This window comes from Rhineura floridana, chromosome 2, assembly GCF_030035675.1.
Source record: "Rhineura floridana isolate rRhiFlo1 chromosome 2, rRhiFlo1.hap2, whole genome shotgun sequence".
NCBI lineage: Eukaryota > Metazoa > Chordata > Lepidosauria > Squamata > Rhineuridae > Rhineura > Rhineura floridana.
The window spans coordinates 150,877,964-150,950,052 of NC_084481.1; the positions used below are offsets into that span (position 1 = coordinate 150,877,964).

General features: G+C 40.9%; 1 long non-coding RNA gene across 4 annotated transcripts; it reads left to right on the plus strand.

Moving 5' to 3' along the window:
• The first annotated feature begins 16,249 nt into the window (after positions 1–16,249).
• LOC133378334 (uncharacterized) lies at positions 16,250–52,907 on the plus strand. 4 transcript variants are annotated; one of them, XR_009760963.1, is made up of 6 exons: positions 16,250–16,320; positions 40,352–40,586; positions 42,902–43,095; positions 44,388–44,756; positions 49,847–49,932; positions 51,481–52,907. It is a non-coding gene; the product is annotated as an uncharacterized LOC133378334 (long non-coding RNA). The 4 variants fall into 4 exon arrangements; XR_009760964.1 differs by lacking the exon at positions 42,902–43,095 and having other exon boundaries at positions 51,481–51,595; positions 52,435–52,907; XR_009760965.1 differs by having other exon boundaries at positions 40,352–40,574.
• Positions 52,908–72,089: the final 19,182 nt, after the last annotated feature.

Below are 72,089 nucleotides of genomic sequence, written 5' to 3' on the forward strand. Positions count from 1 at the left end.
AGATGGTGTTGAAGACTCCCAGGCTGTTGCTTCTGGGGGATTTTTATCATCCATGCCGAGGCCATTAATTCTGGAGCAGCTCAGGATTTCATGGCTGCCATGACAACCATAGGGCTGTCCCAACATGTTGTCGGCCCAATGCATGTGGCAGGCTACACTCTGGATGTGGTTTTTTTCCCAAGTGGACAGGAAGAGAGTGATCTGAAAGTGGGGGATATTATCAGTCCCATGTCATGGTCAGATCACTTCTTGTGGAGTTTTAGGCTTTCAGCACCTTTGCTCCTCTGCAGAGGCAGGGGATCTATTAGGATGGCCCACCCTGCTGGATCCAACTGGCTTCCAGACAGCTCTGGGGGATTTTACAGCTGATATGACTGGCGCTCCTGTCAAAGGCCTGGCTGATTTGTGGAATATGTGAATGGCCCATGCCATTGACACCATCACCCCTGAGCGCCATCTCCCACTTCATAGAGACCATTTGGCTCCTTGGTATACACCAGAGTTCAGGGCAAAGATACAAGCTGGGAGGTGCAAGTGGAGGAAAACTCCAGACGAATGCAACCAAACACTAGTATGTTATTGAGCTTACTCAGTGACTGTGAAGGTGGCGAAAAAGACAGACTTTGCTGCCTCCACTGCATCCTCACTGTGTTATCCAGCAGAGCATTTCCAGGTAGGGCAGAGCCTTTTCCAGTCTGGCCTGAAGGAGGTGATGGAACTGATGGTGGCTCACTGTGAGTTGTTTGCAAAGCACTTTGAGGATAAAATTGCTCACACCCACCAGGACCTTCACTGTTACAGCAGATGAATCCCAGGAACACTGTCGAGTCCTGTTGCGTTGGATGAGTTTCAGTTACTAGAGCCCAAGGACATGGACAAGGCACTTAGTTCGATCCAGGCAACCACTTGTGCTCTTATCTTTGCCCCTGATGGCTTATAAAACTAAAAAATCTAATAAATAAATAATGAATAAATAAAACGACAGCATAAAGAGGTTGAAAGACCATTCCACCATGGCTCTGAATTGAATTAAAAAGTGGTTTCCTTGAAAGCACAATCATCTTTCACTTGGTGAACAAAGAAAATTTAAGTTGGAAAGATAGTGATATTCTGGATAAAAACCTCCCTGCACCCTACCTGACTGGCAATGCCAATCAAGTAGCAAAACCTGGTAGTTTGAGAGCTTGATAGACCACTATATGTGATACGTTATGCTGGGCATGCCCTTAAATATGTACATAATCAATTATGCCACCTTTATTGGTAGCTCAATTTCATGGTTTGACCATCTTTTGAGAACACAATAGGTTTTGTGTGTGAAGGTCAGCCACCAGTTGCAGCAAAAGCAGACCTTGTGATTCCTGGTATCATAGCAGCATAGGCTTGCATAGACTAAATGTTCACCATCTTACTTATCATATTTAGGGATAAGAGAACATAGAGGGAGTGGTGTGGAGAAAGTTCACCTTTCCCAGTTTATGTCTGTGCAGGACACAATTGATCTAACAATCATTTCCTTGCTCTGTGAGAATTACTGTCCAACATTTTGATGATACTACAGCTTAATGAATCTGCTAATGGGAAATATGAGCCTTTTGAGTGAGAAACGATTGACCGATATGTGCTTAGGCAACTCAATTTTCTTTGCACTGTCAGACAAAGGTCCTTGCTGAAGATTAAATGGAAACTAGAAGCTGAAGATTTATGGCTCCATATAGGATTCTTTATCATTCTCAACTCAAGATGAGAACCTAGGATGCTGTGTTTTATTGTAGCTGTGTCCTAGAAACTCATCTGACAGAGCTCCTTCTGTGGCAGAAACACTCTGGGTTTGATTAGTGAACAGGAAACTTCTTTTTGACTGTTTAACAGATACCTTTTCTCATTTATACTGTCAGTATCTCACCTTTGCTGTATTCAGGTTGGGCCATAAGACCACAAGGACAATTGACCTCCCTGGCTAATTCCTATGACCTCCTAGGCTGGCCTGATATAATGTCAGATAGAATCCTTGGGTCATAAGAAATCCACTTGGGAGTCAGGGCACTGAAAAATACATAACATATTCCTCCCCTTGGTAGTTTGTTTGCTGCCCTAACTTGGGTTTTTCTGTTGGCCTCATTTGAGTCCCTTTTCTTTGCATTTTGCCATTGAACTTTGTGCTGTTCTCTACCTTTCTTTATTCTTGAATACTTTCCTTCTTCATCAAGAACAGCCCTTAGTCCAAGGGTAGCCAACATGGTGCCCTCCAGATGTTGTTGAACTACAATTTCCATCTTGCCTGACTGTCGGCCATGCTGGCTGGGGCTGATAGGAGTTGTAGCCCAACAACATCTGGAGGGCACCACATTGGCCACCCTTGTCTTAGAATATTCACATTGCAGACATTTTGTGTACATAATCCATCCTATTATCTGTGGTCTCACTAACCTGGGAGAATACAATCTGTGACCTAGTGCCAATTCAAATGAAATCTGTGAACCATGTGTGGCAGAACATAAGATCAGACAAAGGGTCCATCTAGCATAGCATCTTTTAACAGTGGTTAAACAGAAACAGTGGTTCTGCTACACATGGTTCACTCCTTTTGAACACTGATGCTTGATAAATGTCTGGGTTTTCCACCTGACTGGGACTGCAAAACAGTGGGATCATCAAGCAAGTAGCAAGCCACAACATATCACTGGTGGGCCTTAAGTTATGTAGCCTACACTCACCTTGGCCATTTTCCATCTTCCAGTTTGGAGCTTGTGCCAATGGGTAGTATTCAATAGTAGTCCAGCTCAGAGTATCAGAGAATCATAGAATAGTAGAGTTGGAAGGGGCCTATAAGGCCATCATGTCCAACCCCCTGCTCAGTGCAGGAATCCAAATCAAAGCATGCAGGAATCCAAATCAAAGCATTAGCTTCGAAGTAGACACACTGAAGGTGCAAGACATGACAAACTTAGGTTCACTAATTTTAGTGGGTCTACTCTGAGGAGGACTTACCCAATGTATTCTAGTATCCCTGTTTTCTGAAGTCTTCTATGCCTCCTTCTTGCTCTGACCCTGAACAGCTGTGATGAGTACCCACACACACATACTCTTAGTAATGATGTGTCTAAGCTGTGTGTGTAATATATCTTCAGGCTGCCTGAGTTTTCACCTTGTTTTTCAAGTTAGTTCAAGGCCACTTCCTTGACCCTCTCCTATAAGATCACCCAAAGCAATACAATAACTTTTGGTGATGAAGCAATGATTTGCTAGCATAGAACGTGATATATGTGAACAAAGGCACCTCTGTTTTAAATTGGAATCAAGACTTATGAGATCTCTAGGGACCATGAAAGATTAGTACTTCAGTTTTACATCAAATTAGAATGATGACCTTTTTGGCTGATTATTAATAGAAAGATAACCTGTAGATACTAGAAAGTCTTAACTTCTCACTTGGAGGAAATATCCGTCCTGGATGCGATTGCTATCTCATTGAGATTTTGCCTATATTCTAATCCTCTTCAGGCATTACAATTAAGTGTTAAGTTACTACATCAGGGACATAGCAGTAGGGATGAGTGTGCTAGCTCCACCACCAGTTGACCTTCATGGAGAAAGTGGACAGTTTTTCTCCCTCTTTCATAATGCTAGAACTTGTGGACATCCAATGAAGCTGAACGTTGGAGGATTCAGGACAGATAAAAGAAAGTACTTCTTCACACAGTGCACGGTTAAACTATGGAATTCAGAGGCAGTGATGGCCACCAACTTGGATGGCTTTAAAAGAGAATTAGACAAATTCATGGAGGATAAGGCTGTCAATGGCTGCTAGTCATGATAGCTGTGCTGTCCCTCCATTGTCAGAAGCAGTATGCTTCAGAATACCAGTTGCTGGAAACTGCAGGAGGCAAGAGTGCTCTTGCTCTCAAGTCCTGCTTATGGGCTTTCCATAGGCTCCTGGCTGGCCATTGTGAGAACAAGATGCTGCATTAGATGGGCCATTGGCCTGATCCAGCAGACTCTTCTTACACTCTTATGATCTGAATGCTCTTTTACAACTTTGCTATCTACTGGGATCTTTGCACACTGCATCAACTTGTAGTCTTTGTGATTGACCATGACTGCTTCTGTTTTTTGTCTTCTTGAGTGCCTCATTCCAGGCAAACTTAATTACTTTAAGAACTAAGAAGCACCTACAATCAAAACAGGCAAAATTGGGAGCAATTATACTGTGACAAGTAGCCAGGTAAACAGTATGTAATCCTGCATTTGCAGTAAAACTTACCAAACATATCCTGAATTGGCTGTTAGGTGGAATTTCTGTCATCCTTTGTTTAAATCACAATAAAATCCATACAATCATTGATTGCCTAGCCTAACCTTTGTTTCTATGGCATTTTCATGATTCTGCATTCCACCGAACATTAATCTGTAAATCTGTTTCTTTCAGCAGGCATATACTATTCAAATTTTCCCACATAAGTCTGTATTACAACCTAAGCCTTGTGGGTGGGTGGTTCCTGTGTCCAGAAGATAGGTCAGTTGTCTGCCCTGGATGGGGTTCTGCTGAAGGAGCAGGTGCACAGTTTGGGGATACTCTTCAATCCATCTCTGTCATTAGAGGCTCAAGTGAGCTCTGTGGCTAGGAGTGCTTTCAGTCAACTTCAGCTGGTATGCCAATTGCGACAGTTCCTGGACCATGATAACCTGACCACAGCGGTCCATGCATTGGTAACCTCAAGACACAATTACTGTAATGCACTTTGTGTGGGGCTGCCATTGTATCTGCTCTGGAAGCTGCAGCTAGTACAGAATGCAGTGGCCAGACTGTTTACAGCAGCAGATAACTGGCAACATGTTACCCCACTGCTGAAAGAGCAGTACTGGTTGCTAATTTGCTACTGGGCCAGATTCAAGGTACTTGTGTTAATTCACAAAGCCCTAAACAACTTGGGCCCACAGTACCTTCAGGACCTCCTGACTCCCTATGTTACATCTCAATGACTGAGATCTTTTGATGGGGCACTTTTGGTGGTTCCCCACACCTTTGAGGTTTGGTAGGCCTCCACCGAGGACCAAGCCTTTAGTGTAGCATGCCCTGCCCTGTGGAAGTCCCTACCAACAGAGGTCCGGCAGGAACCATCCCTTCTTTGGGCCCATCCATATGACTACTTAATCTGCTATGTTATTGCTTTGTGTCCTCATTAATTCATAGTTGTCCATATAACATTGCAAGCTAGTACGGATTTTCCATTCACAAATCCACCTTAGAAATACCACAAAAAACCCAATATGCTTTCTTGTATTGATAATCAATCACATTAATGTCCGTGCGCTCAGACACAATGCCGTGGACTTTCCTGCTATAGGCGGTCCATGAGCATTCCTCCATCATATGCCAAGCCCCCTGTCTTCTTCCCACCCAACTGCACATCCAGAACCTGCGCATGCGTGGGTATTTTTTAAAAAAGATATACATTTCTGCACTCTTCCAAAAAAGTGCATGAAAAGCAAACAACCATTATTGAGCAATCACTGAAAAGGGGTGGACTTAGGGAAGTGGCCAATGCTAAAGCAATTTAGAAAAAAAAAAAGCCCACACATATGGATGCTTGATAATTGGGTGTTCACAATAATCCAACCACAAACAGGACATATATGGATCTCGAGGTCACCAACTGAATATGGAAAATGTGGATTTTGCAGTTAGGTATGGATAGGCCCTTTTCAGGCATCTCTTGAAAACTGAAGTTTTAGACAGGCCTTTTAACTTGAATTATTTTTCTTCCAACCAATGCAGTATTTGTTGATGCTTTTATTATTCTTTGTAATGATGTTTTTATTGGTTTTTAATTGTATAATGTTTTTGTATTTTGTACTTTTATGAAAGTGTGGCTTAAAAATATTTTTAAGAACAGGAATTGGAGATTGTTCCTTCAAATCCCTATATAGTACAAATGCTCAGAAGAGGACTTACCCCTCCTTGGATAAAGGTTTTTGTTTTTGTTTTTGCTGACCATTACTCGTTTACACCATGAGGAAAGCACAACAAAGCCAAAGTCCAATTTTGTGAATCTCACTAATGCCTCAGGAGATTTGCACATCTCTCCAGGAATCTTCACTTTTGACAACTGTACTGGTATCTCAGGATCCTGCCAATCACAAGTTAGATCTAGCAAACAATTGTGTGAGCTTTCTCCCTACTTCCCAACTATGCTCCATATCTTCTTGTCCTCTTGTTACTTGCTTCTTGATCAGAAAAAAGTTGTCATTATGACTAACCTCTATTTGCTTATCTCAGTCTCTGAAGCATCCTTTCATCTTTGCAGCTTGGTTATTGAAAGCTTTTCTCCATTAGATTTAATGGTGTGTTTGTGGCTGTTTACATCCCCATTTAATTTGCATTGTCCACATGACATTATCCTCACACAACACCAATCTTGATGCGCTCTCTCTGTAAATTTGGGTTTACCTGATATGGGGATAATCTGAAAAAGTAGGGAAACCATACTCCAAACCTCCCTACTTGGGGTCGCTGATGATGTGCTTCTGCGTTTCTGGATGGGTGGGTCTATCATCACTTTCTGCTACTCCCTTTTCCATGCCCACTACTTCCTACATGCTTTCATTTCTTTTACAGCAGTGCTCGTAACTATTTCCACCACTCCTGAACAATATTTCTTTTTCTTTTGATCCCTCAGATTTTCAGGAAAGCAGAAAACTACATAACCAAATAATTTTTATTAAAAAAAACAACCAGATATTACCAGCAATCTGAAAAGTGTGCTGAGTATTTACAGTTGCTTTAATTGATTTTCCAGCCATGCTTCTAACTATTTCTTGTGCACTCCTGAAGGGAAAAGTGTAGCCTTATATATAGATTTTTCTTTTGATCCCTCAGTTTTGTACAAAATGAGAAAATGGCACAAACAAATTTACAATTGCCTGAGTGTGTGCTTTATGCATTTTGTGTGTGGTGAAAGGGCAGCTATCTGCATGCACGCCATTGCAATACTTAATCAGCATTATGGCATCAACAAATTTGAAGGTGGGGACAAACACAAAAGTGAATGCCTACTGGTATAAGCGGGAAAGGCTGAAGTTGCTCCTTATATACAAATTCCAATATGTGCAGATGTGACCACTCTGTTCTAATTCGAATGGGGGAAAAGTGGATTAACAGCTAAATAGTCTACTGACTAATTAATCCAGGATTTACTTCTATTAAATTCAGTGGGGCTTAGTCCCTGGTAAGTAGGAATAAGACTGCAGCCTAAGATGTAACTGAAGGCAGCTGTGGAATACTGGTGGAGAAAAAACATAATTGAGCAAAAGATTCCAATATCTGGACCAAGACAGCTTTAACAACTGTTCAGTTATCAGTGGGTCCCAGATAAGAAAGATTCCAGGAGTGTCAAAGGACAGAGATACACAAACATAGTCCAACCCACCAAAACAAAGGAAGCAAGTGTAGCACCAAGTAGTTAAACAAGAAGCAGAAGGCTGGTACTGTCAAAAAATGGTTTCTTGGCCTGAGAAAGTGGTTCCTTTCTACAAGACTCTGTGTAAAATCTTTGCTGGGATGAAGTCCGTTCTCATTAGAAGTGCTCTCATGCTAGACACACCTGTGTTATTTGAGAGAGTGGTGCTCTAAGGTCAGAGCTGGGGTTTGCTAATTGGGAGAGTTGGTTAGCTGTGGGAATGCAGGTCCGCCATGGCACTGGAAAGTTCCAGCTAAGAACCCTTCTGATTGGTTCTTAGGGTTCATCTTAATTGCTGTGCCTTTTACTCATTCTTTGTTCTGATGCCCGATACCATTCTTTACACCTTTGCAACACCTTGCATGCTGTGTTCTTTTGTTCCTGTCAGGGTCAATGCATCAATGTTCTTTTTGGTATGTGTTACAGCTAGGATCAGTTAGCTTCTTTGTTTTATTCTGTTTTATCATTCCCAAATGTATTCTTACTGGTGTTTTCTACCTATATTTCTTGCTGGTACTCTGGTTTTCTTTCCTTCTGCTATTCTCGGTTATTTTTAATAAAGCCACCTCATATTTACTGCTGTGTTAGGTAATAACTCCAGCACTAGCAGAGTCCAAGAAGCTATGAGAGGCAAGAAGGCTTCCTTCAAAAAATGGAAGTCTTGCCCAAATGAGGAGAATAAAAAGGAACACAAACTCTGTCAAAAGAAATCAAAGGAGACAATAAGGGATGCTAAAAAAGAATGTGAGGAACATATTGCTAAATACATAACCACCACCAACGAAAAATAAATACATTTAAAGCAGGAGACCATCTAGGGAGGCAGCTCGACTCTTGGATTACAAGGGAGTCAAAGGTGCGCTAAAGCAAGATAAGGAGACAAGAAAAGAAGCTAAATGAATACTTTGCGTATGTCTTCACAGTGGACTATATAAGGCCCCTAATGCCTGCACTAACTTTTGCAGGAAGGGCATCTCAGGAACGGAGACAAATAGTGGTGACTAGATATGAAGTTCTAGGCATAATAGACAAAATAAAAATTGACAAATTGTCAGAAAGGAAGAGGAAACAGTGGAGATTATTAGAAAGGCTTTGGGTCAGTCCAAAGGGACATCTTGTCCGGCATCCTGTTCTCACAGTGGCCAGCCAGATGCCTATGGGAAGCCTGCAAGCAGGATATAAATGCAATGGCACTCTCCCCACTTGTGATTCCCAGTAAGTGGCATACAGAGGCATACTGCATTGAAGGTGGAAGTAAAATATAGCCATCATGGCTAGTAGCCATTGATAGTCTTATACTCCATGAATTTATCTAAACCTCTTATAAAGCCATCCAAGTTAGTAGCCATCATTACACCTTGTGGATGTGAATTCCACAGGTTAACTATGCACTGTGTATGAAGTATTTTTTTTGTCTATCTTGAATCTTCCAACATTCAGCTTCAATGGATGTCCCCAGGTTCTAGACATACACATATCTCAGTCCACTTTCTCCATACCATGAATAATCTTACACATTTCTATAATGTCTTCCCTTACTAACCTTTTTTTCTGAACTAAAAGGCCCTAAATGTTGTAACCTTTCCTCCTAGGGGAGCTGCTCCAGCTCCTTAATCATTTCAGTGGCCCTTTTCTGAACTTTTTACAGCTAGACTACAACATCCTTTTCTAAGGTGAGGAGAGAGGAGAGGATTATTGGAGAGGAGAGAGAATAATAGAACAAGTTTGTGGGCTATTCCTGTAGCTTAAACATGGCCTTGCTGCTCCCACTACATGTTTACTGTAGGATTTGATATCCCTTTCTAAACCTCAGCATGGACACACTGCACCAACACTTTACAAGACTTGCAAGCGTATTCCTCAGAATGTGAAACTATGGGCAAATCTTTCATTCAAAGAGTGGTTTACATATGGTCGCCAGTCAGTCTCACAGCCAAGCAACTTAACTAGACTTGCTTACTTCACCAATATTATTATTAAATTTATATCCTTCTATTCCTCCCAAAGGGAGCCCAGTACAACTGCACCATGTGATTTCAGACAATTCTCTGGAGCTCCACTAGTGGAACAATATTCATATCAAAGATGCAGATCACATGTCTGTGACCAGAATTCCTTTAAAATGACAGATCTGACTGGACAAATTCCATACATGCTAATGCCAGACATTATGTTATCAGAATCCAAAATTGTATGATTTTTAAGTTCTGCAGCTCCTATTTGTAAATAAAATCCAAAACTTTCTTTTTCTCACTAATACTGCTATTTACATCTGGGCAGATGATACAAAATTGGGAGGGATAGCTAATACCCAAGAAGATAGAAGCAAAATTCAAAGTGGCCTTGATAGGCTAGCTATATTAGGCTGCATTAACAGAAGTATAGTTTCCAAATCGCATGAAGTATTAGTTCCCCTCTATTCAGCACTGATTAGGCCTCATCTTGAATACTGCATCCAGTTCTGGTCTCCGCACTTCAAGAAGGATGCAGACAAACTGGAACAGGTTCAGAGGAGGGCAACAAGGATGATCAGGGGACTGGAAACAAAGCCCTATGAGGAGAGACTGAAAGAACTGGGCATGTTTAGCCTGGAGAAGGGAAGACTGAGGAGAGATATGATAGCACTCTTCAAGTACATGAAAGGTTGTCACATAGAGGAGGGCCGGGATCTCTTCTCGATCGTCCCAGAGTGCAGGACACGGAATAATGGGCTCAAGTTGCAGGGAGCCAGATTTCAACTGAACATCAGGAGAAACTTCCTAACTGTTAGAGCCATACGACAATGGAATCAATTACCTAGAGAGGTAGTAGGCTCTCCAACACTGGAGGCATTCAAGAGGCAGCTGGACAGCAATCTGTCGGGAATGTTTTGATTTGGATTCCTGCATTGAGCAGGGGGTTGGACTTGATGGCCTTATAGGCCCCTTCCAACTCTACTATTCTATGATTCTAAGGTGAGGTGACCAGAACTGTACACAGTATTCCAAGTGTGGTCTTCCCATAGATTTGTACAACAGGATTAGGACTTTTATTTTCAATCCTTTTCCTATAGATCCTCAAAATGGAATTTGCTGGATCAAGATGCTCATCAAATTATCCTGATTGGTCATAGCCAGTTCAGATCCAGTTTGTGTATATATGAAGTTTGGATTTTTGCTCCAATGTGCATCAGTTTCTATTTGCTTAGATTGAATTGAATTTGCCATTTTACTGTCAGTTTACCCAGTTTGGAGGTCCTCACTAGGGCTGTGCATTCTATTCGTACAAATCACAAATAACAAACCAGGTAGGGCTGATTCAGGCCTATTTGTATCCTGTCCAAATTGGGTTGAAGCAGCTACAAAATCTCAGCAGAGCAGACTGGCTAGTCCCAAATCAATTTGTCAAGATTTGTACAGATCTGCAGCTCAAAATAGGCTCTAATGAATCCAGACGGGGTGTCCCTGAAATGTAGCAATTACAATACCCAGGGCTGGCTCCAGGAATGCCGGGGCCCTTGGGCATCAGCTTGCCCTGGGCCCTGGCGTGTGAACGCGTGCATGTTCATGCTTGCGCTCACGGGCAGCCCACCCCACCCCACCTACCTGTCTCCTGTCTTTTACTATTGCCATTAACCAAGATGGCGGCCACGGTTTCCCTAAGGGGATGAAGCCTCAGCCGCCATCTTTGTTGATGGCACGCATGCGTGCTACATGCGCGCATCTCTGCCATCAACTAAGATGGTGGCAGGGGCTTCAGTAACTTAGGGAAACCGCAGCCACTATCTTTGTTAAGGGCAATAGTAAAAGATGACAGGTAAGTGGGGAGATGTGGGGGGGGCGTGGATCACGGAAGGGGAGCGGAGGGGCGGCTGAGGGGCCCCCTGTAGCTCCAGGGACCGTCAGGCCAGTGGCCAACCTGGCCGCCCTTTAGAACCGGCCCTGACAATACCATAAAAGAGACCACTAAGGTGGGGAGAAAGGGAGGGAGGCTAGAATATGATCACTTCACCCAACACTCTCTAATCACAGTGCTTGGAAGGGGTGAAGTCTTAAAATGCAGAAATCTTTTGTAAGTTCTCTCTTAGAAATGTTTGATGAGAGTTGGATGGCATTTGTGCAGCTTGTATATGATTTCTGTTCTTCCCAGATCAATCCCAGTCCCATCCCTATTTACATAACTTTTTTTAAAAAAAACCCCATTGTTGTCTGTGTTATTTTTTATTTAATTTGATTCTGATTGTGAAAAATTATTATGAAACATTGTTGGCATATTTAGCTGCAGCTTTCTGAATTATTATTATTATTATTATTATTCAGTTGCTACCTGCAAACAATAAGAAGCAACCAACCATATTGTGTGGTTACACTATTGTTACTGTTGTTATTATTATTATTATTATTATTATTAGCCAAACCTTGTGAGCTTATTAGCTAGCATTCTGAATTAAGAATTATTTCCAGTTGCTAACCATAGTGAATATTATCACTATTAAATAGCATTTTTATATTAAGTAGTATTTTCCTCTCATTTACTACTGCTGTTGGCAATCTGCCCCATATATGACATCGCTTTAAAAAAAAAACTTGGAAAAAGCCAGTTTTAAAGGTGGCTAGCATGAAAACCCCTAGAACTCAATGGGTTCCTGAAGATTATAATATCCGGATTGTGATTCGGATTCAAATCCAAATTGCATTGGATTGGGTTCAACTATGTCCAGACCGGATTGGGCCTGATCTGCATTTACAAATTGGAGCCCAAATTGGATCAAGGGGTATGTGTACAGTCCTGCTCTTCACAATCCCTTTGTTCTAATCACCCTGAACAATTTGTTATCATTATTATGATTGTTCTGCTCATTCCAAACTGTATTTCATTTATGAGGAAGATAAAAAGCACAGGTCCCAGTACCAATCCCTGGAAGACTTCACTTTTGACATCCCTGCATTGGGAGAATTGTCTATTTATTCCCACAGTCTGCCCTGTTACAGCTTTGAATGAAATCCTGTCAATAAAGTATACTGTTTATGTTGCTACTTTGATTACATAATGGGAGTTGCTACTTACATTACACAGACATTGTAAAATAAACTGAACGTGTCCTGAATTATACCTGTAACAAATTAACCTAAGGCTGCAATCTTAAACACCCTTACTAAGGAGTGGGCCTCATTGAATTCAATAGGACTTACTTCTGAGTACACATACTTAGATTACACTGTGAGGAAAAAAGCCTACTCTTTTGTATCCAAAGTTACCCAGAAGCAGTAATCAGTGCTACATAGCATGTGGCTAGTACTGGGGCTCGTTTACACATAAACTTGTTCATCACTTAAAGAGTAAATAATCAAGTGAGGACATGAATGTGTGAATAAGGCCTTGTAGATCTCACCACATATATCATTCAATGTCACCCTACGCCAGGGAGGAGGAATCTGCGGCTGTCTGCATTTTGTTGGGCTACAACTCTCATCAGCCCAAACCAGCATTGTCAATGTTCAGAGATGCTGAGCCCTGGAGTTTAGCAACATATGAATAGCCACAAGTTCCTCATCCCTATGGTAAACCCAATAGTTTTTTTTTCCAGTGGAGACTCTTCACAGCTGCCAGTAGTTAAGTACTAAATGATCAAATTATTAGTAACTGTGATAGACATGTATGTCTGAGCCAGTGCTGACTTTTCACTGTTACTTGGTAAATACGGCTGTGTTTAATACTACAGGTTCCACTTTACATTTTTATTGAATTGCTTCTTAATTCATGTGGAAATTCAAACCTCAAAGGTGTATAATTGATGTTCATTTCATTTCAGCAACCTTTGGTGTGCCAGCAAATATAAGTATATGGAATGACAGCCCATCTTCTGACCTATTGTCAAACAAATTAATACTTTCCGGTGAGCATGAGTTTATACATACCTTTTTATAATCAACATGACTGCTCCATTGATTGCTTCCCAAGAGAAGGTAAGATTAATGGAGAAGTGGTGGCATGGTGAATAAATTCTTCCTCTTCTTCTTGAAAAGTCCATTTAGCAAATAGCTCTCACAATGTGTAAGGTGTATGAGAATTTGCCCATATTTGAGTTTGTCCTTTTATTTTTAAAATTTCATGTGTCTATTAGATTGTATCTGGATGTTTCTTGGCTGGTGGATATGAACTGATCTATCAACTGGTAAGAGGATATTACTAATTATGTTCAAAACAGACCCCAGCCATTCAAATATATTTGCATTTGCCTCAAGACCTTGACTTTACCTTTACCTTCCATAACTATTGACAATTCTTAGGGGAAAAAAACAAATAGAAGAGAGAACACTTGCATTTGCCTGGTTGATAGTTTCCTGATATTCTCAGGAATGATCATAAGCAGGAAAACATGATATTATTATTATTATTATTATTATTATTATTATTATTATTAACAACAACAACAACAACAACAACAACAACAACAACAAAAGAAAGGGTCCCAGGGCGGGTTACAACAATTTTAAAACACATAATTAAAAACAGTTAAAAACAATCTAAACTACATCACAAAAATTAGGGTGGATCCTAAAAATATACTTCTCAGGCATCAAAGACCAGGGTAAAGAGATGTATCTTCAGCATTCACCAAAAAGTTGTACAGTGAAGTTGTCATTGGTGGGAAAGGAGTTCCACAGCTTAGGGGCTGCCTCAGAGAATGCTCTCTCCCAGACTACCCCCCAAACTTCTGAAGGTGGCAGAACTACCAAAAGGGCCCCCTCTGCTGATCTCAACACCCAAGAGGGTCTATAGCAGTGTTTCCCAACTAGTGGGCCACCAGATGTTGTTGGACTACAATTTCCATCTTTCCTGACCATTGGCAATGCTGGCTGAGGTTGATGGGAGTTGTGGTCCAACAACATCTGGTGGCCCACTAGTTGGGAAAGGCTGGTCTATAGGAAGGGAGGTGGTCTTTCAGATATGTGGGACCTAAGTTGTTCAGGGCTTTAAACACTAACATGAACACCTTAAACTGGGCCCAGGAATGAACTGGCAACCAATGCAGCTTTTTTAAAAAATGGGTTATATGAGTTCTAAAGGGAACCCCAACCAGTAATCTGGCTGCTGCATTTTGGGCCAGTTGAACTTTCAGAGTCGTCTTTGTAAAGGATTATCTATAATATTGGGTATTTTTTATTCTTTGATTCATCCCAGTGAACCAAAGTTTGGAAGCCTAAAAGATGCAAGGAATCCTGGGAAACAGCCCCTCTGTGGAGATGTGAGCTATCTGTAAATGCCAGAAGCCAGAAGGCACAAACACTGGATTTTCCTGACTCTCATGGGAAGAATCTAAAATTTATGAGTTTTTGTATCAGTGGAAAACAGGTGCTTCCAACAAACAATGGGGCCATCTGGACAAAGGTTATGATATCCTTTCACCTTTAGGGGACAAGGGAACAAACACCCAAGACCAGGAATTTATGATAAATATTTCTCAGAAGACAGGAGTCTTATCAGGAAACACATCTGGTAAAGTTAGAGCCCTTATCGATAATTCCAATTTTTTCAATTGTCTTCATGTGTCACATTCACACTCCCCCTCCCAATTTACATACAACCCCTTGGAGACCCAAACTATACTTAAACCTGGCAAATTTGAGAATCAATAGCACCTCTCTCTTAGGGGTTCAACTGCTACCTTTTTCTACACACACACCCTAAAACAGCATCGGGGATGCCCGGAACCATGAGAACTATGAAAACCAAGTCTAGCAAAGGCTACAGTAAGAGCGGAGCTTTGGCTCACGGCTAGACGGAAAAGTTCCCTTCTGTCCTTAGACTCACCTTCAACTCTTGAGCTCTTTTCTTTTTCTTTCTCTCTGTGTGAATTGATATAACTCTGAGTGTGCATAAGAGTAAGGTTCTCTGTCTTATTCTATCAAGAGTACTAGGGATGAGGGATTGGGTTGAAGTAGAACGCTGCCCATTTTGACTGAAATTGTAAAATGCAATTTTTCCTATTTCTTCTTCTAATAAACCAATCTTTATTTTGCTTTCTATGCAGTTCATTGGGGTTAAGGGTAAAGTTATACACACATAACAGTGACGTGCAGGTTTAATTCCAGCAAAAGATTTTGCTACCCTCACAAAGTGGAGCTTGAGTTTCTAGTGAGTAAATATGCTTGTGGAGATTCAAACATACACATGTGACATCTTCAAGGGCAGCCTCACATAGACCCCATTGCAAGTTACCATCTGGAAGTTACCAGAGCATGGAGCACTGTGGCCAAGTCTTCTCTTTCCAAAAGGGGCCAAACCTGGGAAACCAGTTGGAGCTGGAAAAAGGCACTCCTAGCCTCTGAGGCCACCTGAACCTCTAGTGACAGAGTTGGATCAAGGAGTATCTCCAGGGTGCAGTCCTGCTCCTTCAAGGAAAGAGTAACCCCATCCAGAACAGGCAATATTCCCACTTTCTGGACATGAGAATTCCGGACCCATCTTTCCAAGATTCAGCCTCAATTTGTTGGCCCAACATAACCATCATCCAAGTCTATGCTCCAACGTCAAACACAGAAGAAGAAGAATTGGAGAGATTTTGCGCAGAAGTACAGGAGGAAATTGATCACACACCAAAACAAGATATGATGATAATCATGGGGGACTGACATGTTCAAAAAAAGGGTCCTATATGAAATTTGGCTGACTTGCTGTAACCACTGAACATGTCAGTCAGTCACTGTAAGTATCAACTGGGTCAGTCAAATTTGTAAGTGTAGTGATTGAGCAGCTGAGCTGATCCATATATTCACTACAGACACCAGCAGCATTTGAGTTTTGTTTGTGGTTTGTGTTAATGTGGAGCTGGACAAAGAATTTGAATTGCCTGGATAAAGAAAACAGATCTCCACTGGTCAGTATAGGGCATTATCTTTTTGGGGGGAGGGTGAGAGAGTTTTATGTTGTAGCTGGCTAGCACAAGAATTTGCTTTGTTTGAGCTGCACAGCACAGTTTTATAAAATGTTAGTTTAATGTTAATGCTTAAGGATACAACATAATGACAACATTTTAAAATGTATGCAAAGTGAGTTATATGGAATGTGGTCTTTAAAAGTATTTTGTTTATGTGTCAGACCACGGTGTTGTCTCCATGTTATTGATTTTAGTTCGTTTTAATGTTTGTAGCTCCTGAAGAAGGATAATTCCGAAACGCGTCGAGCTTATAATAAATCTACTCAGCATCACAGCCTGTCTCTCTTTCCTGCTTTCAGTTTGGTGCTTTTCCCTTTTGTTTCTGACAAATGTCATCAGCCAGGGCAACCAAGGCAGTTTCAGTGCCATGATAGGCATCCCCTAGTGTTCTATATAACAGAGGTACGCAGTCTCCAGATATGGCGGTTTTGATTCTGTCATGATCAGTAGCCAGGGTTAAATGTGTCTCATATTTTTCTAAAGCCAATTATGATAATGGCCATTACAATATCCTTTGGCAATGTTAGCCCATGAGTTCTTTAACACTTGTTTAGGTATGGAAATACATTTAGCAAAGGATGACATCATAACTGAACGTGGGTGACATGGAAAACTTGGATTACCTTCATAGAAAAAAAAAGAACAGAAGCTAAATTATTTATTCAGTGGCATTTGTTCTGTTTAGGAGACATTGGAAGGATCTCCAGATCTACATTTTTATGAAGTTACAGGCTTCTGTAATGAGGATATGTAATGTCTTCCTTTCTTAATTAACTAGCTAGTTCCAATCACTTTAGGGAAGTGCTTGACCCAAGCTCATTTATTTTTTAAAAAGTGTTACTCTATTTATGACACACAAAGCCACTTTTTTACACTTAGCATGGAAGCTAAAAGTGTCTCTGTGTGTTGCAGTTGTTTTTATCTTTTGACGAAGTTAACAACACTCACACTACCGGAATTGGTGAAGATCTGTAAAAATATCACTGTGTCAAATAAGTGACTTTTCTATTTTTACTTCACAGTCCCAAGGGCTCCTTTCACAAGATTCATAGGTTTGACCTGCTCCTTCAGTGCCATTTGTTGCCTAGAGCTATGGAGTTATAAAAATGCTGTACAAAATGCATTGACTCTGCTGTGGTCACACAGTGATTAAGCCATTTGGCCCCAAAGATTGAAGGACCCTCAAACTTTTTGTCAATTGGGAATGGGGGGGCATTCATTCACTGTGATATCAGCTGACAAAAGAAAACCTTGAAAATGCTCAATTATTTGGGGAAAGATCCCTTTAACAAATTGTTTAAGCTTTACAAAAATTCCTACATGTGAAATAAAAACATTTGCCTATTAGCAATTTAATTTGCTATGATACGGTTCTTCACAGCTAAAGATGTGCGATGAAATTAATTAATTGTTGTAAAACAGGACTGGATGCATTCCCTTTAGCTACAGAGAGAGATACAAACCATGTAATAGTATATTTGTTCTATTTTATTAATAAAAAGAACATAAAAACAAAACTCAAGTCCCCAGGTTTTATGGAATTAAACTTCCTTCAGTATTTTTAATTAAAGAAATAGCTGGCTTCTTTGATCAGGTTTACATCTAAAATTTCAGTTCTGAGTAATGCTGTGATGAACGTCTTAAACACACTTGCTAAGAATTAAGCCTCACTGAATATAGTAGAACTTACTTCTGCCTAAACATGTATAGCATTAGGTTGCTAAATTATTTTGATTTTTTTAAAGCTCTTTGGTTCTAGTATCTTCTCACTCCCTCTTGCAAAACTATGGTATTTATTTATTTGTCTTTGCTTTTTCCTCAGATACACTATGCCCACATTATGCAATGCTAATGCTGTCTGTATTAGGATTTAGATCTCAGATCAGAAACCTGGAGCAAATGAGACAGTGACAGGAGAAGGTGTGACCTGGAGGCTAGATAAGCCATGCTTAGCTAAAGTGCGAACAAATAACTCAGAAATCCAGAATAAAGTTTAGAAATCAGTTGCTGAAGTTGATCACATAGCAGACGTTACTGGATCAGAAGGTGCCGCTCTTGCTTTTGACACATACTTACCAACTCACATGGTGAAGGAGTAAGGAAGCATGTCCCCTTCCACTCTGTCATTCACATAACATGCCATGAGAAGCAACTCAGTTAGGGAGCCTGAGTGAAAAAGAGGACAGAGCTCCTGCACCGTTAATACTTGTGCAGAATAGTTGTCATGCAAGCAGCAGCTGCTGCTGCAATCCTCTTTTCTACACAACTGTTAAAAGAACCCCACCCTCTTTCTCACCTGACCACCCTAAGCCCAATTCAACTAATTTTCTCCCCGCCTTTTTGAGGAATAGAATTAAGGGTTGCTCTCTCTCTCTCATATATATATATATATATAGGTTCAGGCCATGTGGTGCCAATGTGTCCAGAAAGTATATCCAAAAGTATCCAGAGCAAGCTTGGGTGAAGTTCTGTTTGTTGCTTTCAAAACTGACTATATATCTATATCTATATCTTGCTGGAGATATATGTATATATATCCAGGCAAGCAAGAGGGATGATCACAGTTAGGTTTTAAACATCAAAGTAACCTCCTTGAATTGGGCCCAGAAACAACTGACAACTAGCCTTGTGTTGCTGTTCTAAGATGGGGTAATATGCTCAAGGCCTCTTGCCTCTGCCAGTATTCTTGCAGCACTATTTTGCACTACCTGCAATTTCTGAACCATTTTCAAGGGAAGCCCCATGTAGAGCACATTACAGTAGCTCAGCTTGACTAACCATGCCCAGGCTATCCATATGTAGAAATGGCTATAGTTGCCATACCAGCTGAAACCTGGCATAGGCGTTCCTAGTTGCTGAAGTCACCTGGCCTCAAGTGACAAAGATGGTTCCAGGAGCTCCCCAAACTATGCACCTGCTTCTTCAGGGGAGTACATTCTCATTAAGAACTGGTAATTCTGCCACTCCCAGATATGGGAATATCCCACCCATAGCATCTCTGTCTTGTCTGATTTCTGCTTCTATTTGTTGGCCCATGTGCAGTCTATTACTGCCTCCAGACACTGGTTCAGGACTGCCTCTCTTGGTATTGATGGAACAGAGATATAGAGCTGTGTGTCATCAGCACACTGGTGACACCTAGCTCTAAATTTCCTGATGACTGCTTCCAGCAGTTTCATATAGATGTTTTTATTTTATTTTTTATTAAGTAGTGTACAATGTGCAAAACAAACAATGTATCATTAAAACAAAAACACAACCTAAACCCAATAAAACAGTAGTATAAAACACATAAAAATGAATAAAACAAATTGAGAGGACCCAAACATGTAAAACAGGACTCAATCTTCTGGGTCAGGGAAAGTCTGGGCAAAAAGATAAGTCTTTAAATAACATGGGTGACAAGATGGAACCCTGTGGGGCTCTCCAGAAAAGCCCCCATGGGGCCAAGTAGAACTGCCACTTATCCTTCTGTTTCAAGCTAGATAGACGATGCTTCCATTTTTGGAACCAGCTTTAGATGGCCTGCATTGACCAACCCACTTTGCTTTGAAAACAGGAGTGTGCGTGTGGGGTGTGTGTATGTAATCTGTTGGCATTTGAAGAATGGGAATAAACAACAATTTAAGAATTGATCAGTTTGCATAAGCGTGAAAATTCACTGAGATGCCTGGCACCCCCTTTTCAAAACCAATATTGAAGAAGTCAAACAATCCACACGTCATTAAAGGCCAAATCTTTTTATTAATGGAATAGAATAGAACAGAACAAAAACATTGGCTTTAAAATGAAGTGGTGCATGGATTTTGGCTAGGGATATGCTAGAATTCCACCCAATTTGGCTTTGGTATCAATTTTCCATTAACTTGCTTATTTGCTAGAGTTGCAGACTGGATTTTATGTAGAGATTTTCTGTGGCTATTTTCAGAAAAAGATTTTTTTAAAAAATGTGTTAAAATATTGATTATTTATGTTGATATTTTATTGATGTTTTTCAATATTTCCTTTAATTAATCAACATTTCCTTTAAAATTATTGATAGTGCCTTTAAAAATATTGATATTAATATCAATATTTTTCCCGAGGGGGGGGAACGCATTGGTAGAAGCAGCGACTAGTGGACAGAGAATGAAGTTGAAGCAATACTGGCCTGTTAGGTGGATGGATTGTATTCGAACCAGTGGTGGCCAATGAATCCCATCCCTAGTTTTGGCACTGAGAGCCTATTTTTGACATTGGTGGCCAGTTACATTTAAAAATCAAAAGCAGAGATTTCTGATGAAGAATTGTTCTCTTAGGTATTTTTTTAAAGGAAGAACTCAAAATTGGCTTTAAAAGGGAAGGGTGCAATCCTATGCATACTTACTTAGGACTAAAGTCCATTGAACTCTGTGAGGCTTATTACTGAGTACACTTGTTTAGGATTTCACTGTTCTTTCATCTTTTCAATTGCCCTCTCTGCACAAAACAGCTTGCATCTTCATCCTTTGTATGGGGCTTCTGTAGAAAAATATATAATTCAAAATCCAGGTTACCATCTTTCCATCTAAACTGTTTCAAGGCCAGTCAAGTGGATGCCATTGAAAATGTGTCTTTTCTGGTAGATGTTAAGCCAAATTGTCCTGAACTCCCTAAGTGATTCTGTGAAGCCACTGAAGTGGAGCATTCCAATTGTGCTGTTTGAAAACAGCAACACCAGCTTCTCTGGATGTAACAGGAGAGGGTGAATCTATTACCAAATGTGCTGCCTGTAATTGTCATGCTATAATATGCCACTCTTTTGTTGACCAAATAGTTCAGCGGGTTGCAGAAGAACATCAATAGCAGCAAACAGGTTTGATCACCCCAACTGGCTTGCATCTACAGCATTTAATCAAGGCATTGATCCATTCAATATAGGATAGTCTGTCTATTACTGTGAGATATTGAACTCCTGTCAGTTATCACCTCCCTGAACTAAACTGCTGGAGCATAAATGCAGAAAGACATTCAAAGCAGCAGGCTAAGGCTTCCTTTCTACACAAGCATTTTGGGTGCTCTGTTCTTGTTTCCATTACCGGTTATTCTCCTAGGGTCAGTTTTATTATTTATTTATCATGGGGTCTTCATAGGGTCGCCATAAGTCCTAGTCGACTTGAAGGCACATAACAACAACGTATCCAAAGAAGTAATCTCATTCATGCAAGGGCTTCTGCTTGCACAACAGAAATTTTCCTCCCTCTCCTCCCCCGTGTGCCCCCAAATCTGTTCTCAGAGTTTCCCCAACCCTCCAGAGTACTTTTGGGAGTGCACAAGGGGTGTGCAAGGAGACGAGAAGGAGGAGAGGTTCCGTTGGGCAAGTGGAAGTCCTTGCTCAAATGAGACAACATTGTTGGATATGACCCCATGTTTATAACCTGCTCTTCCTCCAAGCAACTCCGGAAAGCACTCACAGGAATTATCTCTTGATTTTACCCTCATGGTTTGTGGACGCCACAGACTACAGTAGATTCTATAGTCCACCTCTGATGTGTGCAATGAAGCCTCAGCATCATGGCCTCTGGACATGTTAAACAAAACAGGGGCCATAGTCAGTGGTAAACTCCATTATTTGCATGCAGAAGGCCACAGCGTTAATCTGCAGCCTCTAGTTAAAGGGCAGGGTAGAGCAATAGTAGGCAGTACTAGTCTAGACTGACTCATTGTTCCACCTGGTATAAGACAGTTTCCAATGTTGCACCATCTAGGTCATCAGAGAGCTAGGCTAAACACCCTAACTTGTATATTCCAAAAGGCTCCCACCTCTCATGTCTGAAGTTCCCAGCACATCAAAAGTATGTTCCGTTCTGGACTGGGGGTTTCCAGTTATATTTGAAGAAGTCATGTTCCTGTTTTCAAATTGCTTCTGGTCCAGGTGCCATTTACAGGGGGGAAATCATATTTAGGATAGATATGCCTACCTTGGGAGGGTAGCAACAACTGATAATAAATATTGCCCAGAACGGGTGCATAGTTTGAAACATGTTGGGATTTTAATTAATTAATTAATTTTCTATATACCTGCTACAATCTTTTAAAACAGGGATGAGGAAATCTTGGTCCTGATGTTGCTAAACTACAACTCCCATCAGCCCTAGTAAGCATGACCAATGGCCAGGGATGATAGGTGCAGTTTAGCAACATACGAAGGGCCAAAGTTTTCCCACATCTATCTTTAAAAAAGCACCTTTTGAAGGGATCACTAATGTAGTAGTCATGGGTGCACATGCATCTACAGAGACCTTTCCTGGTGCTTTCCCCACTGAACTGAGGCTTTAATGTAGGATTCTGCTGTAGCCTATAGAATAGGGTGCATTGTGTGCCTGGTTGTCATGTGTTGTGATGCCCATGACAGCTTCTCGGGTATGCTGATGTGCCAAGAGCCTCAGAAAGACTGATGAACCATAATCTATTGGATAGTGCCTGTAATATCACTGGTGGGGAGCACACCCTCCATCCCATACTCCACCATTTGATGACCCTCTAGACTTTTTAAAAAAGACAAGAAGATGAGAGCTTCCCCACAACACTACTATGTTTGGGGGTGCTTATGGAGCCATTGAAAAACAACTTAAAACATTGGCGAGGCTCCTTGGACTGCCATAGTGTTCCCACAGAAAATTTCTTGAGTTCTGCTCTAGTCATCTTCTTCAGAAACCCTGTTCCAGGCTTACAGAACTGGCCTTCTACTGGGAGGAAGCACAGCATATAAATTTAATAAATAAATAAATACAAGTACACTTCCACTGTTGCAAGGCTTATGAAGATCAATGCAAAGCTGAAATAACTCATGCTGATCTATCAAATTCTTAAGGAAGATGACTTCTTCTGTTGGAAACAGGAAGACTCCTATTGTAGGAGGACTCATTCCATCACAGGAAGGAAGCCTTTGCTTCTTCCCTCTCAGTATTTTCAAATGGCACTGATACTTGTTCTGTAAAAAATATAAGTTATGCAGACTGAGATAGCTGTATGATGCACTCTTACTATTTACACAGAGTATCTTACATTCTAAATATTCAAAAACTCCTAGAGTGGTTTGAATCAATAATTCATGGGTTAAAACCACAATGATCCTAATTTGTATTTAGCAGCTTTATGCCTGCAACTACAGAGAAGGTTAATGGTCCATGAAATATTGTAGTGTCTCATAAGTGTCTACAGATATTTTAGTTTTTTAAAAGGAAACTGTCATGCATGCATAAGCTAAAAACATTAACAGTAGGAAAAGAAGAAATTATCTTTTCTGTGTCATGCACAATTAGCCTTTTGGGTCTATAATGCTGCCTTTCATATATGCAATCTCTTCTGACCCACCTCAGAACTTTCACATCCCTGGTATGGGCAAAGAAAAAATGTTAATCCAAGCAGAAATTTGTATGGATCTAAAAAGACAGTTACCAAAATTGGTGTTTCTAGGATGCTTAAAACTATCTTTCAGTATGCTACTACTGTCAAATTGGATTCAGAAATATGAAAAGAGACTCTAAAGTGCATGTTGTGTTCAAGGTCAAAGGAGTGCCAGATGTTCCTATGATGGCAAACAGTGCTCTGATGCCTCTTCTGGTTTCCTACTCTGAGAAGTATTAGTGAAGTAGAAGTGATGCTGACAAGATAACAATACCTAGTTTTGAATTATGAACCAGTATAAGGGCTTGACCTGACATGCCTCTGCTTAGCTTACAAATTCATGGTGAGTAAACTGGCAAATTCGTGGAGGGTAGAGCAATCAGTGGCTACTAGCCATAATAGTTATGTTCTATCTTCATCGTAAGAGGCAGTATGCCTCTGAATCCAGTTGCTGAGTATCACAAATGGGTGAGGGCTATTGCAGTCATGTCCCATGGGCATCAGGTTGGCCCTGTGAGATTAAGATGTCGGACTAGATGAGCCATTGGTCTGAACCAGCAGGGCTTTTCTTATGTCCTTAACATCTGACAAGGGCAGACAACAGCAAGACACATGCACACAAACACACCTTACTCTCTTACCCCGCATTTTAGAGAGGTAGAAGCTGATTCACAAGTTGGTTAAAACTAGATTAAGGTAGTTAGTACTCTCACTCAAGTCAAACAGTTTAATCCAGTGTAAGGGCCAGTGTGCCATTTCAGTTTACTCATGATTCACAATTTATTTCAGTGGGGTCCAAAATGTATTCAGAGTCATTTATTGGATTCAGAATCCAGAGACTTGGCTGCATTCCCCATCATGTTAAGAGCCTTTACTTGGGGGCAGGAGTGGTGAAAATCATCCCTAAGTAAGCAAACATGAGTTTGCTGTGAAATTGCCCTTGACCATTTTTTTATTTTTGCAGATGTTTCAGACCAATTTAAAAGTAGCCAGCCACAAAAGGCAAAGCACAAAGGGAGTTGATGCCATTAGTAATCTGCAATGATAATGAGTGAGGGTGGCAGAGGAGATGTTAACCTGAGCTAAATGCTGAGAGAGAATGTGCCTGGTCTTGAGACAGAAGGGTAAAAAGAGAATAAAACTCCAAGGAAATCTGAGCCAAGAATGGTAACATTTCTCATTTATAATAACCATATGCAGGAACATATATGAGATGTGAATTTTCTTTAGTAACTAGGCAACACAGATAGATAGAGTTAGTATTAGAATTGGTTTCTGTTTCCTGATGAAGTTCATGTTACACCTGGATGCCAACTCCCAACCTCAATGCTAAAATTGTGACCTGCTCCTTTGGACTGGAGAAGTCAAAGGCACTTTCATCATGTACGGACCATCTCATTCCTTTGTGTACCACAGGCCATCAATACTGGCAGGCTTTCACCAAGGCTTTCTGAGGGGCCACATGGTTCAAGACTATCATTTATTTAGTGCCAAGTGTGCTATTCACTGCACAATATTCCTCCCTCAATAAAATATGTGAGATTATTGTTTGCATTCAACAGCTTCTTTGGTTCCTTATTCAGGCTCTCCAACAAAGAATTTAAACTTTTTTCTCAGTTCAAGATGACTTCTTTTCCTGAACGTTTCAATAGGTGGGATATATAAATAACTTGCTCAAAAAGGCCTGTCTCACTTGACATAGAATGTTCAAATCACCACTTGACATCCCAGGCAAGATGATTAGATGCAGAACTATGTACCATTTAAAATTGTTAGTGTAAAATCAATAGCTCTAGGAAATAATTACAGTTTTCACAATGACTTTGCCCCCTGCAGTACTCCATCCTCCTGGGCTATTTAATTAAGACCCAAGATGGATGGTTTTGATCAGTGATTCTGCTTGAAGCTCAGTGGACATGGGACACCTTGAGAAATTGTCTCCAGGCACATTTGGAAAAACACACACACACACACACACTTTTGTGCTTGTTTCAGCTTATGGGAAATGAGGGTTCTTGTTGTGTTTTTGTCTTTTATATCTATATAATTTTTATATATATAATTGCACAATGTAGCATATATAAAATCTCCTTTATGTCTTGTGATCCACAGTATGTACAAGAATTAAATCATATTATGATTTTTCTAGGACTTAATAATACAAGTGTTTGTTTTTTTCTTGCTGTTAAAACTTTGTATCTGCATGCATCTTACCTGGGTGAGTTTTGCAAGATCTGCTCCCTGCATTGCTGGCTAATTATTATTATTATTATCTGTATTTATACCCCGCCCTTTTTCCAAAACTGGTACTCAGGGCGGCTTACAACTAAAAATGGGTACATATAATTAGGACATATAGAAATCTACATTTAAAATAGAATTAAACTCATTACAGCATTAAAACAATTAAAATGATTAAATATCACCTAAAAATACCTAAAATCAATTTAAGAATAATGTAATCAAACAGTAAAACAATAGGGGATACCTCTAGAAGTCCTGTCTTAAACAACTTCTACTCCAAAAGCCTGCTGGAATAAGTAAGTCTTCACCTGGCGACGAAAGGACAGTAAAGAGGGGGCCATTCTTGCCTCCCTCGGAAGGGAGTTCCAAACCAAGGGGCAGCCGCCGAAAAGGCCCTATCTCGCGTCCCCACCAATCGCACTTGTGACGGTGGTGGGACTGAGAGGAGGGCCTCTCCCAAAGATCTCAGGGTCCGGGTAGGCTCATATAGGGAGATACGGTCTGACAAATAGCCTGGGCTTAAGCCGTGTAGGGCTTTATAGGTCAAAACCAGCACTTTGCGCTGTGCCCGGAAACAAACTGGCAGCCAGTGGAGCTTTTGCAACAAGGGAGTTGTATGATCCCTGTAGCCAGCCCCAGTTAGTATCCTAGCTGCTGCTCATTGTACTAATTGAAGTTTCCGAACAGTTTTCAAAGGCAGTCCCACGTAGAGTGTGTTACAGTAATCTAAATGGGATGTAACTAAGGCATGTATCACCGTTGCCAGATCAGGCGTCTCCAGGAACGGGCGCAGTTGGCGAAGTAGTCTTAACTGAGCAAAGGCACTCCTGGCCACTGCAGAAACCTGGGCCTCCAAGATTAAAGCTGAGTCCAGGAGTACACCCAAACTGCAAACCTGTGTCTTCAGGGGGAGTGTAACCCCATCCAGCACAGGCTGAATCCCTATTCCCTAATCTGCCCTTCAACTGACCAGGAGCACCTCTGTCTTGTCTGGATTGAGCTTCAGTTTGTTCACTCTCATCCAGCCCATCACTGATGCCAGGCACTGGTTCAGAACCAAGACAGCTTCCTTGGCATTAGGTGGAAAGGAGAAATAGAGTTGGGTGTCATCAGCATACTGATGGCACCGAACCCCAACCCCCCGGACAACTTCTCCCAGCGGTTTCATGTAGATGTTAAATAGCATGGGGGACAAAACTGAACCCTGAGGGACCCCACAAGCCAACGGCCAAGGAGTCGAGCAGGAGTCCCCCAGTGCCACCTTCTGGGTTCGCCCCTCCAGGAAGGAACGGAGCCACTGTAAAACAGTGCCCCCAAGACCCATCCCAGCAAGGTGGCCCAGAAGGATACCATGGTCGATGGTATCGAAAGCCACTGAGAGGTCCAGTAGAACCAACAGGGACACACTCCCCCTGTCCAGTACTCTGCGTAGGTCATCCACCAAGGCGACCAAAGCTGTCTCTGTCCCATAGCCAGGCCTGAAACCAGACTGAAATGGGTCCAGATAATCCGTTTCATCCAGGAATCTCTGGAGCTGGGAGGCCACCACACGCTCTATTACCTTGCCTAGGAATGGAATATTAGACACTGGCCGATAATTACCCATTATAGAGGGATCCAGGGAGGGCTTTTTCAACAAAGGCCTTACAACTGCCTCCTTTAGGCACTGTGGAACTCTCCCTTGATGTAAGGAGGCATTAACCACTCCCCTCACCCAATCGGCCATTCCCCCTCTTGCACTTTTAATAAGCCAGGAAGGGCAAAGGTCTAGCAGACATGTGGTGGCTCTCACTTCTCCAAGGATCCTGTCCACATCCTCGGGCTGTACAAGTTGAAAAGAATCCATTAATATTGGACAAGCAGGAGCCACAGTTACATCCCCTGAGACTGTATCAATTATAGCGTCCAAGTCAGAACGAATCTGAGCGATTTTGTCTGCAAAGTGCCGTGCAAATTCTTGACAGCAGGCTGTTCAGTGGTCTATATTACCCTCTCGAGGGCCAGACTGTAACAGACCCCTGACCACTCGAAACAGTTCTGCTGGGTGGCTCCCCGCAGATGCAATAGAGGCAGAAAAGAATAATTTCTTTGTTGTCCTCACTGCCATAGAGTAGGCCTTCAGATATGCTCTGGCATGCATTCGATCAGACTCACTCCGAGTCTTCCACCAACATCACTCTAGTCCCCGTCTTGTTCGTTTCATCACCGCCAGCTCCCTGGTAAACCAGGGGGCTGGCTGGGCTCCACTCCGTGAGAGGAGACACTCAGGAGCAATCGTGTCCACCGCCCTGGCCATTTCCCCATTCCAGAGGTCAACCAGAGCTTCGACAGAATCATCTGCCAAGGTGACGGGAAAATCCCCAAGAGCCATCAGGAAACCATCCGGATCCATCAGTCTTCTGGGGCGGACCATCCTAATCGGTCCCCCATCCCTGCAGAGGTTCTGAGTCCCAGTAAGTCTAAACCCAACGAAGTAGTGATTCCAGGTAATTCCCACCTGGACTGGGGTGGGGTGGGGCCCTGATCACTCCAACTACAAAAGCAGCAACTGCTAAAAGGATGAGGAACTATCTAGCTACTCATCCAGAAAGACCTGCTGCTCAGGATGTCTATAGGCTATTGGGATGGGATGTCTTTTAGTTTCTTTTCTTTTCTTTAAAAAATGCATTTTTACTGTTATTGGGACTATGGCTTTCTATATTTATTATTATACATTATTATGAAGTAAGTGGGGATTGCTTAATTTTATTGTATATTTATTGAGATGTTTTCATTAGTTTTTTGCTTGTGACTGTTGTTTGACTATTTATATCTAGTTTTATTGTTGTAACTGCAAGAATGAATTATTTGATTTTTTTTAAAAAATTGTAAGCTGCCTTGAGCATGGCTTAACTATGGAAAGTCAGCATACAAACTGAAGATGATGAATGTATTCTACTTAGGTAGATGAGAATGGAAGCATGTCTGATTTAGCATCCCTAATTATCAGCATATAATGTGGGCTTTGCCCTGATTATGTTCCCAGTGGCCAACACAGCACACCAAACATCTGCCTTCCAGCTTCCTTCCTTCCTGTCTGCAGCATAGCACCTTGCTTTTCAATCAGCAAGGTACCAAAAGATGCTCACAAAAGTTTAAAATAAAAAATGGAAAAAAAACCACAATAAAATCAAAACAATTCAAATGACACAGTGAGGTAGAAAAAAATCCCAGAGTAAAATTTACTTAGAATTGATGCCTGGGGAAATAGAGAGGTTTTTACCCAGCAGCAAAAACATAACAATGATGGCACTAGGAGAGACTCTCTATGGAACAAATTACAGAGAAAAGGTGCCACAACTGAGAAAAGGCCCATTTCTGATCCCAACCAGCTTTACTTCTAATGGTTGAGGATGACTAGAAGAAGCAATCCTTCCACTCCATCACTGAATGCCTCAACATCTGGGCCAATGCCTGAAGACCAAGGCACAGCCATATGAAATCAATGCCTACATCTTGTGATCCCAGAAGATTGGCTAGAGGCAGGCATGTTGCCAACAGCCTGATTTTGCTTCTTTCCCTCCCACAGCAAAGAGCAATAATGTGAACTGCCATTTTAATAATCCTACTCAAAGGAAGATAAGTTAACTACTTACAGGAATGGAAAGGAATGTGGCATATCATTATAAAATGAAACCCAGACTACTTCAAGTAAGACCACGTTACCAGAATGATGGAAGGAATTGTATCTATGGACCCTTTTTCACCAAGAGGTGTGGGTGTTCCGATATTGTGGCAGATGGATCTCTTTGCCAACGTGGAAATTATTAGTATTTAATGGTAAAACAGATGTTCCAGAACTGATTTCTGCTTGGTTACACATACCAAGAATTTAAATAAATAAATAAACAGAGCGGGGACTGCTGATTGTACAGCCATTATCATGACTATAACCTGTATGAAATGTTGGCATTTCAAAATGTTAAATTGAAAATCCTCTGCCACCTCCCTGCCATTCTGGTGCTTCACATTTGAAAACAACATATTAGTTACATACCTTGTAGTGCTGCTCCAAGGAACACTTGCTTAATTTTGGTGAAATCTAAAGCTGCAAACCTAAACACGATTGCACGGGAGTAAATCCCACTGAACTCAATAGACATGCAAATGATCAAACCATTCTTAGCAGACTTGCAAAGGATCCCATTTCTTACCTCCAGTATAAAAAGCAGGGAAATTCACTAATTTGTAAAAAAAAACCTTGCAATTTAAGAACACACCTATAGCACCAGATATTTTTAACAAACCTTAAAAAGCAGGGAAATTGGGGAGCTATAGTGAATACACGGGGGGGGGAGTTGTACTGGCCTACAAAATTATAAAAATACAAACACAATCTAGGTTGGTTTCATAATCCACTCCACTTCCTGTGTAGCTTGGAAGAATTTAGTTACATGCCATATCATACATTTGTTTAAAAGTATTACAATATTGAGAGTTTCATTTTCAATTTCAATCTCTTTCCCAATGGTCCTTCACATGGAATGTGCCTTTTTCACAGCTGCTGCATACCAAACCAAGTGCTGCTTTCACACTATACACAATTAAAAATTCACTATCACAAGATGTGGTAATGGCCATCACCTTAGGTAGCTTGGGTTAGATAGATTCATGGAAGATAATGGCTATATAGTCAAGATGGCTATATATTATGGCCTTGGGGATCAGTCATAGCATGCCTCTGAATACCAGTTGCTGTTGATCAACAGCGAGGGATGGTTATTGCCATTGTGTTCTGCTTTGGGGCTTTCCATAGACATCTTGTTGGGCACTGTGGGGAAGCAGAATGACATATTAATAGGTTTTTGGTTTTACCCAGCAGGGAACCTTTTATGTTCATTGTTTCATGTTCTTCGTGTACTGTTTTCCATGGGTTTGTTCAAATCCATGTACAAATTCTTCAGAGTATACAAATATGACTTTTTCATAATTTCCCATTTTTTATTATCCTACCTTACTGTTAAACAGTAGAGTGCATTTTGAAGAGTCAGATCAATAAATCATTGGGTAGGATAATACAGGCTCAAATCTACATTTGAGATTTGAGTGTCATAGGGCTTGCCTCTCAAGCTTGCACCCACCCCTCCCTCCAATAAGTGATAGCCATCTATATGCCACTTGAGATTATTAGAGGAAGGACAGTATATGAATTTGAGAAATCAATAATTTACTCTAGAACTTTATTGTTGAAACAAAAATTAATAGTGGACCAACTCCATATCCACTGAAATCAATCAGCATTTTCCAGCATTGATTTCAAAGGTGTATAGCTTTCACCTACTAACATTTATTTTGTTGCTGTTTATGAGGATGATAAATAAGAACAGAACAGTTTTATGGCATGCATCCATTTGTGTATTTCAGCCTCTTCAAAATTGCCTAAGTGGCCATCCACTATGTTTGCAAAGCTACTCCAATAGTACAGTCAAGTCATGCCAGTGTGCTTCCATAATGGAAAATTATGAGGGTAATGGACCATTTTCACTTGTAATTATATGATCAACTTATTTTCAGTCACTGAACATTCAAATTAGGCATAAAATCATGCATCCAGGCATCTGAAGAATATATTATTTTGGTGCCTTTTATTGGAGGAAATAAGAACGCCCACAGAGTTTGTCTTCAATGTTTAAGATACCTGAAATAGCAAGCTAAAAATTATTCCATGTAGGTTGGGTGAAAAACAGAAAGCCTAAAACATAGGAGTGACAACTTTCTAATGGCTGCTTCACACAAGACAGTTTTCCTCTTTTGGTGCCAGTTTTGTCCAAGACAATGGCATTTACTCTGCAATGTGTGAAAAACATATTTATCTGAGTAGCTACACCTATACACAGCAGGAACCAGTCCTCAAACAATCTATTCCACCTGGTGTTTTTCTGGTACATCACGTGTGTTCCAAACTGGAGGCAAAGGCAGGGCTAGAGTTTTCTTCAGTGTTACACACTTGTGAAGAATATGATATTCAGATCATTCTTCCAGAATGCCATTCCTGCCTTCAGTGGGGGCATATTTGCCCCCCTCCTAGTAAAAGAGGCTCAGGAGGATCTCTCCCAAAGGGAGGGAGCTTTCCCAGAGTCACGTGGGGGCTTTCTGCCTATTGTGCAGGGGCAGAGCTTGACTTTATAAGCTAGTTCCACCTGTACCTCTCCCTCTTTTGTGCACCCTCCCTCTCTCCGTGCATGTTGTATGGGCTTTGCTAGTCGTCGCTTAGGGGCTTTTGTTCTTGGATTTCGCTTTTAGAGATCCTTCTCATTTTGCTTACTTCATATTGTGAGGGTTTGAATTCAATTGGCTTAGTTGGGTGATTGCTTTGTGATATGGAGTTCGAGCAGGTGAGGAAACTGGGGGGGGAATAGGAGCTATACTGAGGCATTTCGGGGTTAAACAGCACCCTTTAGGGAACTACCATTGCTTTATGACTGGGAGGACCTGAGGGGTGCCCTCATGACCTGACTTGCTCATTAGGGTGAACGCCAGTACTGTGGTGCACTGGTGCACAGGATGATGCATATCCTAGGCTCACTTTGCAAGGAGGGAGGAATTTCTTCCCCATCATTTGCTGGAGAGTCACAGCCTTTGGCTGAAGCACATGCCCAGGGAGCTTGAGGAATCTTCCCTACCAGACATAAATTTTATCCTCATCTGCCCATTCAGTTGGAGCTTGGTTAATTTGGTTTATTTTGGGGCTCATTCACAAAGGAGCTGAACTCCATTTTAAAGACAAAGCTTTTTCCATCGTGATGGGAGTTTAAAGATCACCCTACCTTCCAATCACTGTTTTTCATTGATACTGAAGAGAAAGAGCCAATCACAGAGCTTCCTAATGACCATGCCCTCTTAAGGTCAAACTATCACTTCCTCTGGTTACTTTGGCAACCAAGCATGCTGTTTGTTCCAGAGTAAGTTTCATTAAAAAAAGAAAAAATCTTCAAGTTTGATTATTTGTATTTTCAGAATCCAGCAGAAATACAAATATTTGTTTGAACAATGTTATGCTTTTTTGCACAAGTTAGGGGGGAAAGAAAAAAAGCAATGTTTGCAGCAGGCTTGCAGAATGGGAGCCAGCAGGAAATGACATAACAAAGGGGGGAGGAGGGAGTGGGCATGGACTCACAAAAGCATCGGAGCTAAGCATCTACAAGCCGCTCGAGATACGAAGCACAGACAGTTTTTCCTTCCCTTTTTGGATTAAAATTGGATTGATTTGCTGCGGATTAAAAGCTAAAAGCAGTGGGATGCCTTCCGTTTGCCTCCTATGTTATGTGATCATTGCGAATTAAACGGGCATGCAAGTAGAACCCATCTCATATTAAATCACAGTGTGAACCGGCCCTTGGTCAGCAGGTTTTCCAAATTCTTCCAATCTACTATCTCCTGAGTCTTCTTTGGGGGTGTGGGGACAAAACATACTTTCTCTAATTTTTAGTTTCTGCACATTATTCTTCCCCTCTGGCTCCTTTAGCTATAATCCTTGCTATATTTTTTTTTGGGGGGGGGGTTAAATATGGATATTCTGCTTTTTATGTTATGTGTTATGAAACCAGGCACTGAGCAATGGGTTAATCATGTCTCACATTCCTTCGTAAAGGACACAGAACACACACCAACACGTGAGTAATATGTTAAATCTCTAATCTAATACAAGTTGAATGCTGTGTCAGCACTGATTCTAGTTACTCTCCTTGATGTTATTAGATACACATGGTGAGACTTCATTCCCATCATGTTTATAGCTCCTGCATTGCCTAAGGGGGGTTATAAAAACTAGTAGTGCTTGTGTAATTTCTCCTGGCATGGATAAGAGAACAACATTGGAACTTAGAGAATGATCTTTGGTGTAAAGTGGTAAAGGACTAGCATTCACTACTTTCTTTCTAGGCTGCATTAAATAATGCTTTGGTATTTAGTCATAATTCACCATTGGCAGAGCCCATGTCAAGGGGAAAGAGGGAAGCACATTCAGCGTGACTTTAAATTCAAATACAGATGGAGGAAAGGAAAACCTCCAATGAGCCTACACAAATTTATTATTCCATGCACGGTCTTCCAATTTGCCCAGCTCTTTCAATGTGTTCTCCATGTGTTTAGTGACTATAGAATTATTAAATTTGAGATATAAATCAAATAAAGAGATAAAGAAGAATTGTCATATATGCATATTGCTCCCTCTCTACCCTCCTCCGTCCCTCTCTCTCTCTCTCTCTCTCTCTGTGCATTGAAGATTTAGACCTGATCAAATGATATCTTATCCAGCCCACATGTATGGTGGAGAATGAGAGCACACTTTCCTTTCCTGCCTACCGAGCACACCTAAAGGACCGCCCAAACCATAAGCCACAAGGTTCAGATGGTGGATTGGAAAGGGTGACAGGTTGTGTGCTCTTCTGCCTCCATCTGTTCACCACAGGACTGATTGCAACAGACTGGTTGGCTAGCCCACTGCCTGGCTAGTCCACCTGCTGCCACTTCCCTCCTAAAGTTTCTCCATCCTGCTCCTGCCTTCTTGCTAACTCGCTGCCAACAATGGGTCATTCCTCGGGGAGAGGCGTCTTGGATGAGGTTGCCCAGAGAGCACCTCTGTTGCCACCACTAAGCTACAATGGCAGCAAGTTACTGGTTGAAGTGACAGTAAGCTTTAAAGCGGTGCAGATGCTGGCTGGCCTCACACACAGTATCTCTCTCTGAGGAAGGAGCTACTGACACCACTTGTTGTCAGCTAACAAGTAGGGAGGAAAAAGTCCACTAGCAATGGATAGAAGGGAGGGACAGAGAGATGTAGACAGTGATGGAGGAGAAACGGGCAAGGACCACACCTTCAGGTGGCATGATGTCTTGAACAGTTCCTGAATGATTGCCCCACTTCCAAAATCCATGTATGTCCACATGAGGGGGGGCATAATGTTTGAATAGGGCCTATACATATAAAAGCCAATGAATGTACACCCTATGTGCCTTATACCACTTGGCAAACACACGTGTAAATTACCATTTATCTCAACAAAATATATAGATTGAAGTGTTTAGCACAGGTCAAGGCTTTCATTTTTATTTTTATTTTATTTTGCCACTATATCAAACAATTTGAATTTATATGTCCATATAATTTGATCCTGCTTGATGATTACAGTATAAAGGGCCAATACAGGCATAATGCTGTCCAGTCTCCTATATATGGTTAAGATATTCGGAGAAAACTGCAATATCCAAAACTCCTCCCTCCTTCCCCCTCTGGCTTATGAGCTTCTTCCTCTCACTCCTCACCCTTATTTTTTTCTTTTTAACCACAGCTAGAGTTACGTGTTCATCAATTTTAATGCTAATCACGATAATCTCAAATGAATTTGCAAACTTGGTTTTAACTCTGTATGCAAGCAATTTCTGGCTTGCAGCTAACCATGACTAGCATTAGAGTTAACAAGCTTTCATAGTTCCTCTCACCACCTCACTCATAATACTTTTGAACAGAGGCAATTCACACATTCCCATGTAACATCACATGAGATAGGCCAATGGATAATAATGGTATACCAAGTCAAAGACATGTTTGCATAAATCAGTCCTAAAATCCTGATCCTCATAATTTTACTGATTAATAAAATAAGTATATCAGAGATGGGATTTATCTGCAAGAAATGTGTCTAAAATTAGGATGCAAGCCATATTCATGGGATCATATTTCACACATCAGTTTGCTACACAGTCTACACTCAATAAGAAACAGGAGCAAACCATAACTACCTGATAAGTGATTCTCCATTAGACACGTCCTGCTGGGAGGAAGGGCGGGATATAAATAATAAATAAATAAATAAATAAATAAATAAAATATGTTAGTCATATTCAAACTTTACATGCTTAAATTTAAACATTCTTAGGTGTACAGTGAAGAATGTAATCCATGAAGTGACCTTTAAATGTTCTATACAGGTAACAGCTATGACAATTTACTTCACAATTTCACACACACACACACACACAAACACAATTGTTAACTAAGACTGCTTTCACACTGCACTTTATTCTGTTATTCTGACTATTTCTTACCTGGTAATCTGCACATTATATTTGACTTTTCATATGACATAAAAGCTAGTTCCAGAAATTTAGTGGAATATAGTGGAAGTTTAGAGCTAATTTTCATAATAAATAATACCAGAAACAATCTATTTGCAAATCTGGGAACCCAGAAGATTGCAGGAACTTTGTGCTAGCTGCAGATGCTCACATGACAGGCATCCCGGTATATGCAATGCATTCCCGTCCTTGAGGTGCGCAACAATTTTTTTGACTGATGAAAATTGTACCAGTATTCCAGCATAGGTGCAGCTAGCAGCATTATCTTCCTCATTTTTCCACACACACCCTTGTGTCCAGACACTCACTCAAGCAGTGAATTATGGAGGAACTACAGTGCACATGTGTATAACAGGTGAGGGACGAAGACAAGCACCGTTCATTGCAGAAGTGTGAATGATAGTTGAGCGAAATGCCAGTATATTGGCTGAAAACCCCACAGTTCCTTAATATAATAGGTACTGCAGTGTGAAAGAAATTTTAGAAATCAGGACAGAAGTGCTACAATGTTAGTTAAACTAAAGCAATAAGCCCCATGTCTGAATGCATCCTAAGACTCATTGATCATAGACAGAATGAATCATGAGCAAAGCATGTACATTATCAGTCATCTGCTTGTTACAGAATTAATTTTTGGAAAAGCATGTTTAGGGAACAGCTATGAATTACTTGAATTATCTAGTCTAATTTAAACAAAGAGTTTCACAAAATGTTATCAGCCTTTTTTTGATATTTTGCAAATACACCCAATAATTCACCATACCAAGTATTAGTAATCTAAGCTCTCGCTCAACAAACATCAAGTATGGCAAAAGATCTTTGCACTGTGGTCAGAATATTCCCTAGGGGAAAGAATGGCTGAAAGGGAATAAAAAAAGATTCACGAGTATTATCAAATGCAAGTTCAACTTGAAAATCAATTTTGGAAATTTTAGCCACAAAGTGTGCTAAGCAATTATTGATTTTAAACAGAAACATTAACATACACATTGAAACAAAATTATTTAGTTGTTCCCAAATGCCCAGCCTCTTATCACACAAAAGACTTTTCATAATGAAAGGCTGAGTCACACAAGTGCCTTACTTGGAAGTAATCCCATTTAATTTCATGAGCTTGATCTGGAAAAAATAGTTTAAGGATCACACTAAAACGATATATTATTGTTGTAATAGTTGTTATTGCTATTTTTAATATTTTTAATATTAACATTAGCATTAGCATTATTTCCATTTACTAGCCAACTTGAGACATTTCAAATACAGTCCCCTTGAACAGCCAATTTTTTACAAGGCAGTGGGAAGAATATAAACTTCTTGCTAGTCAGGCTTCTCTAGGCAGGGATTTTCAAGGAGTTGGAACTAGAGGATGTAGTGGATAAGGACACAGCCAGCTTCTGGATTTTGAAGGCCCTTGGCAGGATCCCAACCTAAGGCCAATTCTACTGTATATCTGTGCACATTCCTTTCATGATCAGAGTTGTAGCATCTGTGTGTGTGTGCAGTTCCTTTGATGGCCAAGTAGAGAAGGCATCTTTAACTGACAGTTTCTCTTTTTTCCACTCTTAAATTCAGTTCATCACATTTCCACATCAGTCTGCAAATATTTTAAGTCCTAATGAAAATTTGTCAGCATTTTAGTATGCATTATTTGAATGTACACATTTTTGCAAGCAATGCATTATTCCCCTAATATAAAAATGCAGTCCCCTAAGTATGGCTGTATACTATAGTCAGCATGTATACTAAGAGTGACTGTATACCATAGTCAGCATGGAGTTTTTGCATTCTGCAATGTTAAATCGAAAATACCCCCATGCCATTCTGATGCTTCCCATAAGCTCATTTCAAAACACAACCTTACAAAATGTATAGTCCTGAACTCAGAAATGCTTGCTTAACAACCCTGTAAATTTTCATGACGATACACAAAACAGTCAGAGAGAAACAAGAATTCCAAGTGTAAAGAGAAAGAGGGGAAAAACACCCCTTTTGGTCTTTTTTCTGTAAAAGTCTAAAGATTGTTGAAATTAATTAAAAATCAGCCATGTTCACAGAGTACCTGTAGTCCTTTAATGATCTTGCCCAATACTCTAACCTTCATCTTCTGCAGTTTAAAAGTTAAAAAAATGCCTGGTTGATTTTTAATTAATTTAATAAATTTTGCATTGAACTGAATGATAATGGGCATGCTCAGTAAGAACCAACTGTCAGTGTTCTAAAAGCCAGTCTCACAGCTGCTTGGCTTGCCTAATCAGGGGGCCACACCCACACCAGACTTTGATTTCACATGAGACAGTAATGGCTTCCCCCAAAGAATCCTGGAAAGTGTAGTTTGTGAATGGTGCTGAGAGGAGACTCCTATTTATGTATTTAATTTCTATTGAATTAATTAAGCAGCAGGAGCCCAGGGTGACAAACAAAAGCAGTAAAAACACTTTAAAACATCATAAAAACAGATCTTAAAATACTGTTATGAGCATGAGGGTTGGAATGAATAATCCCTCTGGGTCCCCTTTCCAGCCTCTGATTTGGAATCCTGTCCCTTGGAATGAGGAACTTGCTCTGCTGGTCAGATGAGTCTTTTGTTAAGCTAATAGAGTGGCCAGGTAGGATAATGGGTCTATCAGTTGCCCAGCAACTGCTGAATGGGCCAGGAAGACCCTTTTGTCATTGAAACTCATCAGGAGAGCCTTCCCCCCCCTCCTGGCTGCTAGGAGAGGCTTCTGGTTTTAGATGTTTAGAGAATGGCTGGGAACTGGAGGCAGGCAGAGAGGCAGGCTCTCTGCACCATGGCATTTGGGGTGCCTCCTGTAATACTGATGGAAAAGCTGGATATTGGACTGCTGATGCCTTGAACCCCTCCATCCTAAGCTCAGGTTGGAATGTGTGTAAATAAATAAACCATATTTTATAAAGACACCGCAGTCTCCACTGACCTTCTTCCCAAAGGAAACCAAACCCTGGATGAGCGCAGGGACCCTGGAAATCTCACCGCTTGGAGACTGGGGAGGCGCGCAACAATACATTAAAACAAAACAGCTTTAAAAACATTCTTTAAAAATTGTTTAGGGGGAAAAAGGTTTTTAAAAAACATATTAAAAGCAATTCCCACACAGACACAGACTGGGATAGGTCTTAACTTAAAAGGCTTGTTGAAAGAGGAAAGTCTTCAATAGGCGCCAAAAAGATAACAGAGATGGTGCCTGCCAAGGGGAGGGAATTCCTATTTGCCTGACAGAGCTCCAGTGGCCAGAGTGGTTTGTCAGGCGCTCTGAGTGAAGTTCTGTGAGGGAACAGGGTGTCTCCTAGTAACTCTCAGCACCCTTCACTAACTACATATCCCAGGATTGTTTGGGAGAACCCATGACTATCTAAAGGGAAATAAAGGTCTGGTGTGGATGTGGCCAGGGACAGCTTTGATTTAAATTTGAGTGGGAGGCTACATGTGCATGCCGTAGAATAAAAAGGTAGGGGTAGCCCTGAAAAAGAATGATACTGTTCACAATGTTTTCCTTTTGGAAAGGAAAGGGGCTTCCCCTCTTCCCAGTGCCCACCTATTCAATCTCCTTCCCTTTGCCTTCCTCTCTCCCCCAGGTCAGTTTCACCTATCCTAAGCATCATTGTACAGGAGTAAATCCCATTGAACTCAAAAAGCATTCAAATGATTAAACCTGCCTTCCCCTCCTCCTCCCTTCTATCCCCTCCCTCTTGTCCCTTCCTTCCCTTCACCCATCCCTTTTCCTCCCCCATCCCCTTCCAATCCCCTCCTTCCCCCTCTTCCTCCTTCCCCTCCCCTTTGAAGGTGTTACCACCATTCACCATATGCTCAGAGGCACCGGTTACCAAATTCTTCCAAGCTATACAGGAAGTGGATTGGACTGTCAAAGACCAACCAAATTGTGTTTGCATTTTGACAAATATGTAGAGCAGTACAATATCTCAGAGAGGAGGTCAGGTCTCCTGCTCCCCTGGTGCATTCACTATAGCTGTCCAATTTCCCTGCTTTTTAAAGTTTGATAGAAATATCTGTTGGCTATAGGTACGTTCTTAAATCACAAGGTTTTTTTTGCATATTAGTGAATGTGTGTGTGTGTGTGTGTGTGTTTAGAGAACTGCATCATAAAATTGGGAGAAGTGTAAATTTAAAGGATACCTATGTTTTGGTTCGCATAATGTTTTGGGAAGTGTGATTGAGTTGCTCACTGAACTGCAACTCAAACTGAATTTATTTCTGTATCCCTAGTCTTCAGGAAGCTAGCTGAAGCTGGAACATGTGTGCTCAGGAAGAACTATATTGGAACAATCTCAGAGAGTCAAGATCATATAAAGGCTGGATAAAGTGTCTTAGGGAAGAACTTACCTTCCTGAGAAGAGAGGACAACTGAAACAAAAGGTTATTAGATTGAGGATGAGACTGGATGGAAGGACACTACAGAACAGTAGCAGAACTTGCTGAGTCACTGCAGGTGGGGGCAAAGGTATGGAATAAGCGCCGATTTGAACCAAGTTGTCTGAAATTTGACTTGAGTGGCATAGATGTCCCTCATGGAACTGGAGCTGAAGATGCTTAACCTTAGGAAATGCAGTGAGGTAGTGCCACTCAGAAGGAGTTTTTTGTTCTTGTCAGGGCTAATGAAGACCAAATACCAAGGGCAGTTAGCAAATGATTTGGTGCATAAGTAGATGATAGCACACATCCAGAGTTCTCAGTCACATGTGTACAAGGAATCTCATCTCAATGAGGGCAGCCGGGCTATGGCAAGATTTGCTTCCTCCTGTGCACTTACGACAAATCCTCACTCACTGTGCAGTTGCTTTATAAGCAAAGCTAAAGGAATCATATAGTTCCAGGACATGTGCAGAGTGCCAGTTGAACTGAGCATCTTGGTAACATTCCTGTGAATCTAGCAGCAAAGCAAGCAAGCAGCCTAGGATAAGGTCATGGCTATGAAGATCATTCTTAAGGGGAAAGTGTTTATCTAGAACGGGAATAGCCACCAACTGACCCACATCAAAGTAACCCCAAATATCTGTCTAAATTTAGACAACCTTCCTCTTTCAACAAAACCTTTAGACAAGACCTTCCTCTTTCAACAAGCCTTGTAAATTGAGACCTTATCCCAGTCTGCATCTGTGCTGGAATTGCTTTTTAATATTTTTTAAACCTTTTTTTCAAAAAAACCCAGTAAGTTTTTAACCTTTTTTCAAAAAAACCCAGTAAGTTTTTAACCTTTTTTAAAAAAAAGATGTCTTGAAATCTTCTTTTAAAAAATGTTTTTAAAGATGTTTTGTTTTAATGTATTTTAAAGTTTGTTTTTATGATGTTTTAAACTGTTTTTAGTGCTTTTGTTTACCGCCCTGGGCTCCTGCAAGAGGAAGGCTGGGATATAAATCAAATAATAAATAAATAAATTTAGTCTAAGGGTTTTTTCCCCTTGCTCATCCAGCCCAGTACTGATTCCTGACAATAGCACAAGTAACTAACTGAAGTTTCTGGATACAAATAAAAATAAAAATACTGAGCATACTAATTACATGACACACTACAATTCTGCCTAACAATCCCGCCCAGATGTTCAAAAATAACATTATTCCCACCTGAGATGTTATAGGAGCATAGGAAGCTGTCTTATACCGAGTCAAACCATTGGTCCATCTAGCTCAGTATTGTATACACTGACTGGCAGTGGCTGTCCAGGATTTCAGGCAGGGTTCTTTCCCAGCCCTAACTGGAGATGCCAGGGATCTGACATGCAGCCTTCTGCATGCAAAGCAGATGCTCTGCCACTGAGCAATGGCCCTTCCAATTCATTCTCATTCATATCTAATGAGACAAAAGCAGCAGTCATACAATATTGCCCTTTGAAAGTGATTGGACAGGAAGGAACAAAACTACCACAGTGTCCTCAATCATACCAGCAAGTCCAGAATGATACTGTGGTCAACTGGATCAAGAGCTGTGGAGCAATCCAGAAGAATCAACAGGGTCATACTTCTCATTTTTTGTCTGAGTGGGAAGACGGTCAACAAAGCAGCTAAAGCAGTTTCTGTTCCAACACATAATAAGAAACATTATAGAACTCAAATGCTACCTTTATCCTTAGATACACTGCCTTTATACTTTATAATACATCTGTCTGAAACTCTGTTGACATAATTTAAATTCCTTGATTAAACCACATTAGAATCATTTTCTTAACATGTAAGTACAATCTTCCTAACTCCATAAGACTGTTTGTTGAAACTGGGAATAAAATTTGAACAGAATGGTTGTGACATTCCTGACATTGTTTAATATTAGATAAAATGGTCCGTCAATATTGGCATCCTAGTACTGGATGTCTACACAGTCATGCTTGTCACAATATCACTTTTGGTCATTGCTGTTCCAGAATCAACTTTTGTACATTTCTCATACATACACCATTTCATATTGGAGGGCAATCTGGTGTCTGTCTGGATTCATCTTCTTATGTCTGTAAAGCTGTGCACACACATGATGGGTTACTCCCATGTGACCACTTCCTGTGTAGTAGAGAACTGCATTCAGGGAAGGGTCTGTGTCAGTCCATTTTTTCCCATTGACAAATTATTACTGTGCAGAAATGCATATATGCCCCACTGCAATAAAAAAAATGATACAGTGTGCCAGAAAAAGTGGAGAATTGTGTAAAGGAATCATAAAGGCTACATTCACACTTACCTGTTTGTTGTACAAAAATGTAGTTTTTCTCAAAACAGAATTGTTCATTCTTGTTCTCAACATGCTACTTTCAATTTTGATTGATTATAGATCCTGCTGTCCAGACGGCTAGATGTGGTTTCTTGATATGTGTTTGAAAATCCTTCCCATGATTAGGTTACACATTTGAAAACCTTCCCTTGCGATCTTGGTATATACCCACTGAAAATGTCATTGAGCAGGTGTGGATACACACCACGTTGCTGGAACCACCAACATCTGTTTTCAAATGGATACATTGTGGGGTAATGCAACTCAATCTGCAATGAACTTTTATTTTTGGAATGAAACCAGATTGTCAAGAAGTGCTTTTCAAAATACACAACAGGTCTAGATTATGTGTGGACTAGGGCAGAATAATAACCAAAAACTCAGTCTCCATTGATTCTAGAATAAAATGGCATGTGTATGTGGACAAAGTAACAGGGTTCTGGAATTATGACGTAGTCAGAATTGTAGCTTCTGCTAGTGGGTGAAAATAAGATGTCTAGGTAAAGTGGAGTGCACATGGGCAGGTGTGCATCCTGTCCCTGGACCCTCTGTCAAGGTTTGTCACACCTTGCTTCTTTGTCCTACAACTCCATAATCCACTGCTTCTCAGATTCATGCACTTTGCTTATTTTATTTTATTTTATTTCTTTTAAATAACCTGACTACATTGCCTGATTACTAGACCTATCTCTCCCATTCTTTTTCCCCATCAGTCTCAGACTTTTGTATCCTTTACACGCTGTGATAGGGGTGGGAGCTCCTGTGGCTTTCCAGAGTGTGACTTCCATCAGCTTCAGCCAGCATGTCCAATGGTCAAGGATGATGGGTGTTGTAGTCCAACAATATCTGGAGAGCCACAGGTTTCCTATCCCTGACCTATGAGGGTCTCCTAAATCTCCCTCTTATTGGCTTCTTTATTTGTCTGCCCTTATTTGTGTTTTTTTAACTGCCTAAACCTCCTTCATGTTCCTTTTCATTGACTAGTCTAAGTCCCTTTTCAAGTGCCTGTCATCTGTGTTTCCCTGCACTTTCCAGTCCATTACCCTTTCTCAACTCTAAATCTACCATGCCCATAGTGTTCTTCCCGCATCTTGGATATATGAGTTTTTAATAGCTGGAAAACATATATTTTATTTCCCCCACAAAAGCTGGTCTGATGTGAACATTCTATTGCTTAGGTTCATTCTCTCAGCAGCTGAGATTTTCATGATCATTCCATAACATGACAGCTATGCAGCAAATCACTACCAGAAATTTCAGACTATCACAGTCACAAACTCTGTTTGTGTATTTCAACATGCTCTCCCCTTAAGATGTTGTTGTTGTTATCAGCATCTTTGATTTCACGAGGGGAAATGCCTTGGTTTTGTTGCACTACTTATGTTATATTTCACAATTCATGTTAATATAGTGTGGATGGTGAAATGCTTGGGACTTCTCTACATGTCTCTGAAATTGTAATGGGGCAATGGTCCTCAAAGAGCCATCAAATGCATATTACTAACATGTACCATTACATGTTTTCTAACCATTTCTCTGCTTTCAGAATGTGACTGAAAGAAAGAAGGAACACAATCTTGGAGAACCCAGAGCACCTCAGTTAAATTTACCTGCAGATCAAGAGAAAGAGGTTACCACTCTGCTGATTATTGTGTGAAATGAACAAATCTGCAACAGAGATATCAGATGCAAAAGCAATCAGTCAATCAATTCCCCCATTCTCCTCCAATATCTCTTCTTATACATATTCCACTCAGTCCCTCAACAGATAAGAACTGAAACACATGATTGCTGATAGAAATTTTCCTTTTCAACAACAATAGGCTGCAATTGAAAGAGATGCAGTGTGCCAACATCAGGAAGACTTTCTCACAGTCACCGGAAATTAATCAGCTCTGTCAATTACCTTCAAAAGGTGAGCACGCACGCACACACATCTGCCTGGAAGGAAATATGTGCAGCTTGTAATTTGGAAGCATCTTGGTTATGAGCTTTAATCTAAAATCATTAATGATAAAGAGCTTTTTAATCCCCAGCTGCAGAGACTTGGTAGCATTTTACACTGGTCATGTTTAGATATTTCGTAGCATGGCTCCACAATTTGCCAAGCAAGCAGGGCTTTGATTTTGCTTACTAGGTGTCTCTTAAGTCATCAGCCAGATACTTCCTGGCACTGTTCCTTCAGCAGAGCTAATAATTTATGACAGCTCATCTCCGCTTGCCCAGCTCAGGCATTTAAATGTCCACCACAATCTACCAATGAACCCATCTGACTGCCACTGGGGATCAGTAGGAGAAACTTATTAATACACATAAGTTTGGCGGCATGTCAGGGTTAATTTATCACAACTGCTGGGATAATGCACCAGTGACTTTTCTCTCCTTCCTCATGAGAGTGATGGAAGAAATGTCATTTTCCTTCCCTCTATCCTTTTTACCTCCACATATCTCAAATGTCCCCAAGCAAATGATGCCTGAGATCTGCTTCATCTATGTTATGTATAGAAATATATTAAATTATTAGTGATATTGCAGGGGGATGGTAGGAAAGATGTCCTGAATCACAAAGACATATATGACACTGCCTCTCATTTCCTTCAAATTCCTTCTCAAATCCCACCCTTTTAATGAAACATTAGACACAATCTCCTACTGAAAATAGGAAGCATGTAACTTGACAAAATGCATATACACCCCCTGTTTAACTTTGCCTCCATCTTTGTGCTTAATTTGTGCTCCATTCCTCTGTGCTTAATTTTAGATTGAAAGCAGATTGGGGCAAGAACCTGACTGTTGCTGTTGTTGTTACTTTTGAAAGCAGCCAGTAGTAGTAGAAGTAATAATACTAAAAGGCTGTAGGAGGAGTAATAAATAAATACCACATATTAGGGCAATTTCCCTGATAAGAATTGCTAATCTTTATGATGATGTAGACAGGGATGTTGCAGAACGGCGGAATGTTTCTGTATGCCATGTCTCCAGTCAGTAGTACTATTTTGTTGTTATGTGCCTCCAAGTCGACTACTCCCACAAGATGCAGTAATGGCCACCAGCTTGGATGGCTTTAAAAGAAGATTAGACAAATTCATGGAGGACAGGGCTATCAATGGCTACTAGCCATGATGGCTGTGCTCTGCCACCCTAGTCAGAGGCAGCATGCTTCTGAAAACCAGTTGCCGGAAGCCTCAGGAGGGGAGAGTGTTCTTGCACTCGGGTCCTGCTTGCGGGCTTCCCCCAGGCACCTGGTTGGCCACTGTGAGAACAGGATGCTGGACTAGATGGGCCACTGGCCTGATCCAGCAGGCTCTTCTTATGTTCTTAGGACTTATGGCGACCCTATGAATCAGTGACCTCCAAGAGCATCTGTCATGAACCGCCCTGTTCAGATCTTGTAAGTTCAGGTCTGTGGCTTCCTTTATGGAATCAATCCATCTCTTGTTTGGCCTTCCTAAAAAATTAGCATTGAACAATGTACTTATCGCTTGGATTACTTTACTACTCATAAGCATTATACATAATTATGACTAGGATTCCAAAATGTTGCCAGCAGAAAGCTATGGAAACTGATTTTGTTGTCTTACAACTTTCTAGTCACTATGAGGCAGAAGGAACCAGTATTTCAGACAAAAATAAGGATGCATTATGGTTCTCAGCTTTTGGTCACAGCGATTATTTCGCAATTGTAACAATCTGGAAGCCAGCTGGGGGCTGGAGGAAAAGCTGGAAGTAGGAGTGGGGTTTTTTTGCTCAGGCCAAGTTGTAATGCCCAAGGGCAAGGTTCTTTGCAGATTTGGATATAATAACAACACAGATGGGATAAAAAGTCACAGGTTTATTAACTACTCAGCAATGTATAGAGATATAGAAAGCAAGGCAGTACCTGTAAATCTTACATTCCTTCTGTTGTCAGAGAACCCTTCAAAATGACAATGAACGGACCCCTGTCAGAGCTTTGGTATGCAGCACACCATCCTAGGATCTTGAGTCTATGCTGAGTTCTAACATGGAACAGTTTTGGAGGGCTTTTTGTACTCTTAAATGCTAATGAGCCACACCTGAGGATTTTGGGTTATTGTGACAATGTTTATGTTTTATACAAGGCTTAAACTGCACTTAGTGGTAGACAGTCAGGACATAACTTGTGGGAAGTGGCTAAGATCTGTAGTGGCTAATGATTCTCTCCACTCATCTCTGTTAAAGAGTCAAGTGGTCTACATCAAAGGGAGAGATTCCCTAGTTGTTTACCTTATTCTCCCAGTTTTCATAATCCTACACTGATAGGGCATCTACCATCTAGCACAGTGTCTCATGCTGACTGCTGAGCTGGCAGCTCACTGTGCAGAGCCGTGAGAAAGCTAATTTACCTCCTGAAGAAAGGCATTCTACTTACTAGCCCTGGTTAGCAATATAGGCCTCATATAGTGGGTTCTAATAAGCATGGGTTTGAGCTCCTAAATACACTAAACTAGGCATGCTATAAGGACATTGCATACATCACTTATATGGCAATACAACCAATCAGAGAATATTCTACAAAATAATAAGCATTATAGGCAGGTATTAGCCAATTACATGCCTTCTGGCCCTGAAAGGTTCTCTAGGCATGAAAGAGTAAGTGTGGCACACCAACGTAAACCTCCTCAAAAGTACAATGGTCTTCCAGAACTATTGCACTACAGGGGGAAAGAATAGTAAGAATGGAAAAAGTTAAGCACACACTGCAGCTGTTCCACCACATTGCTTCCTCTCATAACTCCCATTTCCCCCAGGAGAGGGGAAAAACTGTCAAGGGTGAATTACAAGCCTAGTTCAGCCCTTAAAACATGTTTTTTCTAGTTGCTTTGTTCTTAGTCTTGAAACTCTTGAAATGTCTGCTTTGAAACACATCAAATTTTATTCCCTTTTCTAGAGTCTGAAATCATTTCTATTCCCTTTATTTTAGCCCACTTTCTCATTTCTTTTAATTGCTTCCTCAAAAAAGATTCCTTAACAGACACACACACACACACAGATCCTCTAAAATGTTTGTCCTTGTTGAGAAAGATATATACTCACATTGTCCCTTGTTTCACTTTTAAATCTTGAGGCTCTCATTACAACTCAAAGAGCTTCCTGAAATATTTATACTTTGCTTTGAGGTACGGGAAATCTTCGATCAATTATTGCCTTTAACAGAGTTGCAGTGACAGTCTGTTATTGGCTGTGCATTAATGTTTTCAAATTCTATTATTGTAACGACTGTGTCTTGAACTCCCATCTTACTAACATTCAGAAGTCATTTGGAAATGGCCCTGAGGTAATACATTTAACTTCACGGCTAGCAGTTATTGGCAGAGAGAATATTCTTCATTTAAATTAGCATAAATTCAGGGTTGGGAGATGGTACTAGATCTGCAGTCCCAAACAGAAGAGTACTTTGATTTATTCAAGGGGTTAAAAAAGCAAGAAGGGGATGGCATAGGAGCATAAACTCTCTCTGTATTGGCCACACAAATTATCTCACCACTGTCACTCTTTCTAATACCAGATTCAGTTGCAAATGCTGCCAGTATTGCAGTAAACACAAGGCCAATGGAAAAGAAGGAAGAATCAGCATGACTGGGGATCCTGAGATTTGCATGAGTACAATTGTTTTTCAAAGGGAGGGGTACAACCACTACCCAAAAGCAATCAAATGAATTCTAAGCATGTTTGGTAGTCATTCAGTGCTGAGTGACTGTTGTATAAGAAAAAAAAATTGAGCTTGGATAGAGGAATAAAAAACCCGTTTTGGAGGGAATGGCTGACTAGAACCCTAAATAGGAGCATTTCTTACTGGATAGAGGATGCACTGCAACATTTTGATGCAGGTCTCACATGCCATTGCTAATTATTCTTCCTAAAAAATAACTATGGCCAGAGATTCCCTCAGAACAGGTAAGCTAGACTGGGATTGGCAGCTGATAGGGCCTTGTATAAACTGCCCTGAGGTTATTTATGATGAAAGGTGGAACAGAAATTGATGGATTAAATAAACCTTGATAGAAGTTGGTAAGGCTAGAACTAATCTATTTCCAGGGTCATTAGAAAACCAAGAAGAATGGTTGAATCCTCACTTGAACTCTGAGAACTGAAGCAAAAATACATCTCCAGACACCAATACACTGGTGTGTCTTATTCAAACAGAATAGAAGAACAATTATTCATAATTGAAAAAGTGTCCATTCCCCCTCTCTCTGGGAATTCTTACAGTGGCTGAAAGTTAAGATAGTATCCAAGGTGTTTCACTATCTGTTGTAAGCCATTTTTAAATTTTTATTTATTTATTTATTATTAATTAAATTTATATCCCGCCCTTCTTCCCAGAAAGAGCCCAGGGTGGCAAATTAAAATACTAAAAGTACTTTGAAACATCTTTTTAAAAAAGACTTTAAAACATATTAAAATAAAACATCTTTAAAAATATACTAAAACATCTTAAAAACATCTTTAAAAAATATCTTAAAAAGCAATTCCAGCACAGACAGACTGTAGCATAACTGAGACTGAATCCCGACAAGTCAGAGACACGCACTGTTAGTGGGTATTCCCTGTGTCTGGGAAGGGCCGAGATGGCCTGTTCTGAATGGGCTTGCACTCTCCTTGAAGGAGCACATGTAGCCTGAGTTTACTCCTGGATCCAGATTTGTCACGGGAGACCCAGGTGGCCTCAGTGGCTAGGAATGCCTATTTCCATTTTCGGCTTCTATGCTAGCTACAGCCGTTTCTAGACCAGGATAGCTTTGCCATAGTTATCCATACCCTGGTAACCTCATATTTAGACTACTGCAATGCACTTTATGTGAGGCTATCTTTGCAGATAGTTTGGAAGCTGTAGCTGGTGAAGAATGCTTCCAATTCTTTATGGAGTGGCATGCTAAATCAGAGTCACATTACTCTTATTCTTTGTGATTAGTATTGTCTATTGACTTTTGAGCTCAATTCAAGGTGCTGATGTTGATTTATAATGCCCTAAATATTTTGCAGCCCAAATACTTGAAGGAGCACCTCTCCCAGAATGTACCAGATGGGTTGCTGAGATCTGCAGAGGGGCCCTTCTTGTGATCCTGCTGGTAGGCAACAATCAGTGGTCAGTGACCTGGGATAGGGCCTACCTGGCACCCTGTTTGTGGATCTCCCTGCCCCTGGAGGTGCATCAGCCAACATTAGGAGTTCAGTTTTGTCATTTATTTAAAACAATAGCTATTCACTCAACCCTTTGAGACCTCCTGATGTTTTTGCTGAGCAATCTGGGTCATGGTATAATTTCAGAAATGTAGAAAATGTAATTTCAAAAATGAAATACAAACTTTTATTTCATGACTCATGGGATTGAAAGTAAGGGATTGTGGCATTGTGTGGTAGGGGACCCATGTTACAAGTTTGTCCTCAGCCTCCCCAAAAATGATATTTGGGCCCTGATTTTAATGATAATACTGACTACTGATATATTGCTTCCTGTGTTCAAAGTTCTGTATATGAACTTCAACAAGCTTTACAACAGTCTTCACTTAAGTCAGAGTTATACTATTCATATCACTAAAGGGAAGCATTGAGACTAGGGACAGGGGAGAAATTCAACTTAGTTCGCATTTAAAGATGAACCTAATTTGCACTTTCCAAAACAATATGTGACCCAGAACACAGCCATCCTTCAAAATTTGTTCTTCAAATTTTGCAGTGAAGTTCTCTAGCCAACTAATGTATACCAGAAAAAAAATGCATATACTAGGGTAAAATGTGCATAAAAGCGCATATATTAGTGAAAAAATACCCAAAAAATACAAAAAATCATTATATTAGGGAAAACAGACTTGCAAAAATTGCATAGAAAAATGTGTACTAGGAAAGATTCATATTAAAATACAGGATTGATTTTTTATGAGAATGTTTATTTTTTTAAAAAAAGTTGCAAACAGATGTGGAAATGTAGGAAACTGGACTTAAAAGTGGAAACATGGGCAACTAAGAGAAACTGAAATTGATAGATTCACCCATCCCTAGTTGAGGCAGAGAGAAAAGTGACTTAGTGCATTTGTTGTTGGGAAGAGCCACTAACTTCCTGGGTCACTGTTTATAATCAGCCACTCAGCAGCAAACAAAACAGCAAGCTGTATGGCCAATGCCCGGCTGATCTTTCTAGGGTTTTTCTCTCCACAAGTGGGTGAAGAGAGGTGAATGAAGAAAACAGCACAGAAAAGATAAAAACCTATGCTCCTGTACATTCTCTTTTATAGCAATGCCAGGGGAAAACAGAACTAGTAAAAAGAGTGACTCAAGGAGATTTTTTCCTTTTATGGCAAAATTAATCCATGGCTGTGACAGAGTTCTCTGTGTTATATGGCTGAGGTCAAGAGTTTAGTAAGGAGTGAATAAAAAGGAGTTTTGTTTTCTCTTTTATGTAATAATGTCCAAGTTGAGGGAATAAACAAATAGATATAAGGGCAATCCTACTAGGTCAATCATATTATCAGTCTCTTTCAGGAAGAAGGGCAAATCAAAATGTAATAAATCATCATCATCTTCACCACTACCATCAAATCCAGATGTGACTTCAAACATGGTCAGATCTAGCCACTTGAAAAATCAAGTACTGTGTTGTTGTTTCCTCTCCCATACAGATGGCTAAATCTTGAAGTCATGGATGTGGCCTTCAGATGTTGTTGAACACCAGACTCCATCCATCCCATCCCTGCTGCGAGGGCTATCTGGGTGCAATCCTCTATATAGCTGCTTGTAAGTTAAGTTCAACTGAGATCAATAAGATACTTTTGATTAAATGGAGAACCACAGTTTGGATTATTCTGAACTGGAATCCTGATTATAGTGGATATCCTCCCATCAACTAATTGTAATTTTAAGTGAAGATTTTTTTACTTTTAAAGAAATCAGTGCAGAAAAAAATAAGGTAAAAGAAAGGATTTGACTTAAACAAAATCAACAACTGCACCCATCTGAAGTGCTTGCTAGCCATGCTTCCCAGCTTCTCTCACCTCAATGGAAAACCCAAGGGAAGTCATCATAAGATAGTTCCTCCCGTGTGGTTTTTCAAGATGAGGAAGCATAGGCAGGCTGGGAGGCTAAATTGGAGAAATGTTTGATGGGAAGGAAAACACCACACATACGCCACACACAGCCACATCACATTTTTAAAGAAAGCTCAATCCCACACCTGTGACATCAAGAAGAAATTCTAAGGTGCCCTGTGAAGCTTCTTTTGCAATTGAAGAAAACATTTGAAAATTGGATGGCACACTTTGGCACAGCACTAATAAAGACAATACTCAGGAAAGGTCCTCTGTAGAAGAACTTAGATCATGGGCAAGCCATTTTCTTGTTGAACAATATGGCCAAGAACATGTGTGTAACTCTTGGCATCTCACCAAAATCTCTATGCTCCACCAGAAATCTGAAGTGGCATCTCTGTCCAAACCCACTGACTTGGTTAAACATCATTGTTTTTATTTATTTTATGCATTCAAAGATCCTGACTTTCAATACAGGTTATTGAAGATAAACCCATTGTTCCTTTTGCTCCTCCTAGAATCTTTCTCTCTCTCTCTCTTTCATTTTAGTCAAGTTTGCACTGGATCCTAGAAGGATGTAGTTAATCACTGTATTACAGTGATTAAAATGGAGATGTTAACATCTTAAACAAAACTTTTGAGCTTCCACCTTCTTCAGCTGTGAATCAAAGGCTTCTGTAACCAAGATGCTGCATTTGCGGTAGCTGAGTGATGTCAGACACTATTCTCCAGGTTGAGGCCATGTGGTGTTAAGGAGTCAAGCTGATAGAACCAGATGTTTTCTCTCAAATGGCATCTCAACTGCAATTACTGATTAATCAGAGACGCTGTAATTATCTGAATTTAAATGATTTGCAACTGGTTGATTCCTTTTTTATTTTTTTTGTCTGACAATGATTTATGATTCCTAAATCATGCCTATAGGTCAAGTGTTTTATCCATGTACTGAATATGGGATCTTGTGTATTTGCACTAAACAATATAAATTACATTGCAGGACATGGAGATGATGTTTTGTTTGATATGCCAAGCTCTGCCAGACATGTCTCCGTAAGATAAACACCGGTTATGCAGCATCTGGAGACACAAGGATGTGATCCAGGACTGCTGATTGGTGGTTTAAGACTAGTTGTCACTAATAATCTGTGTACATCTGGAGAATGCTAGAATACTCTAACAGAACTACATTCAGCTAAGAATGAGTACTTTTCTGCCAGGAGAATAACATAGTAGCAAATTCAGAAGTGCTGGGTCCCTTCATGATAGTCACAGGCACACACCCTCTCCCTTTTTTTCTTTTGCTGTTGGGCTGAGAATGACATCCTTGTTAATGCCTTCTCCCACAACAACAGACATCCTTAGAAACCAATCAGCATGAAAGGAGAGTTAGCTCCTGAAAAGAGTATTCTCAGTGGCTGACTCATCTCCAATCAGCAGAAAAGGACAAGGAAGCAAGTTACAAAATTCTTCTCAGTAGCTAACATGTTCCCCTTCCATGCTGATTACTTCGTAGGACACTGGAGACATAGGGACCCTGCTGCGACCCTGCTCCCCCCCCAAAAAAGGGTCTAAGACCCCCCGAGACCCTGGATGACTATACCCCGGCAAGAGATAGTAAGAATCTCACTTTTAGGGAGAATTGGATGCTTAGTGGATACTGCAAATGATGGAGAAAACCTCTGTGCAGAAAATGTTCATTGGTTCTTTGATAATGTTATTGTTCGTTTCAGATGCATTCGATTCTGAGAGCCAAGCTGTTGATGACATTTCTCTTTATGTGTTTGGAATGGCAGGATTTCTATTTTAGATAAATGTGGGCATCAGTGGGTTTATTTTTAAGGATCAGTGACCAGTTTGTTGTTCTCAATGGTGAGAAGAACATCAAGGAAATGGATTTTTGATGGTGTTCCTGAATGTCAACTTGATGTAATATTTAAGTGGTCAATCCAAACTGTTGGCCAGCACCAGCAGGGCTTGATGGAATGGCACAGCCACCACTGCTTCCACAGCCCCACTGCCTACAGTGGCCAGAGTAGAAACTGGGAGCAGGGAAAAATAACTCCTCACTGTATTATCTTCCAGTTTGGTGCAGTAAAAAGACCTAGATCAGGCCCATTGTGGTCACATAATGGCAGCAGGGTCAACAAAAGATCCAGCAGATCTTGCGGTAGTGCACCCCTTCCCCCAAAATGCCCAGTTGGAGGGGGTCTTCTGGCTACTACCACCAGGGATGCTTCTAGTGGGCTTCCTCACCTGCCTGCAATTAGAGCAGGTGCATTTAGGTTCTTCCTTGCCCATGGTAGAGTTCCTCCATTGGTGGTACCTAGCATATCAGGAAAAGCTGAGTGGAGGGATACCACCACTCCATCTAAACCCCTCCAGCATCATGGATCAGTGTGTGTGTGTTGGATTGCTATGTTAATTGTCCAAAATGTTCTTTGTCATTTGTTCGGACCACAAAGATATCATCAATGTAGAGCCACCATATAAATAGCATGTTTGCAGGCTCTTTCAGGCTCTTGTCCTGTTCATGTTTTCTCATTAATAGATTTGCATAAGATGGAGCTATGCAAGTGCATATATCTGTACCTTATAGTTGTGCACAGTGTTCTCTACTTAATGTAAAGCTATTACAGGAAGAACTAGCATAGCTAGCATTGTTAGCATTTCTGTTATTAAAATCCATTTTAACAGGTAAGAGTGTGTTCCTACATGAAGGCATAGAAAAGCCAAATGGAAATGGACCCTCAATGAGCTCAACAGAGTCCTGTTACTTCCGTTTTAGTGTGTGGTACCCCAAAGCAGCACATCAAGACTTTACAAGGAATAGAACACCTACGCATTCTGCTGATATCCCCATCATGCTCTTCCTTTCCGCCTGTTGCAATTTACTGGATAGAGAGAAGAGAGGGGCGCTGTTGAGCCCTATAAGGATCTCTCTGCCTCCAGTTGCAGTGATTTCACATAAGAAAAAATTGTACTCTTAATGTGGTGCCCTTCGGAGCAATTTATATGGACTGCCATGCACAGCAACCAGTGCAAACATCATCAGAGGTGACAGGATCTTTTGACGGATACTGCTACTGTCCAACCCTCTAGCAAATGCAAGTGTTATTTTTACTTTTCTGAGCAATATTTCATGAACATCAAATATTCATAGAGAATAGATAATATTTAAATGACAACCTTAAATGATTAAAATGTGTGACTCTGTGGAGATGTAGGCTGCATTAAGAGCTGCAGTACATTTTCATTAAGCACTATCTATCTTGGACAGGATATTGTAATGAAAAAGGATTCCTTAAGTAATGTCTGTGTGCTATTAATAGGGGAGTACAAACCCAGAGTCTTTTATGACCTTAGTGAAGAGGAGGAGGTTGCAACCTATCTGCACTCAAGCACCACAATCCCCTTCACTTTGTGAGCTTCCAGAGCTTTTCCCCCCTAGGCTGTGGGATGGAACCTAAAAATATTCAGGTGGTACACTACAAACTGACAACAAACAACAAAATGTTGCAGCATATTCCCTATCCCATACAAGAGTGCTCTTGTTTTCGGATCCAAGCAGAATGGAAGAAGACACATCACGTATAAGGGAAGGGCTGTAGTTCAGTGGTAGAGCATCTGCCTTGCATGCAGGAAGTCTCAGGTTCAATCCTTGGCATCTCCAGGTAGTGTTGGGAGAAACTCCTGCCTGAAACCTTGAAGAGCCTCTGTCAGTCAGTGTAGGCAATACTGAGCTACGTAGACCAATGGTCTGATTCAGTATAAGGCAGCTTCCTATGTTCCTACAGTGCTGTTTGAGACGTGTGTGTGTGCATTTGTTTCAGGAGGGGATAAGGAAGGGCTCAATTTTAGGGATATCAACAGTCCCAAACCTGCTTTATCGTTATGTACGGGATTATTGGAGAACAGGAAAAGGCCAAGGAGACCCTCTTTCCCCTCTCCTGAAATCTTCCCATATACAAGGAAGGAAGGTTTTAATAAAAGTGGTCTAAGACTCATTCCTGCCAAAATGCAGTGGTTCTGATAAGTTCTAAGAAGAGACACAACCTTTTTTTGTGGTGCAGAAAAGAGGGGGGAAACCTACCTCACCCACCTCATAAACTTAAAGTAAAGACAACATCCCACTTTGAAAAAATTAGGGAGGGAAATCTCCCATCATCCCACATCCTTTTGGGTGTTTCCCCCCCCCACAAAGCCACCATGAATTGATGAAAAAAGGTGGACAAGAAATTTCAGACCAGAATTAGTTTTTAACATTAATTTAAACACAACATTCCTATGCCTGGCCCCAAAACCTCCCTTCCAAACCACCATTTTCCTTTAAAAAAATGAACAAACCCAAAGTAGATGTCCTTAACACTTCTTAGGTGATTGCACTCAACATCCCATAGGTCTTAGAAGGTGCTCAGCATAAGCTGAACTCTTATTTAAAATTATTTTCTTTTTATGTACAAACTAATACATATGACTGTTTACCTGGTGAGTCTCCCAAGTGTCCAGAAAGCATTTATTTATTTTTGAGGTGTCAGTTTTGCTGCCAAACTGATATAGACACAGGACCACCCACATTTGGTATTAGATACAAACATTAGCAGCATTATGACTCTATGTTGAACATAGGCTGAAAAAATGTGTGTTTAACAATAGTCAATAACCCATTTACAATTAGTTTGGATGTGCTATAGAACCTGGACCTAGGTATTTAGAACTTTTTTTTAGTCATTTCCATCTTTCACAGAAAAAGGAAACTGCAGCACGAAAAATATGCTTTGAAAATTTCAGGAACTTGTAAGAAAGGATAGTCAAGTGAATTATTTAGATTAGCTCTAAATGAACATATGAAGTTGGCCTATACTGAGTCAGACCATTGCCTCAGATAATCTAGTGTTGTCTACTCTGGCTCATGGCAGCTTTCTAAGGAAAAGTTATTTCCTAGCCCTTCAGGATAACATGCTGGGGAATAAATGAGGATATTTGTGTATACAAAATATATGATCTCTTTCTGAGCTGTGCCCCTCTCCTCCAATTTTGGAAGTCAGTACACCACTAGATGGTACTGAAAGATTAGGGTTTTTTTTAGATGTGTATTGATGGTTTGCTGTGTATTGAGAGCAACATGTTAGGCATAAATAACTTCTGAAGTTCAGAAGTGATCTCACATATTTCACATCAATAAACATGGAATTGCAACCAAGTGTATCCTCAGTGGGGAGCCTCAGCCACTCTGGCTATCTGAAGAATAGAGACTGGCCAAATTGTTGCCCTTCTTTTAATTATGAATGTATGGGTTTTCTTTTTGCATGAGACATATATTCATTAGTTGATTTTTGTAAGCCATCTTGATCTCAGGAGAAAGGCAAGGTATATGTGTCTGTGTCTGTGTGTAAACGAAGTATGGTCTTCCATATTCTACTATAACCAGTGACAAACTTCCTAAAGTGTTCAAAGGCAGCAGAAATGAATAATGAGAGAGAATAAGTTTTTATTTCCTTCCACATGTGCCAGACCCAGAGAGGAGCAGAAGTGGGAGGGGGAGGGCCTCAGGCCTCCTGCAGAAACTCTCAGGGTCTTCTTTCTTACCATGTCAGAGGCTGAGAGTCTCAGAAGGGTCTTGTTAAGTGCTTGTTTTCTATAAGCATCAGAAAAAGTGAGGGAAGCAAAGCTGGAAGAGCAAGTAGATTGAGTTCCGGCTGAGCACTTTTAAGTGCACACAGCACAGCAATGCCTGCTCTTACCTTATGCACTAGAAAAAAACCTTAATAACAGCCATCAGAACTTTACAGAGATGGGAGCAACTAGAACAACCCAGCTTGTTGTGGGATGCTTCAGGCAGATTCTATAGGGCACACTGATTTTCCTGGCACACCCATGTCTCTGACATGGGGTTTTCTGATGCTATATGGACTCAGAAAGACATCTCCCTTCCCCTTCATCTCATCCTCAAACTAAGCAAAATGGTTTGGTAGTGGCAGATTTTTTGTTGGGGGGAGGAGGGGCAGGAAAAATTTCTCTAAGAGAAAAATCACAAGTAAAAGATGTGATAAAACCATTGACTGTCGAAGTATTGAAAGTTTATGGCCATAGGGAAATAGGGGAAGAAGGGTCCCATCACATTCTTATAAATAAATCTTGAGTACTGAGATAATAATGCTTTATGCAACCAGACTGAAACATTTATATTCTTGTGATAGTTTCCAGAAAGACCTTTTCCCCCAAGTGCCAGGAGCAATATTATAGCTTTACAATTAACCTTTCTAGAAGCATTTGGAGAGCCTCCAGCAATAGTGTCTTTATTAATCAGTTGTTTAAAAACCAACAGCTGAGAGGAATTCCATCAAACCAAGCAATAACACTAGCTTATGGTGTGCATTTGGTACAAATGGTGTATGTTCTTTATAATGTAGATTTCCCACACACACACACACACACACACACACATCTCAGAGGTGTGACAGCCCCTACCGCAGATCCTGCTAAATCTTTGGTGAGGATTTACAAAGGTAAGGTGGAAAGGTGAGGCTACTTAGCACAACACGATCCTTCACTTTAGTAACCAGAAGAGTATTCCAGATCTACACTCACAATTGCTAATGCATCTGTCTTGGGCGTAGAGCCCTCAAACAGCAGGAATGAGTGATGCCTTGATGCTCTAAGCTACACCAAGAAGCAGCAGCTTTTATCTGAGCCAGCATGCAGCCAGGTATCCAGTGGAAGCTGATTCATTAGGGCACTGCCCCACCAACCTCAGTCTGCCTTCAGCCAGAGCCCACCTCCCTGCCTTTTATTTCAGTTCAGTCCAGGATATGGCAGCACTGGCTGTCACCTTCCTCCCACTTAGTCTCAGTTGCCCCTGGCAGAACTCAGCAGGGAGGAGGATGGGGACAAAACCAGAATTAGTTGGCTCTGTCATTGGCTCTGGCTCTACCTCCTCTGGCCGTCCCTGCCTTCCACTCCACATGTCTCAATGGGCACCAGCTACCACTGCAGGCATTATCACAACTGAATGAAAAGGGACAGGCCAGAACCCATGGTAAGAGCCTTCAGTGCTGGCAACATTGCTATGGCAGCCCATAGGGCTTGTAGGTCTGGACATCTTAGATGTGCTGCAAGAGACTGAGGAGCCTCTATATGTCTGTGTGGCTTGCCACACTCCCTTTAAAATGAGATATGAGATGGCCAATGAAGGGTTTTGCCAAATGCCTCTTCAACCATTGCTTCAAGCTCTAGAGATGGAGGATGCTAATGGTGAGCTTCACTCTTGAGAAACTGTTGGAGAATTCCACCTCTCTTTGAAGAAATCCTTCTCTCCAAGAAAAACCTTGGTGGACAATTTTAAGAAGCCATTTCTGCAAGCTGCAGAAGAATAAGCTCCATTAGTGTACAGTTTCAATGTATGACATACAAAGACGTGGTCTTATGTAGGCAGCGTAAGGGACTGGGGAGAAGGCACCAACATTATTCCTGTTGCAGAACTGAAAAGGACAATGCCCAAACTGTCTTTTATTTGCACTATTCACAGTTGGAAGATTTTGTTTATTATAAATACCACATGGCATGGCTTGCTTGTACCCCCTTGTCATAAAGATGCTTCAGGGTGTCCACCAGGGTAGCCTGTTTACCTTCCTACCTGGCCTGCACCTCTCAGCAGTGCCAAATTAGTGTTGCCCTATGTGGAGGAACCAGACTTTACTAAAATGGACTGCTTGTGTGGACTCTGTTTTTATTTTTTATTTTATTTTATTTGCACTCTGCTTATACCTATCTTACTTGTCTTTTTGAAGATTATAGGATTAAATTGCTATACCTCACCTACCCTGGAGCTCAAATGAGAAGGCAGTAGAACTCCATTGTGTATGTGAGAGATGGCATATATTTCGTCTGACGGCAGAAAAATTAAAGGTTTGAATACTTCCTCGTGCCTGTAACCTGGGCTCCAATACTTCCTGCTGGTTGCATGCTGTGCAGCAAAGCCTGGCAGGGGACAGGTAAATAGAACTGTTATCTACAGGTAGCTAGCCTACAGGTGGCCAGCTCAAGGTGAAACTCAGCATAGTAAGAACAAAGAAAGACGGGTGGCAACACTATAGAAGATTCTACAGAAAATCATATGGGAAGGGACTGTTTCATTTCAGGGAAAGTGGTTGATGTTTTATTTTATTTTGTCCTTTTGCTCCATAGGTGTTAGGGATATAATATGGTTTTGGCTCAATTTTGGTTCTCCCAGTTTTTCATTTTTCTAATTGTAAATTCAATTCTCCACATTTCGACAGCAATTTGCAATTTTTTTAAAAAAGATCCTCATGAAAATTCTTCAGCATGTTAATGCAGGTTTCTCCTAATAAATACATTTTTGTATGCAGTTTTGACTAATGTACACATTTTTGCAAGCAATTTATCCTACTATAATGTATTTTTGTATGTTATTCTCACCAATATAGTCATTTTGTGCACACTTTCCCCTAATATATGCATTTTTGTAAACATTAGTTGGAGAATTGCATTGCAAAATTCGGATAAGTGTGAATTGATGGCTGTGTTTTGGTTCTCATATTGTTTCAGAAAGTGTGAATTTGATAAATCTTGCTTTAAATGGGAATGGAATTAAATTTCTCCCCATCCCTACTAGGTGATTATGCTGGTTTTCTGTATCTTTTCCAAATAATATCATTTTCCTAAAACGTCTAATTTTTGTCAAAATCACCCTGTGATTTATAGATTACAGCAAAGTCTTGTGTAGATCATAAAAAACTATGGAATGCTTTAAAAGAAATGGGGGAGCCAGAGCATCTGATTGTCCTGATGCACAACCTATACTCTGGAGAAGGGGCTACTCTAAGGACAGAATATGGAGAAACCAATTGGTTCCCCATCGGAAAGGGTATGAGACAGGGGTGTATTCTATCACCCTGTTTGTTCAATCTATACGTTGAACATACCATACAGAAAGCTGGATTGGACCAAGATGGAGGTGTGAAAATTGGAGGGAGAAATATCAATAAATTAAGATATGCAGACGATATCACACTACTAGCAGAAACCAGTAATGATTTGAAACAAATGCTGATGAAAGTAAGAGGAAAGCACAAAAGCCGGACTACAACTGAATGTCAAGAAGACTAAAGTAATGACAACAGAAGATTTATGTAACTTTAATGTTGATAATGAGGACTTTGAACTTATCAATCTCGGCACAGTCATTAACAAAAATGGAGACAATAGTCAAAAAATCAGAAGAAGGCTAGGACTGGGGAGGCCAGCTATGAGAGAACTTGAAAAGGTCCTGAAATGCAAAGATGTATCACTGAACACCAAAGTCAGGATCATTCAGACCATGGTATTCCCAATCTCCATGTATGGATGTGAAAGTTAGACAGTGAAAAAAGCTGATAAGAGAAAAATCAACGCATTTGAAATGTGGTGTTGGAAGAGAGCTTTACGCATACCAAGGACTGCGAAAAAGACAAATAATAAATTAAACCAGAACTATTGCTAGAAGCTAAAATGATGAAACTGAGGTTATCATACTTTGGACACATAATGAAAATGTGATTCACTAGAAAAGGCAATAATGCTGGGAAAAACAGAAGGGAGTAGAAAAAGAGGAAGGCCAAACAAGAGATGGCTTGATTCCATAAAGAAAGGCACAGACCTGAATTTACAAGAGCTGAAGAGGGTGGTTCATGACAGATGCTCTTGGAGGTCACCGATTCATAGGGTTGCCATAAGTCATAATTGACTTGAAGGCACATAACAACAAAAACTTTTTGTCTCATTTAATTAAAACCATTTGGACTCCCATTATCCACCAGCCATGTCTGAATCCACCACACCCCAAATCAGCCAAATTATCTTATCCCTACCACCACCACCACCACCCACAAACTAGTACTGCATGAAGAAGGTGGAAAAAGTGGTCTTCGTTTGCTAATTCTGGGAATACTCCCCCCAAATCCTGCTTAACCCACAAATGGAAAGGAGTGGACTTTGCAAGAAATTTGAAGTTGCCACTAGGGATGACAGGGCTCTCTCTGTGTGTGGTTGCTGTTTTAGCAATTCCATATGTCACTGTGAGTTTTAATGGACATGTATCTGGGCAGAACCATTGCTTTCCTTAAGCTAAATCAACTCCACATCTGCTAAATTAATGTTTCCTCCCAAATGGATTTGTAGATCACCATATACCACTTTATGCCAGCTCAAATGAGTGTTCCCAGAGAATGGACTTAGGGCACAGTCCAACTCACCTTTCCACTGGGCTGGGGTGAGTTGGATGCTATGTAGCACTGGCTGCGTTGGGAGGCTCCTGGCTGAGCCAGGCTTCACTGTGCTCCACCAGCAGAGGGCAGCAGAAATGTGGCTCCAACAGGATCCTGCTGGCACTGCCGGGTTCCACTGGGGAATGGAAGACCAGCACACGCTGGCAGAAACTCCAAAAACAGAGTGTTCCAGAGGCATGGCAGGGGAGGAGCCGGGGGGGGGACCTATGCGAGATCCTCCTTGTGTTCAGCACTTTTCCCCGGGTCCTGATGCCCCTGAAAACTCTGAGTAAAATAATTTTAAATATGCTTCTTTGCAGTCTACGGGGAGTGCTTACTCCCCAGGAGGCCTGTTTGTGGGAGCCAGCGCTTCCTGGCCGGCTCATGCACCGGAGAGGGAGGAAAATCCTGCAGAGCTTTCCAACAGCTCCTCCTCCACCAGTCCCACCTCCACCGGCTTCCTGGCAGTTGGATTGCCCTGTTGGTCACATTTGGCATTTCAAGTATTCCCAGTGATGCTTTTTGTGCTCCCCCTTCCTAAAGGAGAATTCAGTGGTGCTGTGAGAACTTTCTGACTCTTATCATTTAAGCCATTTCGAGCACAAATTGGAGAAAGAGGAAGTGGTCCTAAGCATTACAGACAATGATGGAATTGGGAATATCTTTCTCACCACCACCACTTGCTTGTAACCCCATTAGTGCTGCTCCTTGCATGCCCTGCTCTAACTATATTCATCCCATGGTAGCTTTTGGTGTGCTGTACAACCAAAGGCAGCATTGCCTGAAATGACAGGATAATCTTAGTGCATAATGGACTCAAGAAGGGGATTTCTCTAAGCCCTTGTTATAGCTGCAAGATGGGCTGATTCATGTGAAGAGCCTCCCTAGGCATCATTGGTAGGGAACTGCTTGATGCTTCACATTTCTCATCCCCAACAAGCAGCTGTGCATCTCTCCTGGGCTTAAATCAGCATTGCTGCAGCCAGACTTATGTGAAATGACACCCAAGAATTCAGATTCTCTAACGCAACCATTACAGCCTTCTGTGATATAATACAGATCCCAACAACTTTCAACACTTTCAACGGCAGGTTCATAGAGTGCAGACATTAATGTGTAACAGCTAGACGATTATTGTCAAATGCAGCCTCCAGGCATGTGAGGATCAGGATGGCTCAGCAACATTTGTATCAGGCGGTTTTGTCAGGACTTTTTTGTGTTTGTGTCCCCAGGCAATGCAGGGTATTAAGTAGGTCTGAAGTTCTGGCACATATAGGACATTTTAAACAATGAGTCCAAAGGTGATGCTATTGCAATTGCTACCTTTTCAAAGGCAATTTCCATTTTTATTTGTGAAATAAAGAGTGTGCCTTTGAGTACAGTTTTAAGAATATTGAAGAGATTCCCCGTCTGCATTCTCCTTGACTTGTAACTCTTTACAGACCAGTTTTCTGACTCTTTTGTCAGGCTGCAGCTATGCAAAACAATATGCTTGGATTGTCACCCCTAACATACTGTATTGACCCTAAGCACAGCTTGTTAGAAACTCCACAGATTTCAATGGAGTTACAGACTGAGGGCGTCAGGCAGGGCTGGTCTGGCCCAGCCCTACCATTAGGCAGAGTGAGGCACTCATTTCAGGAAGCAGATTTTGAGCTGGATTAAAATAACTTAATTGCCTTTGGGAACTATGCACCTTGACTTGGTAGAAAAGAGTGGGGAAAATTTGCTGCTCTGCTTCAGGCAGCGAAAGGTCTAGGGGCCAGCCTTGCAGCAAAAATTCCTTATTGCTTCTCCCCATATACTAGTGGAGGCAAAGAACCTGGGAAGCAGATACTGTAGGCACTGAATTACCACTGTTATATGAACATACAAAACTGCCTTACCCACAGTTGGAAGACTGGAGCATCTCACCCTGTATTAACTAACTGGTGTCAACTGGACAAGATCTAAGGTTGAAGTCTTTCCTATTTCTGTTACAAAAGAAGAGTCCTGCTAGATCAGGTCTATTTAGTCTAGTACCCTGTTTCCGATATGGCCAATATCTTTATAGCACTTGCCTATAAACAGGAAGATTTTGCAACTGCAGTGCCAAACGTATTAATCAATAACAAAATAATAATGGTGCAGTGGAATAACACTTGGAAGGTGGTAAAGATGGCCTAAATCAGTGGTGGGCAATCACTTCCAGCTGGAGAGACAGATCCAAAAGTAGCCAAATTGTTCCTTTGTAGCCAAAGCTTAACTTTTGGTTTGGATTTGGAGCTTTTCCCTGGTGTGCTGTTTTTGGCAGGGATAAAATATGCTCAGGAGCTCATGATCACTCCCCAGTGTAGCCATTCCCTGCCAAAACCTCACAACAGGCTAAGGTGTCAAATTCAAACAGTACTGAATTCAGGCCACAGCTGCAAAGGAGCATTCTTTCACACCCATGGGTTCACTTATCCCACAGCTAATATAACAGGAAGGAAAACTTTATCTTCCCCATCCCTTGCAGGCCAAGTTTGACACATGGGCGCAGCCACTCGCCTGTCAGTCATCTGACATCACAATGACATCTGGTCACCCTTTTTTGCCTTGCACAGGTCTTGCACAGCACTTGGCAAAGTGCTTTGCAGGACCTGAGAATCAGCAGATTGTTGGGTCTTGCAAAGCCCTGTGCAGTGCCTAAACACCCCCTTTCAGCTGAGTAAAGTCTTTACCCATCATATATGATGTCAAGTGGACAGGTGAGTGTGGCTTGGCCAGAATGTCCTGGTGAGCCTAATTAGACCTGTAGGCCAGAGGTTCTACCCCATCATATAATGACAGGTGATGGACAGAGGGGTGTGTGGCTTTGTCAAAACGGCCTCATAGTTCAAATGGGGAGGCCTGAAGGGCCTAATTAGGCTCACAGGCCAGAACATCCTCACCACTGGCCTAGAATATTGCAGTGACAATAATAATTCATCTAGCACTCTATCATAATCATCACGTGTGTGTGCCAGAAGATTACTTAGACTTGAAGGTGGGTGGGAGGGAGAACTGAAGGTGGTCAAATCGCCTCATCCAACCATGGGGAGGAAAATGAACTATGCCAGCTCCTTTGGAACCATGTCTTTCTCCTGGTCTACCCCCAGCATACGCCCAATCTGCTCCATAATGCTCCCTTTCCAGTCCTACCAACGCTGGAGCTCTGACATCATTAGGACAAGGACTGCAAAAATTCCCATGGTGGTGGGGAGGGGGCATCTGACACAAGATCCTCCTCTCTGAGATCAGACCTCTTGCTCCACCCATGGAGGAGATCTAACGCTTCCAGAGACCCCTGGACACGCTTACAGAGACTATAGGACTGCAGCGCCAGTATGCATTATTTATTTTAAAACATTTTAGCCCAGTTCTTTAGCTAAAAGGGCTCCAAGAGTGGCTTAGATAAGACTGGTAGCAAGCAGGTCATGCTTCTAAATTGGCCCTGGGATGGCCTCTTGTTAGGCTGGATTTAATCCAGCTGATTTCAGACATGGCACAGTATTAGTTTTAAATCAAACTCAACAATAAAGAACACAAAAGACTGACAACCAGGATGAGGTATATATGAGATATATACCTTTTAAAAAAAAGAATTTCACAAACACCTTACAAATGCATACTGTGAAATTTATAGTTGTTGCTTGCTGCTGTAAAACACATATTAATTTGTAATGTATTTGTGAAATTCATTGCATAAACAATATGCTTCTGAATAACAGTTGCTGGAATCTCAGAAGGGGAAAGTGCTCTTGTGCTCAGGTCTTGCATGCAGGCTTCCTATAGGCAGCTGGCTGGCCACTGTGAGAACTGGATGCTGGACTGGATGGGCCATGGACCTGATCCAGCAGGCTCTTCTTATGCTCTTACTGTCATTGCTTTTATTGTTGTTTTGATATTACACCCCCAACTTTGCTATTGACAGTACTCAGCCAAGCCAAATGTTATAATATGACATTTGAGACTCCCCCCCCCCATTTTTTAGCAGAGGGAAGACACATGCTAAAAAGGGGCCTTAACTGTGGGGTACAGAACATTCAATCCCTGGCATCTACCAGTAGGACTGGAGAGCTGCTGCCAGTCAGTGTAGGCAGTACTGAGCTAGATGGGGCGATGGTCTGATTTGTTATGAGGCAACTTCCTATGTTCCTATGGCTGCAATCCTATACACACTTACCTGGGAACGATTCTCATTGAATTCAGCAGAGCTTAGTTCTGAATAGACACACATATGATTGCACTGTGTGTCTTTAGTGGGCCGAGATAGCACTCTAATACTACTTCCCTGTTTATTATTATGTCAGTGAAACCTGAATCAAAGAGCAAATGTAAAAGTAAATAGACATTTTCTTTTTAATAGAATGTGTGCATACTGGAAGGAAATGGCAAGGTTCCAAAGCACTGTGGAACTAGTTCTGTGGTCCCAACTGGGACTTGCTTATCTTGAGCAGCAGCACTTCTTGGCAAAATGGGTTTTGAAATGGAGATGAATTTCAGTGACATAAGGGCAGTCATAGTTTTGTCCCAGGAATGCATGGTTCTCAGCAACCAGGATGGTGAGTTGCCCCTTGTAGTGGTGGCTTAGCTTTTTTTTAAAAAAAAGTCAGCAGTGTTGTCAGAAGAAGACAACCTTGAAAAAGGCAGCTTTCAGACAGACCACTTGTCATTATAAGTAAATCCACCTGAAAGTACTGTGACTTTTGTCTTTCCTTGCCCCCAGAAATTTGCAGAAATTCTTCCACACACAAACATACCCTTCATGAGTGAAAGGTTCCAGATGTAATATTGATTAATAGTGGAATAATACAGGATTATTAGCTTTCTGTAGCTGTATGGGGGTGGTTATTGTTTTGTTTTATTTTTGTTTTGTCTGATGATTATTTTGGCTTTTAATTATGTTGCAAGTCACTTGGAGACCTTCAGGTAGCAGACTAATAAATCGCACAAATAAATAAATAAAATACATAAATAAATGTTATGAGAAACAAATGATTGCCCAAATAGAAAGTTATTATTTTGTTTACGGAACCCAGGAACAAAAACTCTGCCTTGCACTGAGTGGGACAGTTGGTTCACCATAGATGAAATATGTTCAAGCTAGAACTCTAGCAAACCCCCAGAACCTGTGAGTTCTGTAAGTATGAATTAGCTGCTGCTCCTGTTTGTCTGGTCTCTATAGATCCCTAACACTTTTTGCACACAGATAACATCAACAGGGCTTTTAGGGATCATGACAGGATATAGGGAAGGAATTGATTGCTAAGACAGATGTGCAGCAGGTTAAGGGATTTCTCATCTCCATGAAAATGTCTCCTAGATGAGGTTCCCATTCTTCACTGCTACCTAGAATTAGTCATGCTGTCAAGTACCTTATCTATTTGCTTAAATCCAGTGGCATTAATCAATCTCCTTATCATAACAACCAACCCTAAAGGAGTGGCTGAAATTATTTAAAATCAGACATTAATAGGATCCTTCTAACCTATAAACATTGCAAAGACAAGTGATGTCCTGTTATCTTCAGTAATTTCCTACACTGATATTTTTTCCAGGGACAAAATGTTGATGCCCCTAGTGGGTAAAACTACATGAACAGTTATACATACAACCACATATATAACGTATTGTCCTTCCAAGCATGAATGCTGATTCACAGTCTGTCAGGATCTCTCTTCAGGCATCCAAAGGGGGGGGGGAAATGAGGGCTCAATGTGCATAGAGAGTAGTGGGTATATGCACTGTCCCCACCTCCAACATCCCCATAGGTCCAATATCCCTCATCTCCCAACCTTTATGTGTTCAGTGCAAAGTTCCTCAGGGAGACTCCTAAGGGCTGATTCACACAGAGATTTAGTGTGTGTCTGGTGCTACTCACAGCCCCTTTTAATCCTCATGGTTCACATGACATTACTAGCAAACAGATGCTAGCACACAGTTTCCCCCTTGTAAATCTGTACTAACCCAATTCTTTTATAATCCAAAAAGGGAAGGAAAAAAAGTCTCCACTTCATATCTCTAGTGCTTGCAGATGCTATGCTCTGATGCTTTTAAGTGGGTGTGTCAATCATTCTCCTTTCCACACCCACTCCTTCCTCCTCCCTTCTTTCATGTCATTTCCTGTGGGCTGAGAGAAAGTTCTACTGCTCTCTCCCATTCTGCAACCCCTTTTTATATTGCTGCAAATGGTGCCTTGTTTTTCCTTTCCCCCTAACTTGTGCATAAAGCATAACACTGCTCAAACAAATATTTGTATTTCAGCTGGATTGCAAAAATACAAATAATTGCATTTCAGAGTTTTTTTCTTTTATGAAACTTACTCTGGAACAAACTGAGCATGCAGGGTTGCCAAGGTAACCAGAGATGACCTTAAGAGGGTGTGGTCATTAGGAAGCTGTGTGATCCACCCTTTTCCTTCAGTGTGAATGGAAAACAGCAGATTGGAAGGTAGGAAGTGTGAACCTTGCAAATCTATCACACCTTGTCTTTAATCCAAAGTTCAGCTCCTGTGTGAATGAGCCCTAATTCTAACCATGTTCAGCTGAAAACAAACAGAACCCTCTCTTTAATTGGAAACCCTGATAGGGCAGGGTTTTCTACCACAGGGAGCAGTCAAGTTTGTATGACAAGTAACACCCATTGAAATTTCCACTTCTGTTGAACATGGAACTGCCTTCTTTTTCATCTGACCACCAGTTTCGCAATTGCAGGGTGAAGGATGCAAGCTCAGACAAACCCCAGGGGTGTGTGTTACAGCTCTGCTTTTGAAGAGCAATACTATTTTGAGGAGTGACCTCATAGAGGTGGTCTCAGCAAGTGTGCTATTGGCTTGTGGTCCTAGGTCCCAAGCGTCCCATCAGTACAAGCATTTCTGCTTGTGCAGTGGGACTTTGCCTCCTCTCCCTCCTTACCCACCCTGCACCCTCCCCAAAACTGCTCTGGAGGGTTGGAGGAACGCCTAGATCACACTTAGGGGGTACATGGGGAGGGAGAAGGGGAAATCCTTGTGCTGATGGGACACTGACTTAGCATTCAGTGTTAAAGCTATGGAGGCCTAGGTGGACCAAAACTTTCATACCCCATTCCTACTACCACATTGAGGAGGCCTAGTGACCAAGGAATTTTACATCCCACTGCCTTGCCTCCAGTTTATCAAAACTGTTTTCTTATTGCTGCAATTGCCACCACTTAAAACCCTAAATTCAAACAAATACCTACTTTAGCTATCCTTTTCTATTTTTCCTGCCACCATTTATTTCAAAAAGTTTTGTTTGCCTCTTTTTTTCAAATACAGTAGTTTAGTTTAGTTTTACTTTATAGTTTATTTATACACCACTTTTTGGCTAAAAGGCCCCCAAAGTGGTGAACAGCATATTAACATATTACAAAAGAAAAAAAGAAAAGAAATTACATAAGAAATAACCAATAAAAAATATAAAAATACAATGCAACAAGAACAAAGTAAAAAAACTGCAACAAAAACAATGTTTTCTTTGTTTTCAAATGATGCACACAGTTACCATAGCAGACATGGTCTTAGGAGACACATTCCTTCTTTTCTGAGAAGCACATCATGTCGTCAGCCAAGTTGTCCCTCTCCACCTCCATGTGACCCTTTTTGTGTGTGAGCTGGGCATCAGGATTGTAACGAGAGAATTTTCATTGGGGGCATAGACAAAAACTGAGGAGGCAGAAGGGTTGGGGCATCAGTCACTATATAAGAGGTTTCTGGGGGAAAAGTTTTTATAGGTAATGACAAAAAAACCAATTTATGCATTTAATTGGGAATTATGACTTGTGAAGTTTACAAAATACAATATTTTCAGATGCAAAATAGTTGTGCAAACAAAATAAGTGACTAAGAAGTAAATGTGTATCGTGCAAGTCATCTTACCATAATGATCTAAAGTTTTAATAAAATCTAATGTGCCGTGATTTCTCTGCAAACTTGCAGAACTGTTCACTTGAAATTCCTTTAAATATGTTACTTTCAAAAGCCAAGATTACTGTTTGCTTTTCTCTGATGAAGCTTTGAATGCATGCATAGAGTCAACACGTGTCAAAGTTGACAATGAATTTTCACACACAGCTGTAGATGCACCAAAGGTGAGTCCTGCAGCGTACAAAGTGTACATGCATGGAAAGGCTTCCTTGTACAGGTGTTCTTGTTGTTATGTGCCTTCAAGTGAACTACGACTTATGGCGACCCTATGAATCAGTGACCTCCAAGAACATCTGTCATGAACCGCCCTGTTCAAATCTTGTAAGTTCAGGTCTGTGGCTTCCTTTATGGAATCAATCCTCGTGTTTGCCCTTCCTCTTTTTCTACTCCCTTCTGTTTTTCCCAGCATTATTGTCTTTTCTAGTGAATCATGTCTTCTCATGATATGTCCAAAGTATGATAACCTCTGTTTCATCATTTTAGCTTCTAATGATAGTTCTGGTTTAATTTGTTCGAACACCCAATTATTTATCTTTTTCACAGTCCATGGTATGCACAAAGCTCTCCTCCAACACCACATTTCAAATGAGTTGATTTTTCTCTTATCCACTTTTTTCACTGTCCAACTTTCACATCCGTACATGGAGATCGGGAATACCATGGTCTGAATGATCCTGACTTTGGTGTTCAGTGATACATCTTTGCATTTGAGGACCTTTTCTAGTTCTCTCATAGCTGCCCTCCCCAGTCCTAGCCTTCTTCTGATTTCTTGGGTATTGTCTCCATTTTGGTTAATGACTGTGCCAACATATTGATAATCCTTGACAAGTTCAATGTCCTCATTGTCAACTTTAAAGTTACATAAATCTTCTGTTGTCATTACTTTAGTCTTTTTGACATTCAGCTGTAGTCCTGCTTTTGTGCTTTCCTCTTTAACTTTCATCAGCATTAGTTTTAAATCATTACTGGTTTCTGCTAATAGTATGGTATCGTCTGTATATCTTAATTTATTGATATTTCTCCCTCCAATTTTCACACCTCCTTCATCTTGGTCCAATCCCGCTTTCCATATGATATGTTCTACGTATAGATTAAATAAATAGGGTGACAAAATACACCCCTGTCTCACACCCTTTCCGATGGGGAACCAATTGGTTTCTCCACATTCTGTCCTTACAGTAGCCTCTTGTCCAGAGTATAGGTTGCACATCAGGACAATCAGATGCTGTGGCTCCCCCATTTGTTTTAAAGCATTCCATAGTTTTTCATGATCTACACAGTCAAGGCTTTGCTGTAATCTATAAAGCACAGGGTGATTGTCTTCTGAAATTCCTTGGTCTGTTCCATTATCCAGTGTATGTTTGCGATATGATCTCTGATGCCTCTTTACTTTCTAAATCCAGCTTGGATGTCTGGCATTTCTTGCTCCATATATGGTAAGAGCCTTTGTTGTAGAATCTTGAGCATTACTTTACTTCATGGGATATTAAGACAATAGTTCAATATTCCATGGGATCCCCTTTCTTTGGAATTGGGATGTATATGGAACGCTTCCAGTCTGTGGGCCATTGTTTAGTTTTCCATATTTCTTGACAGATTTTTGTCAAAATTTGGATAGATTCAGTCTCAGTAGCTTGTAGCAACTCTATTGGTATGCCATCTGTTCCTGGTGCTTTGTTTCTTCCAAGTATTTTAAGAGCAGCTTTCACCTCACATTCTGAAATTTCCGGTTCTACGGTTCCTCTGTGAATGAGTCTGTCATCCTGGCATCTCCTTTATAGAGTTCTTCAGTGTATTGCTTCCATCTTCCTTTTATTTCATCTCGGTCAGTCAGTGTGTTTCCCTGTTGACTATTCAACATCCCTACTCTTGGTTTGAATTTCCCTTTATTTCTCTAATCTTTTGGAATAGGGCTCTTGTTCTTCCCTTTTTGTTGTCCTCTTCTAGTTCTATACAATAACTATTGTAATAGTTCTTTGTCCTTACGTAGTAGT